Here is a 72,089-nt window from a genome sequence, read left to right as displayed (position 1 = left end):
CCACTGGCGAGTCGGCCCCACATCATCATCCCCTTGGCTCTACTCCTCCAGCAAAGGATAGGGCTTGCGATGATGTGACGTGCATGATGATAGTGTCATCCATGTCTGTAGATGGGACCCCTGTGTTCTCGCCCTCTGGATCAAGAAGCTCACGCCCGAGAAGCTATTCAAGCCCAAGATGGCCATCAATATGGTCATAACTAAAAAATAAAACAAAATTGAAAACAAGAAGGCATATGAGACTCACCGACATAATCCTCCTTTGCGCATTGGGGTCCATCTCAACGATGGGAACCGGGACATTCGAGCGGCCAGGGGAAGGGATTGCCTCAAAACAATTTTGGCCCTCTTGTAGGCAACCTCCAGTTGAAGAACTACGAGTAGACGTGATTGACTATGAGGACTAACTTTGCAGTTCCTTTAAAAAAAGACTACTCAGGATCAAGGAGTACATATCTAATCTTCTCTGGCCAGATCCAACTTGGTCAAAAATTGCCAGGCGCCAGTAATCCTCGATTTTAGAGGACTCGTACGGCACCTGATGAAGTCCCTAGTAACGTCGTAAGCCATCTGATTCCTCTCCTTTAGGTGCTAGATCTCTCCGATAAGGTTTCAGTGAAGGGCGATTATCACTAGCTCTTTCATCCATGTAGGCCTCGACAATGGTGGCAAGCCCTGATAAGAAAGCCCTAGCGGGCCGAGCTAGCAATAGAACCACTTATTATGCCAACCTGACCAGGAGGATTTGGTGATGAAATCGATGTACTCTGCCAACTTGCCCTCTCAATGCTAGAATCCGGCGCCACCGGTGACCTTGTTCTAGAGCCTCTTCAAAAGATAGAAGTATCTTAAGAGGTCGAGGGATGGGCGAAAACAAAGGAAGGACTCGCACAAATGTACGAAGACGCTCCATATGATGACCGAGTTAGGGTTGAGATGGATGAGTTCCAGGCAGTAGAAGCCTAGCACCTCAAGAACAAAACTGGAAGGGGGAAGTGGAAGCCGCAATAGAAGAAATCAAGAAAGATCACTATGTTGTGAGTGTCCAGTCTCAGGATCATTTGCCCAACTATTGGCGTGCAGGGGATCAGAGCCCGAGAAGGAATCACCTCATCGATCTCCACCTTCTCCAGGGCCTCCTCCGTAATGTTGAACTCTTGCCACTCCGAGATCGCGCTTGTCATCTCGTCGGCGGAGGAGCTCTCTTTCTCGATCTTCTTATTTCCCATGACAGTGGAAAGATTGAGGGAGGAAGGTTTTGAGGCTTTTTGGAGCAGGGGCGCAAGGAGAACGAAGAATGTGACAAAAAGCAATCGATGACGGTAGGATGAATGATGAAGTGGGCTCTCCCTTTGCCTTTCTACAGAGCAAAGTCTCCTGGAATCGACGCTTTGGCTAACACCATGACACGACTCGAGGCCACGATATCCAACTTTATCATCACGTCACATTTAATTCCCAGTGATGCGCGGCAGTTGGCACCATACCTCGAGGAGTTTGGCTTCTCACACTTATGTTGTAATCATGATATTCCAACATGAAAAAGATTATCACCACTACCTGAAATCTCCGCTGCAACAGTCCAACTTTCAAACTCAACAAGGACGATGTAAACAGAAAACTTACTCAGATGGAACACCTTCTCAAGGACTCTCTTGAGGACTCAGAGGCGTTCGGAATCCTGAGTAGAAGATCAGAAAACTTGGTTAGATGCTTCACCCTAATCGGGAACCCGAGTCTTACTCGATGACACGGTCGGATAAAAAGCTTATCTTTGCTGGCTATGTACTTGACTTATCGAAACCACATGTCATGTACTGATGGGAGCTTGACAATGAATACTAGATAGTTACCATATCCGGGCAACCTAGGATTTCCCGTAATTCTTAGGGCATATCTTTATCTCTAGAGATGGGGATCCTTAGATGAAAGAAAATTACCCATAGATACCCAGGGCATCCCATAAATAGGAAGGTTTATCTCCAAGAATATAAATGAGGACTTCAAAGAACGTATGACCCCGTATATATATGGAGTCAAGGGGTCCTACGGAGGACAAGTCAAACAAGAGCCATTCGAAGTTAAAGAACTTGCTCAAACCTTTCAACAAGCCAGAAAACACCCGAAGCCAAGCGAGAATATCGTCAATTAGGTTTAGATACATCTAGGCTAGGCACATACTCCCTTATAACACCCGAAGCCAAGCAAGAATATCATTAATTAGGTTTAAAATCCATCTAGGCTAGACACATACTCATTTATAACATGCTCAGATCAATATAAGATAAATAGGATGTAAGGTTATTATCTTCAAGGAGACTCGAACCTGTATAAAAACTCCATGTGTTCTCCTATGATTTGTCTACTCAAAACATCCCTTACCTCTTCAACAAGTTCATTGGATCGACAGTTCATAAATCGTCGACACATGTAAGTACATGAACATAGTAAATACAAGGTATAGAAGGAGAAAAGAAAAGGAGAAGGAGAAAGCTAACCAGGCCTAAGTTATTCTCACAGCCCAATGCTCTTTCCTTTTTCTCTTTTCGCTCGGGCTGAGACCACTCCTTCTTTTCTGCACTGGACCACCTCTCTTTTCTTGAGTTTTTTTATTTTTATATTTTTTTGATTAAAAATTTAAATAAATAGATTCTTCGTGAAAAAAATTGTAAAACTAAGAGGCTATCGCCCTCTCATGGGGCAGTTAGGCCCTTACCACCCTCTAAGAGGGCGGTAAGCAGTTCCACAGACTCTTACTTCCCTTTTATGGGGCGGGTAGGCTTACAGCCCTCTAAAGGGGCGGTAAACCCCAGTACATGAACAGTAAATCTCGGTGAACAGTTCTCTGAAGTTCAATTTCCCCTCCTACATTCTCTATTCAAAACAGTGATGTTCTGTTGCTCCAAAAATTCTAAAACTTTTTGTACATGTTCCATAATTCATGTGCAACCCATTTTAATTGAATTCACCCAAAATCTAGTGTAGAATTTAAACTAAAATTCTCCCAAAAAAAAGACTACTTTTATAACTTCTAGCAATTGTTAGGGCCTCAAATAAATTTCTAAAAATATGGTAAAATTCACTAATATTCTTCTTATGTGATGTGATAATTTCTAAACTTATTTTCATCCCTAGATTATATGGTAAAAAAGTGGATTCCTTTGTAATGCACCATTTATATGTATTTTTATAATTTCATGTGATATTCTTCTTTTAACTTAATTTGAATTCAAACATATATAAACCTAGTGCTAAAAATAATTTTAGAAATTATCACATCACATAAAAAGAATATTAGTGAATTTTACCAGTTTTTTAGAAATTTATGTGATGCCGTAACAATTGCTAGAAGTTATAAAAGTAGCTTTTTTTGGAGAATTTTAGTTTATATTATACACAGGATTTTTGGGTGAATTCAATTAAAATAGGTTGCACATAGATTATGTAACATGTACAAAAAAATTTAGAATTTTTGGAGCAACAGAACATCACTATTTTGAATAGAGAAGATATGAGGAGAAATTGAACTTTGGAGAACTGTTCATTGATTCATTGAGATTTACTGTTTATGTACCCGGCTTACCGCAGGGCTGTAAGGCTACCCGCTCATGAAAGGGTGGTAAGAGTTTATGGAACTGCTTACCGCTCTCTTAGGGGACGGTAAGAACCTAACCGTCCTCATGAGAGGGCGGTAGGCGTCTAGTTTTACAATTTTTTTCACGAAGAATCTATTTATTTAAATTTTTAATCGAAAAAATATAAAAATAAAAAAATTTCGGCCCTCACTGTAGCCCGCTCTCTCAATGTCGGCCGGCCCTTCTCTCTCTGCAAACCCACCTGGGCCGAGATGTATCCGCGCACCACTGCTAGCCCACCCAAGTGCCCGCTCTCTCTCTCTCCCCGAGCCTCTACCATGCGGGTCCCGCTGGCAGGTTCTTCTTCCTTCACTATAGCCCGCTCTCTCAATGTCGGCCGGCCCTTCTCCCTCTGCAAACCCACCTGGGCCGAGATGTATCCGCGCACCACTGCTAGCCCATCCAAGTGCCCGCTCTCTCTCTCTCCCCCGAGCCTCTACCATGCGGGTCCCGCTGGCAGGTTCTTCTTCCACCTCGCGCAGGACTCCAGAGTCTATGCCAACGACGTGTCCCTGCGCCGAATCCGTCTCGGACTTGAGTGAAGAGGTCCCAGAAGCTAGCGAAACGGGTCATCATGAACTCTGCTGTTGGTCCCCCATTGTACCCTGAAACTCCATGTCGTCAAACATGGAATCAAGCAACCGTATTGCGTGCCGTACGAAAAAGGAGGCAACAGGGATCCCGCTCGAGAGTTCAACTCGAGTACGAGTTTCCATCCCATCTAGAGGCTCTTCAATGGAATCGGGACAAACTCTACTTCCGATTGGGCTTTATCTCCTTCCGAACCCATGTTTGAGTCTCGGGATCAAAGCAGATAAAGGGTGCCACCGCCGGATTCTTTTCAATCCACCCTCCTAGCCTTCCTCGGCTATAAATATCTACCTAGGGAGCCTTAATGAAGCATGCCAAGTCTTTCCCCCATATTTGCGACACAATCCGTCACCAAAGCACCCGTCCGCTCCCGTCGTCGCTGAGCTACAGAGATCTTCCCGACGATCGAATCCGCCCAAAACGGAATCGCCACCCCTTGCTCGTACAGATCAACCGCTCGCCGGTGCCAGGCAAGCACTAGCACGTCGGTTTGGCCGTCGCCGATGAGCGCGCCGCTGCGAGGGAAAGTTCGCAGCCGTCCTAGACGCCGGAGGCTGAGAAGGTAAGGGATAAGGGCCTGTTTGTTTCCACTTTAGATTGTGAAAAGCAGCTTTTATAAGTTGAATGGGAAACAAACAACTAGTTTTTTTCTCAGATTGTAACAATCTGCTTCCTGGATTCCTACAATCCCACAATCCGTTCCGTCCCAGCTTCCCTCAGCTTTTGCTTTGTGAAATGACCATAATACCCATCCAAGTTTGGTGAAAATTACCCGCCCGCTGCCCCTCTGTTACCCCCCTGCTCACGCGCACCCCGAGCCCGTCTCCTGCACCCACACGCTCCCCAGCCCGAATCCAGCACCCAAGCGCTCCCCAACCCCCCCCCCCCCGAACCCTAGCGCGCCGCCATGGATGATCTCCGCGCCGCCGCCACCGACTCGTTCGACGCCGCCCTCTCCTACCGAGACGGTTTGGCCGGTGCCACTCCCTCGCCCGGCGCTGCTCCCTCGCTCGGCGCTGCTCCCTCGCCCGTAGCATCCCTCCGCGCGCAGCTGTTCCCAGGCGGGCCGACGCGCAGCTCGTTCCCCGGTGACGGCGCGGCGAGCAACTTCCCCGGAGACGGCGGATCTCCCTCGCCCGGAGGATTTCGCGGCCCGGCGCGCTCCGGTGCTACGGCGGCCTTGTTCCGAGACGACGGCGCGGCGGCCTACTTCTCCATCGGCAGTGCAGCTACGGTGCTTGCGCAGCCTGACGTCCCCGGGGCGACAGTGCGGCCCGGCGCGACCGCGTACAAGGCCCCTCGGCCCTCTCGTGCGGGCGGCGCAACTCTTGTCCCAGGCTCGGGCGGCACTGCTCCCCTCCCAAGCTTGGCGGCCGGCGCTGGTTTCGTCCCCGACGCTGCTTCCCTCCCCGGCGGTGATGCTTCCCTCCCCGGCGGCGCTGCTTCCCTCCCCGGCGGTGCTGCTTCCCTCCCCGGCGGCGCTGCTTCCCTCCCCGGCGCTACTTCCCTCCCCGTGCGTGCCATTTGCCTCAAATATTCAGTACACTCATATACACTCGATTGAATTGATTTGAATCACTTTGGTTGGATTATCTGTGTGTGCCTGTGCAGCATTAGCTAGTAGTCTTGTTGATTCTTGAGTCTTGAGTGTGTTCTGTTGTAGAGTCCGGATTGCTCTCGGTATAGCTCGTGCTCTGGAGTAAGTTGACAAGTAACATTCAAGCCTAGAACCAGAATTTTTGTGTACATCAACAGGCACAGATGGATATGATGATCATCAGGACCATATTAGGCAATGGGTTAACTTATTTTTTGTTGCATTATCTGAGGTGGCATGACATGTTTTGGAAAACATGTCATTGGATTATGATTATGTGGGGCTGTTCATTGCTTTGAATCACTTTGGTTGGATTCTGTACACTCATATCTATCATGTGGTGTTGATTCTTGAGTTTTGAGTGTGTTCTGTTGTAGAAGGCTCATGTATAGTGTTTGTTCTGTTGTAGAAGGATCATGTAGGCTATGATTTAGGTACCAGAGGGTTGAGAAGCCTTTGTTAACATAGCTGCTTAGATGGTGACAATAATTTTTCTATCTTTTTGGGGGAGGAAAAATACATTATGGCAGTTAGCTGCATCTTGTTGTACTGAGCTACCAATCTGTAAAAATTCATTCTGTCAGTAATTTTTCTATCTTTTTGGGGAATACAAATCATTACCTCTATTACTTTTGTCCCGAATAGATGGATGAGTTTGACAAAGCCGATTGGAATACCTTCAACACTACAGCGTTCTGTAAAATATGTGTTGAGGAAATAAGAGCTGGGAATAGGCCTATTGGAGTTATGACTACTAGAGGCTATAAGAACATAGCTGAGAAGTACTTGTTAATCACGGGGTTGCGTCACTCTAGAACGCAACTGAAGAATAGGTGGGATGCACTTAAGGGTTTGTATAGCTTCTGGCTAAGGCTTAACAAAGATACTGGTCTTGGATGGGACAATACTAAAGGAACAGTGACGGCAAGTGACACTTATTGGAAAGAGAACACAAATGTACTAATTTCCTAATAATGTCCATCATTTAGAGAGCATGTATGACTAATATTATCGTATAATGTTTGCAGAATCATTCGGAATGGAGGAAGCTCAAGAATGGTCCACCTGAGTGTCTAGATGAGCTTCAGATCATGTTTGATCTTACTGCAGTGGATGGTTCTTCTTCTTGTGTTCCTGGAGAAGGAATTGGAGAAGAAATTGGAGAAGGAGGTGGTGAAGAAAATGGCAGAGAGGAGAGCAATTCAAAGGGCAGCAATCCACTAAAGCGATGTAGTAGTAGTAACCATGGTACTAGCCCAAAGAAGAAAGTGAAGAATCCCATGGTTAAGATAATGAAGGGCATCTGGGAGACTATGCAGGCTAATAGTGCTGTTGTCAACAAGGTGATGCAGGGTGAAAAGAGGTTTGAGTCCATTAAGGAAGTGATGAGCTTGGCGGTGGAGTGCGGGGCAACCGAAGGAAGTGTAGAGCATTTCATGGCTAGCCAACTCTTTGTAAAGGCTGAAAATCGTGATGTATTCCGCACCTTAACCACAAACGAAGGGAGGCTCCGTTGGTTGAAGATGTGGTGCAAGAAAGAAGGATATTAGTAGTCATCTAATATTAGCTTGTGTTAATTTATTTTTGCTTTAACCTATATTTGACAATGGTTATGTAATATTTTCTTGAATCTATGTATGACAATGGCTAAGTTTGAACCTATGTATTTGTTGCATTATCAATGTGAATTATTTTTGACAATGCCTATGTTTCAAAATATTGTAGATGAATATGTATGGAAGTGATGATGAGGATGAAGCATTTGAGGTTGCACGCAATCAACTTGATGTGCTTGAACAATATGGAGCAATATTTTGCACATTTGGTATGTACTATGCCGACACTTATCTAAACAAGTCAGAGAGAAGGGAATCTATTCTATCCGGTCATGATTGGGTTATGCATACCATTAATATTCCAAAAGATTGCTATGACATGTTTAGGATGAGTAGGCCACTTTTTGATAGGCTTCATAACTTATTGGTGTCATCTTATGGTTTGAAGTCAAGTAGCAACATGAGCTCCATTGAATCTTTAGGCATGTTTTTATGGACTATTGGGGCCCCTCAGTCATTTACTCAAGTGAAAAACCGATTTGAGAGGTCAAAGGAAACAATTAGTAGAAAATTCAATGAAGTGTTGGATAGTATATATCTTATGTCAATAGATATTGTGAAACCAAGGGACCCAGAGTTTACAACGGTGCATCCAAGACTTCAAGGTTCTCGTTTTGCACCATATTTCAACAATTGCATAGGTGCAATAGATGGTACTCACATACCTGTTGTTGTGCCTGCGGCAAAATTGGTTCAACATGTGGGACGTCATGGATATTCCACTCAAAATGTATTGGCTATATGTGACTTTAACATGAGGTTCACTTTTGTTGTTGCGGGATGGCCCGGATCGGTACATGACATGAGGGTGTTCAATGATGCTATACAGAAATATGCGGATAAGTTCCCATTTCCTCCACATGGTATAGCAATATATTCTATTGATTTCATCTCACTTTGTTTCAATATCGAAAACTATTTCTCATGTTGTACATTGTTTTTGTAGGAAAATTTTATCTTGTTGACTCGGGCTATCCCAATCGAACGGGTTTTCTAGCTCCTTATAAAGGGACGAAGTACCATTTACCAGAGTTTCGACAAGGCCCACGTCCTAGTGGCAAGAAAGAGGCATTCAACTATTTGCATTCATCTCTTCGTAATGTGATTGAGCGCTCATTTGGTGTTTTGAAGATGAAGTGGAGAATTTTACTGGACTTACCAAGTTATCCTATGCTAAAGCAAACAAGAATAATACATGCATGTATGACTCTTCATAACTTTATTCGAGATAGTGCTATGAGTGATGCAGATTTCGACATGTGTGATCAAGATGAAAACTACATGCCAATACCCTCTCAAGGGAGTGGTGAAAATAGTGAATTAGGAGATGAAGAGGGAGATATGAATGTCTTACGTGATAGCATTGCTAATGCTTTGTATGCCATGAGAGAGTAGATTATTTATGAAAGGATATTGGTATGGACAAAAAAATTTAAAGTTTGTATGAATGATGTATCTATAACAATTTAATTATGCATGCACTGCTTAATTAATCCTAGAATAAGCATACGTGTTTGTGTAATATATATGATACATGTACTCTATTCTGAATGGGAAAGAAAAAATAGAACTGAGAAATATATCGCTGATGATATGGTAGGACCCTGATCAGCAACTAGCACATCGCATTATCAGGGCACTCAAGACAAACAAGGGTATTTCAGACTTTAGACATGCACAAACAGCAATCCAATCTATCCAGAATCCAGGTTGCCAAACAGTCCTCAGCTTTTGAATCCTTAGCTTTCCACAATCCAGCTTTCCACAATCCAGAATCCAAAAGCTGCTTTTCAGAATCCACAGCTGAAACAAACAGGCCCTAAGTCTGATTAGATGTCGGCAGCCGGGATTATATCTTCTCGGTACTGGTTTGGCTGAGCAATCTAGTTCGTACGTTTCTTGATCGACCGTCACGATTTTATGAACCCGAGATCCAGTCAAACATACACGTTATCATGACACGTCAACAGATCGGCCCACGTGGCTGTGCTAGCTCAGATTATTATGTATACGTGTCGTCCTAGTAATCGATCCCACTCAGCATTTTGGCGTTATTAATTTATTTCGCACTGCTGATCCCAGTCCTCTGATGGCGCAATAAAATGAATTTCCAGTAGAAAATTATTTAGATAATCATGTCTAAATATTAATTGTTTTTGTTATTTGGTAAATAGTTTATGAGAATGTTTTCTTCTTTAGTAAAGAAAGAAGTTCATAATTCTGAATAAATGATTTTCTTTGTAAGAGTAATTATAATAATTTTAGGAAATTAGTAATATATCTATTAATAATATATAATGTTTTTCATTGATGAATGAAATGTTAATAATTCCATATAATGTTTTCATTTTTGGAATAATTCTAGAAAATATGTTTTCTACAATAAAAATAATTCTGAAATTAGGATAAAATTTATAAAATAGTTATAATAATGTTATTTAATTTTGTTTAATGTTTTATATAGTTTTATAATTCAAATAAATACTAATAAATTCTAGAAAAATCCTAGAAAATCATAGGTGACTCCGAAAAATTATAGAAAAAATTTATAGTCACATAATTTCATCTGTATTTAATCTTTTTGTCCTATTTTAATCTGTCAAAAGTCGTACTTATCAGCCGTAGGTCCAATTTGACTCGTTCTTTCGCTAGTGTCCATAAAAGTGTGACCTTATGTGTGATGATGTTTGTCGTGTGCGATGATGTTTGTTGTGTGTTATTTAGTTCTTTTTGGATCTTGATATTTATGTGTTGTCTTTTCACATATTTTCATGAGTAGACACCTACAGGACTTCAGGATCAAGACTTTGAAGACCCAACTAAGTCGAGTGAAGACAAGTTATATTCTTGAACATATTTATCTCAGTTTTTTAAATTGTTTTGTTTTATGAATATGCTAATTTGTTGGGATTCCCGAGAGTTAGGACTTTATCTTGGTTTTTCCTTATTATTCTTGTCGCCATAGTTATGGTTTGGATTATGGAATGGTAGATGATGCTTAGCTTTTCTTTGGGATGGTGATCATGATAATTGCTCTACGAAATTTGATAATGGTCCCATGCAACAATGATAAAAGATGATGATATAATTTTTTGTAGCAACAAGGAATAGTTTGATGAGACCGGCACAACATGTATGTGATGAGACCATGCTACCTCCGGATATGACCACTCATGAGGAACAACAGTTGAATTCGTTTATGAAGCTTTTATTTATGTTGGGTGAGAATATGCTACTGCCTAATATTGGTGAATTATATATTTTCATATTATCATCCTCGCCAAACTTGCTTCCAAGACAAGGAAGCTTCTCCAACCTTTTATAAGCCATCAAATCACCTCCAAGCCAAATCAATTCGATTACAATCTATGGCCTACTCAGATTTAGAGTCTGAAGCAAATTCAGAGTCTGTTAATAGGCATGCATAAAAGTATTAATAATTCTTTCATCTAAAATCCTATGGAGATGTGTGAGCACAATCTAGAAAGTGAACTTCATCTATGTTCCAATGGATTTGGTCCCACCTCAAAACTCGCTAGGGAAGTGGGAATAAAAATTGCAAGAAGCCAACTCAGCCTCAGAATTCAATTTGTATTCAAACAGATAACCGTATGGCAATCAGATCATATCTCTTTCATACGGAGTCCTATGAATGTGTTTAAATACAGCCTGGAAAGAATACGAGGTGATCTTTTCAACGGATCCAGGTCCACTACAAAATTTGTTTTGTGCATGCTGCAATCTTCTGAGAGAGGTGCGGTGTCATCATATATATATAGTTAGCCATAGGCACCTGAACAATTCAGGTTTTGCTTAGATTATTCTGTTTTCGATAGTTTCACTATTTGTTTGGTTTGTGAAACCTCAACTTCGAGTTTCTTCATTGGTAATTAGCAATATTCAGATTGCATCTACCGTGTTCTTGCTTGTGTTCTCAATTCATTTGCAGGTAAAGCCTTCTTAGCGAGGTCAACTGCGTTTGGCACGATTGATAACCACGGAATAGTGGTGTAGTGGCTGTGAGGGTTCTCGATCTATTATAGTTCGAGCCTTTGGATCATCAATATCAAAGTTCCACCAAATAGATATATCACATTACCTCTTGGAAGACTGGGCCATACTTCCATCAATATGGTTGGGTTGTGGTAGTCTTGCTCAAATCTATGGACCAATTCATGGAGTGATCATTCCAAGATAACAATATAACCACAAGCCTAGAATGTGATGGGTATAGCCGATTAATTTGCTTTACTATCAGCATTATGTAGATCATCCGGTTATGTGGAACAAAAGGGTGTACTTCTAGGGTTCCATTAGCGCAAGAGGGGTCTTCCTTTGATGAGGTGTATTCACACGATGGTGAAACCTTAGCGGGTATACACATGCTGAGAGGGGCATTGTAAAGGCTTTATAGTGATTTTCTGGCCGCACACCTCAAAAGTATGTAAATGTCTAGCTAACGCGGATATAATGGAGATCATGACATGTGAGTAAAGTGTACAACCCCTACAAAGTTTAAAATTAAATATTAAGTTGTGCTTACAGTCAAGAGCGACGAGGAATACTCACATGATTAGAACTTGACAGTATTGTTAGTATGGTCAACTGTGGTGGTGCTAACAATAGTTGAGCTGTCAATCAATCATAATGGAGGGAATAGTGGTTGATGTGGTTTGTAGTTGGCCAGCCTTGGCAGTAGGAGCCACGGTTGAGGTGTTGGTGTTGGGGGTAAAATAAACCAGCCTGAGAATAATGGTTGAAGATTACAATCCAGGTCCCTCCGAAGCCTTGATCTCCGGACCCTCAGCTAAAGGCTGGACCTCTAAAGTCATCAGGTCCCTTTACGGTACCTCTTCGTACCTGGGAAGCCTTCCCTTGGCTTAACCGGCTCGACCTCCTGAAGGCTCAGCCTCCCAAAAACACGGTCTCCTTAAGCCTCGGTCCCCCGAAGCCTTGGCCTCCTGAAGCCCTTGCCTTCCGAGGTCCTGCTTCCCGAAGCCTCCAGCTCCTGGATCCATGCCTCCCGAGGCCACCACCTCGGGCTGCTCGGGCCGCCTTCTCGAAGGAAGTGACCGGAAGGTGAGTTAGCAGGCCTTAGGAAAGATCTACCAGAAGGGGAGCACCGGTCGTTCTTTGCTTGCAAGGAAGTGACCGGTATTAAAAGCCTAGGCTGATGGACGCCGCTCTAACTCTCCGACGTAATGGAGGCTATCCTGACACCCCTGACAGTGCGGCGCCGGGCTGCAATTGGCTACTGGCTCACTGCACTCTAGGGGGTCGGCACCACGATAGTTACCACGGTGGATATTTATCTCCCCGGTAGGGTAGAAAGTAGTTATCCAGGATAAGGCCCAGTAATTCGGTCAGATCCCAGATATTTGTATATTATGATAACTTGTACGCCAAGCTACACACGGCCCTATAAATAGACGGGCAAGACAGCAAGACACAGAGGTGAAAATACACCAAGTCACGATGTGATACTCGTCCCAGAGCGATCTATTTTTTGTACCATCAATACATTCGTGGTGTTCCTTCCTCTAAAATTTTATCTCCAAGCTTGAGTCTCCTCCTTAGAAGAAACTCTTGCCGTACTTGCTGGGGCAAGACGAACTCTTGCTCCAACAGCGCGCCATCCATGGGGACTCAAACACAGAAGTGCTAAGAGAGGTAGGAATCCACCAGGAAAACCACCAAAGGGCTAGCTAAAACTGCCATACCCACCATTGCAAGCATGCAACCATATGCATGGCTATCTCAGCCATACGCATTGTATGCATGCTCCAGCCCCACTGCCGTGTGGAACGGTGTTCCTCCGACCTTGGCCAACTCAGAACCTTGGGTCGGTACAAGAACTCCAGACGACGCGAAGGCCTTCTAGCCTCTGCATGACGAATACCTCACCACCTCAGGAGAGGACGTGACCGAAGCCATAGCCAAGCAGGCGGTCTTCCAATGGTTCTGGGCGGTCCAACCTAGAAGTGCTCCCACCTGGGCTTGGTCCCTAGGTATCCCCTTCGACCACACCTGGGATACCCCGAGTGAGCCAACATCTTCAGAAAGTCTGTCCACCCAGCGCCCTCCTTAGGCCCCTCAGGCGAAAGAGGGTTCCAAGGGGACAGAGGGCTCCAGGGTGTGCGGACCCCGCCAGCACCTCCGACGCCACCCTCGCAATGCCAATCGCGCGCAGGGAACCCCAAGCCCACCTCGTCCATGGAGGCATAGTTAGAACCACTTCGGCTCCAAAAGAAGATTCACCGGGCAGCCTCGATGGTCTCCCAAAGGGGAAGGAGACCCTAGGGAAACCACAGGCTCCGGAACACACCGCCTTCGGCAGCGACCCCAATGACAACTTCAAGCTCCGGTGCCCCTAGAGGCACACGGGTGCATCCTGCATGGACCAGGGCGCAGCCACAACACCAACGACTGTCGCACCCTCATGACCTTCTGGGAGGAATATCTTGGAAGACAAGCAGAATACCTGACCGTAGAAGGAGCGGGCGAAGGACAACACAGGGTTCAGAGGCCTGGGGCAAACTCTCGAGCAAATCCCCGGCCCCTCAACCCTGCACCGTCACCACTGACCCTACTACCAACAGTACTACATCTAGCAATGAGAACTGAGTCGAGGACCGCCTCTCCCTACTAGCCTTCGACTATGCCTCCAACATGCCGGCGTCAGGCTCTATACGGATTACCTCTGAGACCAAGCAACCGCTAAAGGCTGAGGGGGTCAAGCACCGCCTCTCCCAGCCTAGCCATAGGCTTCGAGGCCACCAAGCCTCATAATAGAGGTCTTATTCCTACAAAGGTACACCCATTGTTAACTACCAAGTAGTTTACCTAGTAATCTGTCTTTCATACGGCAAGGTTAGAGTCTATTGGAGGCATCCAGCCTTACTGCTAGAAGTCTTTTGCAATAGATAGCCACTAAGTAGAAGCAATAGAACTTAAGTTACATTCTCATTTAGCATGAACAGTTATATAATCTAGCTATGTTTTACGCTACAACTAGCTTCTTATTTCCAACAGTAGACTGCAAAACTTAGCTAGTATAACCATGAAAAATCCCTACACTCTTGCAGACGCATTGTGCCTAGGTCGCCTAGGGGCGGGTCTGCCCAGATTTCCTGGAAGGCATAGTGCGGCCTCGGAAGTGTAGTTGCCACGTATCAAGGGATTTCCTTGATAGACCGTGTTGTAGCGCCACCCGTAGGATATTTTCGGGTGGCGTGACAAGCCCACGTACCACGGACGTAGCATGCCTAGGTCACCTGGAAGTCATTGCATAGTCTCGGTAGATAGTGAGACCCACACACCACTGGCGCCGCTTATGCCTAGGTCACCTGCAAAGCAGATTATGCCCAGGGTGCCCTGGAAGGCATTTGCATAGCCTCGGGTGTCGAAGCCACGCCCCGGGGGATGTCCTCGGTGGTGGAGTTGCGGTGCTCTGAGGAATGCTGTCGCAAGGAATCCTCGTTGCACAACATGCCTACACACACGGGCGTAGCATGCCTAGATCACTTGGAAGGTATTGTGTAGACTCGATAGTGTGTAGATACCGATTATCAAGGGATCTCCTTGGTAATATAGTTGCAGCGCCCCTGGGGGATTTCTCCGGAGGCGTGACAAGCTCACGCACCAGTAAGCATTGCTTGCCTAAACCCAAGGTCACTTGAAAAGGTTTCCCGGAGGGTAGGCTTTTCTCTGGTAGGAAGTGGAGCCCACACACCGTGGGCGTAGCATGCCTAGGTCATCTGGAAGGCAAGATTGTCTAGGTTTCCTGGAAGGTATTGTGTAGCCTCGATAGTGTGTGGACGCTGCATGGGGACTGCCCTGATGTGAGGATGCGGTGCTCTGAGGAATGCTGTCGCAAGGAATCCTCTCTGCACAACATGCTTATATACCGCGGATGCAGCATGCCTAGGTCATCGCTAAGGCATCAAGCCTAGGTTTCCTGAAAGGTATTGCATAGCTTCAGTCATATAAATGCCACGCGCCAGGGCACATCCTTGGTGGACAGTGTTACGGTGCACCCTGGGTGTTTCCTCGAAAGCACAACAAGCCTACACATCGTGGGCGTAGCATACCTAGGTCACCTGGAAGGCAAGACTACCTAGGTTTCCTGAAAGGTATTGCGTAGCTCTAATAGTGTGTAGGGCCTTCAATATTAATACATGCCAAGGAACCTTACAAAACCTCCGGTAAAAATGGAGAACTTTACAAAACCTCCGGCAAAAACGGAGAACTTTACAAAACATCTAGCAAAAACGGAGAACTTTACAAAACTCTGGCAAAAACTAAGAACCTTACAAAACCTCCAGCAAAAATGGAGAGTCTTACAAAACCTCCGACAAAAACGAAAAGTCTTACAAAAGCTCTGACAAAAATGGAGAGCCTTACCAAACCTTCACACAATGGAGAGCTTTACCAAACCTCTGCACAACGGAGAGTTTTACCAAACCTCCGGCAAAAACGGAGAGTCTTACCAAATCTCCGCACAATGGAGAATTTTACCAAACCTTCACCAAAACGGAGAGACTTCCCAAAACCCCCGCAATGGGGATGTTTTTCGAAAACTCCGCCAGGCAGAAAGGTTTTGAAAGGACCTAACGGGAAGAGTACCCCGCCATCTTGAAGGCAAATGCCTCCATGCCGAAGGGATACGAAACCTGCTGGCCTCCAAAGAGCACAACACACAGATCAAAGGGGTATAAAAATCCCCCTCCCTACAGGGAAAGGTATGATGACCCGTGTGTCTCAAACACATATGGTAAAAGGTAAAATCATTACCCTACCATCTCTTTTAAAGACATATTTCATACGTCATTTTATGAGTGTTATACTAACATTTAATAGAAGCCCACACTGTGTGGCACGAGAAACATAGTGGAACCCTTGAATGTCCATTGCAGAGATCACAATTCATTGCAGCGGCTAAGGGCCGAGGGGGTCGCGGACCACCTCTCCTACCTAGCCTTCGGCTTCGCCTCCGACACCCCGTCGCCAGGCTCCGAACGGAGTACCTCCGGAGCTGGGCAGCGGCTAAGGGCCGAGGGGCTCGCAGACCACCTCTCCCACCTAGCCTTCTTCTTCGCCTCCAACACGCCGTCACCAAGCTCCGGACGGAGCACATCCGGAGATGGACAGCGGCTAAGGGCTGAGAGGGTCACAGACCACCTCTCCCGCCTAGCCTTTAGCTTCGCCTCCAACACGCCATCACTAGGCTCCGGACGAAGTACCTCTGAAATCGGACAGCGGCTAAGGGCCGAGGGGGTCACAGACCACCTCTCCCGCCTAGCCTTCGGCTTTGCCTCTGACACACCGTCGCCAGGCTCCGAAAGGAGCACCTCCGGAGCTGGGCAGTGGCTAAGGGCCGAGGGGGTCACGGACCACCTCTCCCGCCTAGCCTTCAGCTTCACCTCTGACACACTATCGTCTTCAACCCGAGCAGTCGCTAAGGAACCTGAAGGGTCAAGGACCACCTCTGGAGCTTGTCTCTAAAGGTTCCAGATGGACTTCACTGAGTCAAAAATCTGGAAAAAATTGGGAAGAAGGCCCTACCAGTGCCGAGCCCGAGGAGTACACAATGACCGGGAACGACTAGATCGCCACTGCTTCACCCGGCTCTCCTTAGTTACCCTACGTATCTAACACCACCAGATTCCCGAGGCCACATCTCCCCCAGAAGGAACAAAACCGGCGATGATCTATGCGAAGGCTTGGTATGCGAGAAACCGTCCAAATAATATACTAATTAATCACCAGGAGGATCATTATTCATAATCACAACATCGATGATTAACCAGAATATCATCCCGGTAGTCCCGGCACGAGTTTTGTGCCCAAGATCGGAACACAAAGCTTAAGAAAGACCGAGTAATTAACATTATATTACAAGTTTTTAAGCACGCAACAAGTTATCATAATTTACAGCAAAAGAGAGATAGGAGGAGACTAAAATCTGCTCAACTCCTAGCCAGCAAAATAACTAAGCAGTGGAAGACTAAAAGCTATACAACAAAAGGGGGATGGAGCCATATGCCCTTAGGCTCCATTACAAAAGCACGACCACCCAGAGTAGGATGCACTACTCTTGCCCACCACCTGCATCGGCGGGCACGAAGTAGCCAAACACCGCCTCTCTCTCAGCAACAGGAGTACCTGAAAGCACAGGCATAAGTACGAAGGTACTCGCAATACTTAAACCATATAGAGCACATATACATAGCTTGACTCCAAGGATTATGCATTGATCATTAGCAAGGATGAACTACAGGTTAAGTAAAACATATGCACTAAGCACCCTAGACATATGTGTGAGTTATTGAAACTTTACCAAAATATATGAAAACTACCCTACATCTAACAACTGAACAAGTGTAACTGTAACAACATGTATATCAATAAGTAACAAGTGCCCACATCACCATCTCCCACATACCGAACCACAAACCATACTCGAAACTCTACAACCGGGTGCAAATGAAACAATAGCATGCTCATGACCGAGAGCTTGGTAGTTCGAACTGTTTATACACCTTGTAAGGGGATACTCCTGGACCCACACAACATGAGGACTATACGGTTTGTGCCACCCGGTAAAGTGCACATAAGGGGATACTCGTGACAACCTTTCCCAACCAGCCCCAACCGTGTGGGGCATACATCACTCAGCGCGGTGATACTAGAACTACTCCTGGAGCAAACAAGTACCGCTTATAAGCCCGCCCGCTCACACCATCGATGTCCACGCCCACAAAGCCACAGCTGCGAAGGTATTCTGCTCGCCTTACCATTAGATTGGTATGTGGTGAATAAGGCAAGTGCTAAAGCCAACTACCCCAACGATCGGCCTTAAACGATGCAAGCGGCCTACGGTGTCCGGTTTTCCTCTACCGACATACCCAGGGGAACTCCACATCCAAGCAGGACAAAACACCATCCTAGCACCACCCACACCTCGTCTCATTCTCACCACTCATACAACCATCTCAACCTCAACAAGTGTATGTAACCATAAGGAGGTTCTATGCTCGCAAATAACGGAATGCGCCGTCGTTCGACTTCTACCGAATGACCTAAGCATGGCTAAGCATATAAGTCGAACTCATACCTAGACATTGACAACCTCTCCAGGCTACAAGGGAAGTAAATACACAAGTATTCACGGAAGAAGAATGCAATCGGCATAGGTTCTACCCATTGGTACCCGACACTAACTCACTAAACATGCATACATACATAAGCATATTTCATCAATTTTAGACTTATCCAATTACACAAGATGGATCAATATGCTTAGTTGCTTGCCTTGCTGCCCTGGATCAGAAAGGTGGGGTGCCTCCGGACCGCCCTCGCTCGTCGGGATCGTCGGATCGGCGTTCTCTAAAAAGAATAACACGTGCAATGTCATGAGTATGGATGAAATGCAACAATGAATGCCATAAGATGCGCAAAACATGTTAAAAGTGCAAACATGCAAGCTAGAACAAAATTGGGATTTAAATCAATTTGAAAAGTTGCCGAAAGTGCGGAACCTCCGGACATATACGGATTATCCGCAAAATTATGTGGAACATCTAGACATTGCACAACTCAGGGATTCTCTGGACTATCCGGAGATTTCTCCGGACCGTCCGCATTTATTCGGACCTTCCGGACATTTTTTCGGACACTCCGGACATTGACAAGAAATGTGTTTTCGTTGATCGATTCAACTCGAACACTAGACACACTCTACCTAAACATAGTCATACACTATATAAGGGGTTTAGATTCAATTAATTATGAAATGTTAAAGATTGAAACTATTTCAATGACTCATTAAACCTCAGCACGTATTTTATTAACCAATAGAATTCAGAAACTCATCTCATGGCTCATAGTATTTTTTAATGTGTAGAGCATGTTAATACAGGGCTAACAAAAGTGGTTTCAAAATTTTAGGATATGGCAACAACTAAACGTGACCTAAGCAAGCCGAAACACATTTAATTAACTCACTAATTCTCAAAAATATTTTCTAGAGTTCCAATATTTTTAATGTGTAGTTCACACTCATACAAAGCTAACGCAACTAGTCTCACGTCATTTGGAGTTCGAATGAATTAATTATGAATTTTACAAGCCTCAACACGCCTGATAAATAGTAACTACGGACCCTCCTCACTTTTATGCAGAACCTCCACATTTTTGCGGACTATCCATACTTTTTTGCAGAGTCCGGAACCTATGGATAATTTTTCGGAGGTTCCAAACTTTCCAGAACTGCTCCTATTTGAAGAGAAACTTTACCAAATCAATTTGCGATCTTTTCCATTCCAAAGGGGTTCTAGAACTTAACTAACCACCTAGCAATTCAATTCCTAAATCAAATCTCATCTAAATTCTTATTTTGATCCAAAACCTCAAAAACTCATGAACTTTGCTAAAACTCGAAATCGACCAAACAAACCACGAATTCTTGCCATGGAGAGCCTAAGAGACTTACTCAAGATGCTTATGGAGTTGGGTGACTACCGGAAAGTGGAGGAAATGGAGGGGATCAAAGAACTCCGGTGTTCCTTATGCTTCAACCAAGAACACCAAAAGACATCAAATCCGGTTCGAATCTTTCGAGAAAACGAAAATGAATTGGATGGATGAGTAGCTTATGAGCTCTAGAATGCAATGGTACCACATGCATACCTTCAATGCTTCTCTAGAGCTCGGATTTGAGAAGAAATGGAGAGAGGGCTTGAGAGAGAGAGGGAGAGGGAGAGCTCCCAGCTACTGCTGCACATGTGGGAGTGAGGGAGAAGAGAGAGGGAGCATGTGAGCTGCTCCTTTTGGAGTGGAGAAGGTGTGGGGCCGGTGGGTCCCACATGTTAGAGAGAAAGAGGTCCGTTTTAACTGCGACTTTAATTCTTTTCTCTCTCGAATTTCTTTCTCTCATCTGAAAGACTTTAAACGAATCGCTCTAGAGTCACAAAATGAATTACATAAAATTAAACATAATGCTTAAGAAGCATAATTATATTTAATTATGTGATTATGGAATTTGGGACGTGATACAGTACCTCGGTCATCAGAAAAACTAGCCATCGCCTACGAAGGGGACGAAGACGCGCAACTTGAAGGCACGAAGGCACACACACATACGGTCACCCATCAAAAGATCCCCTTGCACTCCGATACAGAAGGAAACACGACCGTCCCCGAAGGTCCATATTATATTATTAAACAACTAGTACATCCAGATGACACATACAGAAGCGACAGTACAGAAATTGCCACAAAGAAGATAGATCCCTACAGAGCAAAACAGGGTGAGAAATAGTACAATGTGACTAAGTCAAGACATGAGCCCACAGCAAGGCCATGGTCGACCGTGAGACATGGATTCCTCACGATGTCACCAAGTACGCCATCCCGGTGACCGCCTTCACCTCCTACGGGTCCCGGTAGGGGCCACACATTGGACGACGTATGCGCCTCATCTGCGGCTTGCCGCTATGGAAGCTTATATAGTAGCCGGCTCCCGAGTAGTCGGAGGACGAAGAAGAGTCTGAGGAGGTCACCGGCGGGGCCTTCTCCCTTTCCTTCCCGGCCTCCTCCTTCGCCACCGTCTCCACAGACACCTGCTCGCTCTTCCCCCATAGGAGATCCCAGTCGATCTCCTCATCGTCATCGGAGATATCGATGATCTCGATGGGCATGGCCTCCCCAGCCAAAGGTCGGGCTGGAGTAGCAGGCAGCCGCCTCCCCTGCAGAGATGGAAGCGGCATAGCCACCGGCACCTCTACCGACGACTGAAACGGTCCGACTCCCGAAGAAGCCGTCGAGATCATCGACATATCTAAAGAGTATAAGGAGGAAGACGACACCATACTCAAGTCAAGGTTAACTGCTCGCTCGTAGGGCTGTGGAGACTCCAGCCAGGTGATCCCAGCTTTATACCTGGGCCAAGCAGCCACGTAAGCCCGGAAGATGAAGCGGAACCAACACCGCGGTGTCCCCTATTGAATGCCTGAGGGGATCGTGGCCATGCCTCGGTCGTTCCGCCAACACGTGGCAGCGCTCCACGACGAATGCCTCATTTTCTCGCACGGACGTCTCATCACATTAATAACCCAGACTCCTTTCGGCGTGTGACAGGGGCGTGGGCACAAGACCCTAAACGACCCCCCACATTGTCTAGTCAGAACGCGGCAGTGGTACGTCTTATCCTGCCAGGCAAACGCGTAGGATCCTCCAATCCTACACCTAACCTCTACTCTGGAGACCTCAAAAGGAAGGAAGAACCATACCGAAGGAATCCGGATAACCTGTATTGGTCTCAGCACGGACCCCGGAAGTACACCACATCTATCGATGTCCCTCTGGCCCGGGGTCCCGACACCGCACATGATAGCTCCAACAAGCTCCGGAGCAGATCGCCACCACCAGTACGCCATCAGCCTTGGGCTCGCCATCGATGCCCACGGTTTCTAATGAAAAACTTCTTAAATGATAGGGAATTGCCATCAGGCATCCTTGATACTATACCAGATTGGGGTTGGTTTTCCTCTACATTCTCTCTCCCCTCCGAAACATCGGGGCTCGATAATGAGGGGGTACTGTTGGAGGAAAAATAAACCAGCCTAAGGATAATAGTTGAAGATTACTATCCAGGTCCCTCCGGAGCCTTGATCTCCGGACCCTCAGTTAAAGGCTCGACCTCCGAAGTCATCAGGTCCCTTAACGGTACCTCTTCGTACCTACAAAGCCTTCCCTTAGCTTAACTAGCTCGGCCTCCCGAAGGCTCAGCCTCCCAAAAACCCGGCCTCCCGAAGCCTCGGTCCCCCAAAGCCTCAGCTTCCTGAAGCCCCGGCCTTCCGGAGTCCTGCTTCCTGAAACCTTCACCTCCCGGATCCATGCCTCCCGAGGCCCCCGCCTCAGGCTGCTCAAGCCGCCTTCCCGAAGGCTACAAGGTGAGTCAACAGGCCTTAGGAAAGATCTGCCGGAAGGTGAGCACCGGTCGTGCTTTGCCTGAAAGGAAGTGACCCGCATTAAAAGCCTAGGCTGATGGATGCCGCTTTGACACTCTGGCGTAATGGAAGTTATCCTGACACCCCTGACAGTGCGGCGTCGAGCTGCAATTGGCTACCGGCTCGCTGCACTCCAGGGGGCAGGCACCACGATAGTTACCACGGTGAATATTTATCTCCCCGATAGGGTAGAAAGTAGTTATCTGGGATAAGGCCCAGTAATTCAGTCATATCCCAGATATTTGTACATTATGATAACTTGTACACCAAGCTAAGCACGACCCTATAAATAGGGGGCCATAGTCATCTGGGTGAAAAAGATGAGCAAAACAGCGAAAAAGACACAGAGGAGAAAATACATCAAGTCACGCTGTGATACTCCTCCCAGAGCGATCTATTTTCTCTACCATCAATACATTCATAGTGTTCCTTCCTCTAAAACTTCGTCTCCAAGCTTAAGTCTCCTCCTTAGAAGAAACTCTCGCCGTACTTGCTGGGGCAAGACGAACTCTTGCTCCAACAGTTGGTTTGGTCAACCATGGTGGTGAGAACCTTGGTGAGGTGGTCGGTTTGGTAGTTAAGTCAAGATGGTTAGAATCTTTAGGTTAGATCTTACTTACTGTTTTTCACTTAATTATTACTCATTTTTCAAATGTTTTACATAAATATTTTTTCCTCAAATGATCCAAATCAACCTTACTATTGTTAAAGCCTTCATGTGCATATTATTTTTCTCGCAACTTGCTGAGTACGACATGTGCTCATACTTGCTATTACCAAACACACTCAATTGGGAAAGATTTCAAAGACTCCGCGAAGGAAGGTGCACTCTAGGGAGATGCTCTACATCGATTGCCTATAGAGTAGTTCAATAAAGATGAAGACTATGCTTAAGATCCGCTGCAGTTTATTTGGTCATTTGACCCTTAAAAGTCTCTTTTGTAATATATGTATATTGTAATGATTACCATCAATGAAGTCACTATGTGTTATAATTGATTTTTAGGCTCAGCACATAGATGAGATTGACCAGTTTTCTTAGACCGGCCACCACACTTACCCGAGTGTTTCATTGTTTTCATTATTATTCTTGATTTACTTGTTTGAAGTTTCTACTTGACACCTTGTCTGGGGGATAGGCGGTGTCAACTCTATGGGCAAAAGGTTATCTCAATGAAATGTGATTTCCCGTAACTGATGACTACGTGAGGGGCACCAAATCTAGGAAATAAGTACTTTGTTAACATTTTCCTCATGCTTGCTGCATCTACTCTTTTGCAGGGCATTGCCTCCGCCCATTTTGATACATATTCCAAAATCACAATGAGGTACTCGTAACCTAACGAGACGAGGAAAGATCCCATGAAGTTCACACCCCAAACATAAAAAACAACAACTTGAAGGTTAAAATATAAGGTCATGGTATTTCTTGAGTTTACGTTCCCTTGCTTCTAGCATTGTCTACACCTTCTTTTGCTATGGGTAACTTTGTTTCGAAAAGTATTTTTACAATAGTATTCACCTTCTTTTGCTATGGGTAAATTTGTTTCAAAAAGTACTTTTACAATAGTATACTTTTTGTTATGTTTTATTAATATATTATAACAAAAAGTAATAGTCAAAGTTGTATTTTAAGGATCGTGTCAATGTTCAAGACGATATTTATTTGTGACTGGAGGGAGTAATTTGCAATTTGTGCATTCGAAGGTTGGGAGTCTGAGATCTTCATCAGAGTGTCATCTCAAAGGTTGTCATTGATGGGACGATTGTCTTTTTCTTCAAAGTGAAGTCGTAAGAAATGATTAGCGTCAAGGTTAATCGTCCCCTTCTTGTCTCGAATATCAAGATCAAACTCTTGGAGGAGGAGAATTATCTTATGAGTTTCGGCTTAGCATCCTTCTTTGTCAAAAGATACTCAGGCCAATGTAGAATTCAAATTAGTCAGGTATGACTTGTTGAAAGCAAATACTACAGCAAGAAGTTCCTTTTCTATGGTGGCAAGGTTCACTTGGGCATCATTTAGAGTGCTACTAGCATAGTGTATGGCATGTAGCTTGTCATCCTTTCTTTATCCAAGAACAGCTCATACTGCATAATCGCTTGCAGCACACATGATCTCGAAAGGCAAGCTCCAATCGGGCGATTGAATGATGGGGGACAAAGATAAGGGCTTCCTTCAGTTTCATGAAGGCCACCACGCAATCCTCATCAAATATGAATGGGGGTTTCCTTAGCCGAGGTTTGTGAGAGCACCGATTCTCTGGTGCGGTCAGGTAATCACAGTCGTCCGATCTTGTTGATCGGGTGGCTGAGATAGCAGAGCACATCCCGAAGGTTATTGAAGTCTTTTTACACTTAAAGCTGCACGGGGACTGACTGCCACGGTTCAAAAACTGACGGTAGCCGAGCAAAAATCGCGATAATTGGCCATCTTGTCCGGCTCGGTTTCAGAAACCAAACGGTAATTAAATTTGAATTCAAAATATTCAAAAAAATAAAAAAAAATTCAAAAAAAATCTTTAAAAAACTAGACACAATTCTAAGACCTTCTGTGAAATTGTTTTTCAAAAATAATGTCCATCATATTCTATAGGGAGGAAGTTTGAAAAAAATAAAAAAAATTAAAGCATGCGGCTCAGTTATTAACTCATGTTAAGGAAAAGTTTAACATGTAAACACATATTTTTCTTATGTAGAACGTATCTTAAAAGGATCTTTAAAATTGATTTCATTTTATTTAGATTTTTATTAATTTCTCTATGATTTTTACAAAGTTCACAAGCATAAAGTGAATATGTTAAGAAATGTAATTAACTTTTTCATGTCTACTATTATTTTTCTTACATAAATCATAGTATAAATAAATTAATAAAAGTGGTTTCACTAAATTTTTAGTGTGATGGGTCAGTTATGAATTAATCTAGTCGCAACATATTTGCACAATCCTGCATATTACAATAACTAATTCATGAGTTCATGTATTTTTAAAAGACGTAGGATTATATAAGAAGACTGACAAAATTAGTTTCATAATTGTTGGATTGGCAAAGAGTAAACTATGTATTTAAATTGGTTTAACAAATACATTTTCTCATAGAAAATTTTGAACTTTTTTATGAGTATAAATACTTTTATCATCTACATCATGTTATAAGAAAACTAACAAAATTTGTTTCACTTCATTTGAAGCTCAGATGAATTAGTTATTAATTTTACAAGATTGAGATAATTTTTAGATATTTTTTAACTTCACTAAAAACCGAGAAACCGTTAGATAAATCGTGAAAACCAAGTGGTTACTAATAAAATCAAACAGTTACTGATAATGTGGAAAATTCGAGAAAACCGTTCGATAAATTACAAAAACCGCTCGGTAACCGGTCGAATTCGAGAAAAATCGCTAAAATTACGATTTTTTTCCTAACTTTTAAATTTTTTCAAATAAATTTTATCCGAATTTTTTTTAAATTTCGATCGATTACTGCGTTAACCACGACTTCTCGATTACCGAGCCTTGCTGACGGCAGCTCGTTTCCATCCGTCTGTCAAGTCTCCCGATCACTTCTTAATCCCTCCTCTTCCTTCCTTGCACCACCGCCACCTGCGACTGATTCACTACCGCCGGTGGGAGATCTAGCGGCATGATCGAGGGACGGGCTATGGAGGAGAAGGGCGCGATGTCGGCGGTAGTGCGGGGGCTGATGGTTGCGAAGGCAGAGTCCGAGAAGAGCATCTTCAACATCGACGCAAAGACAAGGCTAACCAATGACTACATCGTGCAGCTGGTTGGCACAGCTCAAACCCCACACTGCATCGGTGCTATGGCAAGCGAGCCACCCACCCAGTGCTCACCCGTGGTCGTCGGCGTTATGATGCAGCCGTTGTTCTCAAGACTGCTATATATAGGAGTTCCCCTCCCCTCGTTTTAAATTCTTAACTCTAATATTACTATGAGTTTTCGCGATTTGCATTGTTTTTATCGAAATTGTAGTGGGTGGTGGTGAGGAATCAAGAGCTTTTGTTGGCACTTACCAAGTGTTCGATGAAATGTCTGGCTCAATTTTAGTTGCAAAGATTAGTGAGATTAGGTATTTAGGTGGATGGATGTCACAGCGCAGACCGGGCTGAGCTTTTGCGAGGCTTAGTGAGATTTCGATGGATGTCCTTTGTTATTCTTGAATGAAATTCAGTATTATTATTGAGATCTATCAAATGTGGATCAATTTATGTGACAAAATACATTTCTTATTTTAGTTTAGAGCAATAGCCATCAGCCACCTCCATTATATTTGAGACTTGTGCTGCTACTGCAGATTACAACTTCGCTTATGTCCTGAACAATCTTCGTTGGTTCATGATGACATCGCTCAGCCATTGTGTTCCAACTACAACAAGCTATCGTGATTTTGAAAGATCAATAACCCTAGCATAGGGTTAGTATATTTTGATGATTAATATTAACATAATCAATGAGACTAACAAGATCTGTTAGTTTGCAAACACCTTATAAGAGTTATAAGTTAACATCGAGGTCAAAGAAACATTTCATTAAAATACAAGGACTATTGTTTGGATAAGTGATCCTAGAGTTAAGAGTAACACTTGTATAGATAGATTTGTTCTATTTGGCCGAACTACAAATAGGGGTTTGGATTTAATAGCTTGATTTAGTATTTTAAAGCTAATAGTCTAGTGATGATGCATATTAGGATTATTTAGTCCTGATAGAGATAAAGACTCAATAAATCATAAATTGAAGCCGCAATAAAAAGAAGCGAAGCCAGCACAAAAGAGACCATTGAATTAAACTTGTCCCATAAATTTGATTTTAATAAATTTTAATAAAATGGTTTAGAGATCAAGTTTTCAGTAGAGACATGTATAACTCCTCGGAAGCTTTTCATCTAGTGGTACTATTAAGTAGTTTTATACATATTAGTGGTCAAAATTGAGAAAATTTGATAACTCAAATTCTAAAACATTATATTTTTGTACGGAGGATTACTCACTAAATATTTTGTTCTCCTGTCATGCCATGCTTGAACTACTCCGGCAAAGATCGTTTGTTTTGACGTATCACTAAATCAAAGCCTACTCCAGGTCCCCAATAATCAGCTGAACAGAGAGGACGAGGCTCAATAATGACTTCAGAACAGTCAGGCAGATCACATAAAACACTTTACATCAACAGAATGACACCGTCAACCAACCATCAGGATTTCCTATGGGGTTTGTAAAACCCAAAGTCACTAGCGGAAGTACACTATTACAGAACAATAGCAGCATTGCATAAAGGCAATGGAAAGGACTACACATGACACAAGCTAAACCTATGCCTCACAAACCAAAATCTAATCTAAAGATGACACCCGCGAAAAGCTCTGTTGTTTCTCCGACTCTGCGGCCAAAACCTTTCGTCGCTTGTAGTGACGCTCTATTTTTGGTTCAGTACCCTGAGCATCAACTTTCTGAACCCACTTGTCATCACAGACAACTGTACAGGTGCCATCAGGCAGAGGCCTTTTAGCATCAGTAGTTGTGTTCTCAGAAATTGTTTCATTCTCTGCGCTGCAGGGTCTATCTACGAGTGGCATCGCAGCATCAGTGCAAGTTGTGTCATCTTCACAAGGAACTGCCCCATAGTCACAAGTATCCTCACCACCTGCATTTACGTTGGTTTCATCTGTACAGTCACCAGCAGTCACATTGTCAGTGTTTCCCTCTTTCAACTCAGAGGAAACTGTTCTACCACCAGTGGTACCTTTGTCTGTGTTTCCCACTTTCAACTCAGAGCTATCACCGATCATACCATTGTCAGTTTTGTCCTCTTTCAATAGAGAGGATACTATACTACCATTGTCAGTATTTCCGACTTTCAACTCAGAGGTATCACTGGCCATACAATTGTCAGTATTTCCCTCGTCCAACTCAGATGAAACATACTGCTCACTATGATTGATATCTGCAGTTGTGCTAATTTCCTTCGCATTGTCTTTGATGCCATCTTTTACTGCGATAGGGTCCACAAGACCATGCTCATGTTTTGTGTCCTCAACTTCGACAGTGCTCCTTTCTAGAGAATGCTCAGCAAAATCTTTGTTGATATCACCTAGCATGACCGAATCCATGCCTTCACAAAGATCATGGCCATCCTCAACTTCGCATGTAGTCCTTTCTGGATGAGGTCCTGTGTCATCTTTGCTGGCATCAGGCATCATGACAGGATCCATATCTTGAGAGGCTCTATGGCACTCATTTCCAACTGCACCAGTGTTTCTTTCTAAGGATTGTTCGTGACTGGCCATTACCTCCTCAGCATCATCAGAGATTGAGAAACACTTAGAAACCATAATATCATGACCCTTAGCTTCTGCTTGACTGGAATTTTTTTGGTTATTGTCCAAAGAAGCCAGCAATGATTCCTTGAAAACTTCATAATCCTCTGCACCACATGATCTCATATCAAGCTGATCATTAGATTCTGCAAGAAGCGCATTGTTCCTCTCATCCTGGCTTGACAAGCAAACGACAGTATCCTGGTCTCGTGGACACACCTAGCACAAAACAATTCAACAAAAAATTAACACATGATATTAGTAAATAAGCTCAAGAAAAGTAAATAATTACTTGTCTATTCAAGCACTAAAGGGTATAAAACCATCAGCTAAAAACATACCGCAAACTCTTGTAGATTCCTTACAGCAACCATTGAAACCCTTCTGGTGTCCAAAATGCACCCAGAAGCAGGTAGCCCAGTTTTTTCAGAATCATTTAAGCAGATGGATGGGGTCGGTTGTTGTGTTGAATGAGTGCCATCATGAATTGTGCAAACAGAATCAGGTTCACCAGCAGAGCACCTCTGAGCAAGAAACTCTTCAGCTCGTTCTTGGTCAACATCTTCGCTTCTTTGATGCCCTTTGTCAAGATGCTCATTACTGCAAAGTAGCATTGGATGATTCTGAAAAGATCCTGTCACTAGTTCATGGATTAACTTTCGGATCACTGAACGCTTGAGAGAAGCTTCGGCAGGTGGAAACCAATTATCACTAAGCTGAAAAGTACATCAATCGTGAAAATATAAGGTAGAGAAATATAACTCCTACTAAAATCTAAATAAAAACATTTTATACTTTATGGTACAACTACTATTTGCTCTTCTAGGACTTTTCTGATAAAATAATTTGAAGAAACCCGGATTAAAATGGCTGAAGGAAAAAGAAAGAGAAAAACACAGGCAGATCAAACTATTGCCAAGGCTGGATGCATATGTGGGCAATACCTACTCATGCAGGAGGGCGAAAACCACAAGAACGATGCCAATCACCCCCAGTGGCATAGGCTTGGAGATAGGCCTCCTATCTTAATTATTTAAGATGATTACCTTCAGGTTGTCAAGCTAAGATTAGTTTGTTACAAATTGGATCAATTAGCTAAGATTGTTAGGGCCGCCTATTTAAAGAGGTGCAGGTACATTGCTTTTACATTTCACCGATTATACTTTTAAGTTGGTACAGTACAATTTTCTCTAAATTGATAAATCTACTAGAAGAGCTCAAACATATGAAGGCACGTTTGAATTAAAGCTGAATGAAATAATTTATAGTAGTTAATTCGTCAGAGATACGTTGATAGAACCTGGCCTCTGTAGGTTGTAGTGGTGCACCCTAGGTCGGGACTTACACCCCAGGTGTGTTGGCGCCGTGGTAGCTAGCCTGGCCAAGACGGCAGAGAGGAGAGGGTCGAAGAGAGGAGAGCCGAGGGAGAGGAGAGATATAGATAGAGGAGGGACTTCTTTATTGATTAATTTCTGATTACATGGCTAATGCCGACTATATATAGCAAGCCGTGACTAATCCAAACTGGCCAATAATAGAATCCTAAACCGAAACCAACTAACATATAAACTGAATCAAACTAAACCGATGAACAGATAAACCAAATCTGATACGAGTGCTAACTAAATCCTAATTTGATGTCCCTTAACTTCTCTTCTAGCCAATCCTGGAGTCCTTCGACGACTGTAGGTCCTCCCGACCATAACATACGTCCACTCACTGAATGGAACCCACTACCAGAACTTATTGGCACTAAAAAGTGGAAAAAATAAACGACTAGAGTAACAAAGAACAATTCGCAGGGTTCTGATAAAGTTCACGACAGCATTATGGTTCAAGACCACACAAATACAACTTTACACTGGGAACGGCAGAAAACAACAGGATGTCATTAAACAACTAAGAAAATTAATAAAGAATTTTAGAACTCACAAAGTCACTCAATACATCGATCTTGAATGGGTTGAAGGTACTGGGAGCATCCATCAAAAAGTGTTCCACATAATGGAGCAAGAACAAGCCACAATCAAATGAATTATCCTGCTGAGGGAGCTGGACCACAAATAGAACATAACAAGATTACAATCCAAAATTATAAAGCAATTAAAAGGCTAAATGTGGTTCGCACACATGCGAAACGGCCAGATGGCGTTGCAACTGTGGCAAAGATTTTCTCCACAAAAGAAAATGAGTGGCCTGTCACAGGTTTGTGGGCATAAACCAAATAGACTCAACACTTTCTACACATAAGAACAACTGCACAACCAAACAGGTCCAAACAATTCATTTGAAGAAGGATATGACGGCATCAGTGAATATAAGATGCTCATAGGAACCCAGTCAAGCAATCAACTGGCTGGTGTTAAATCTATTATCTTAATCTTACTGCTTATCAGATATTTAGCAGCTGTTTTATTAAGCCAAGATTTGGCAATTTGTGCCCAAAATTTGATAGAAGATTCGACGGCCCACAAATTGCAAGAGATTCAGCAGGAAAAAGCCAAGCACTAAAATCAAATGGATCAGAGCTGGTATTGTGCGCAGCAACCATTAAAAGCACTTTAGACGAATTTCACCAAAGAATATGGAACTGGTACTGAAACTTTTTATGCCCAAACCTCAAGGGAGACAAATCTCAAGTTCAAGAACTTGTCTGGATTATCTGATGCTGATTCAGGGTGCCTTTCCTTCCACTCTTCCCATAAATAACTGCGCAAGAAAGAATCAAACTTCACACATGATTCATCTGATATTGACCACAAAGTATTGAGTGCGAATTTTGATATGACAAACAGGAATTATGGAGAGCAAAAAGACCAATTAACCATTATTAAGAGTTACCATCTCCTGTTCAAAATAGATGTCATTTCAGAAACCCACATAGGCAGCATTGTATATGATAGTACCACCTTTGATCCTCTGGCCATCAAGTATTTTCGTTTTTTAAGAGGGCCCTTTTTTAAAGGGTGCATTCACTATTTCTATCAATATAACCAGAGTCTAGTCCCTTCAGAACATTCAAAATGAAATAAGTATATGATAGTACTTTTGATGAGAAAACTAATCATTTTAATGTGACAAATATCAGCTATTTACTATAATCAATACCCCAACAGAAAACATAACAGCTATGTATAAGCTGCACGAAAGTAGAGATGATACAATTCCTACAGAAAGACTTACCTTTGAATGATGTCCTTCAGTCCATTATGACTTCCCTTAAGTGAATCCATGTGTAATATACATGGGGCTTTATCAGAGAGCTCCATATCACCATCTGAAGCAAAACAATAAGTAAATAAAAGCACTACTCAAAAACTCACAAAAGTACCAATTTCAATTTATATTCGTGCCTTTGAATGTTGCCACTTCTCCAGGATAACATAAAACAATTAAGCTCCAATGCAAGCTGCAATGCAGACATGTAATTAATAGTGTACAAAGATTATTATCACATGAAAACAAATTTTCATTGTCATAAGTTTGAAGTTTCTTACTTGAAGTTCACTGGAATAAACAGAAAATCCTTCTCAAATACATTTATTTTGCGGGTCCACTTGCGGACACGTAAGAAAGCTGCTCTACCTTCTGGAGCTCTCCCTTGATCTTTGTCAAGATCTGCCAGCTTGCGAAAAAAGAAGCTGTTAAAGAAGTGGTACCTGCGCTTCTCTGTGGGTTCAATTCTCATGCTCAAGTATCTGCAAAAGAGAAACTAAGGATCAGTTTAATGCATCATGAAGGGGCAGCTGATCCAGTATTCGTATTTTCTATTAGAAGTTACAGCCTTACAGGATTGGAAACAGAGGAAAAATGACAGAAAACAAAGCAACATAAACACATACAAGTGATGATGCTTGTTCCATTTAGGATCATATGCATTAAATTATCACTGCTGCTCACAGGTCACAAAATGAAAGGGAACATCAAAACGTTTGAGCAAAATAGATTTGAGCACATCAACTAAATTTTGGCAATTGCAAGTCAGTTTCAAGGTTCAGAGAAAAAAATGGAACTGGACACAGGCCCAAACGCCCTGCACAAGTGCCACACAAATAGGTATGGATCAGCTTCTAAGATCATAACTCAAATCTTGAAATAATTGATGCAAACCCTAAACTAGGTGAAAACTGGCAGTAACATTTATAGGGTTGAAGTCGGGATAACTCATCACTCCAATGAAGTTCAGGCAATAAACTACTAAAACTTGAAGTGCATATCATATACATATAGTAAAAGAAAAGTGCTCTACAAACACAAAATCATAGTTTCATAGCCTGTTTAGGGTGTGGGAATAGTACAGGAATTTTCATAAATTAACATAAAGCAGTTAGACATTAAAATAATTGAGAAACTGAGCATTTCCAAACATGCAACACAAAGTAGTAGAAACTAGTTTAATGCATTAAAACTCTCGATACTTGCATCATTTTAAATTCTTTATACATTTCAACAAACTTAAGAGAGAAATTGAATACTTAGTTGCTCAAGAATATAATTAGTCTTCATAAACCTAAAGCAGTTCCACTACTTAGATTAAACTAAAGCAAAAAAAAAAAAAAACTTGAAACATTCAAAACTTCCTATTTTCTAGCACAAGGCTATGATGCAGCAACCAGCTGCATAGTAAGTAGCAACCTTCAACATCAAAATGCAACTCCCATCACAATCAACTTAAGGCAACAAAATTATATGTATTTGACAACACTAGGTGATCAGATGTACCAATATTACAATAGGAGTTGTAACAGCACAAAAGTAGCAAGATATCATCATTAACAACTAATGCTACAAGGCAAAGGATGCCGGGGATAAAGAAGGTTCAACCTACTTGACATAAAAGTCAATTATGGTATCGTTGACAAAGGTTTCAGGCAGCAGCAGCTCAACGTCTCGTTTGCTAATGGAAACAGCATCAGGATCTCCATTGGGATAAATAACATCTTCAAAGTCCTCAGCACTGGACCAATAAAAACAAATAACAGAACAAGTTTTAAGCATAAACAGAACAAATAGCCAAATATGAAAAAATAACTGCAGCCTCTGAGTAGGCAGATGCTTCAGTTTTAATAATACCACAGGTGGAAAATACAGCATTTGCTTTACAGGAAGTATGGTCTCCAATAAAGTTCAGATATAATAAAGAAAATTAGTTGTCAGGAAGTGAAACTACTAAGTAAAATAGGCATAAAATGCTGGAAACTTTATCAATGGCATAATCATTATCCATATAACCACTGACCGAAAGTAATGTAGCATTAATGTTTCTAGATATTCAGACTTCACAGGAGAAAGGGGAGAAAATCAACAGGGAACATAGAGGATAAATAGCGTAAGTGCAATACACTCACCTCAAAAAATATTGCCTAGGGAAAAAGCAACTAGGTTCAATGCTCCAATTCTCTGATGCAAAATCATCACTGACAAATGCATGCAATTACACAATACAGTTGTTAAAGACAGAATACAGATAAATGTCGAAATCATTCTTTAAAAGGGTGCAAACTTCACATTAAAAGGGTAAACAAGCATACATCAAAATATCCAACTGCTGATCAAAGTAAAATTTACCCTGACATAGTCTACGCCCATTCTTGACACTTGATATCCATATCTAAACTGAGGTTCAATAAACTAGTATATCCATAACAAAAGCGAAACTCAAATCATCCAACTTACTAGAGTTTGCACTCTGCAGCATGCCTTATCTGGCAACATGTTGAACAAAAGAACACAACTTAATTAATTGGTTTGCTTTCTACTATGTAAGTAGACTTACAAATTAACAGTGATTCTGGTAAACACTGCACAACCATCAGTACTAAAAAAATCTTATACTTACCCATATCTGGTACTTATTGTTAAGTATAAATATATGGTAACATATTATTCTGTCCCATATTGACCCATGAGGACCGACTCTATATATTAAGATCAAGTCTATTGGACGAATATCTTGCTTCCCACAATTCCAGTCAAGGTAACATGGAATTAGAGCAAGGTTTAGAGTAGTTTCCAAAATCCAAATTTTTTTGACGTGGTTGTCTGCCGCCATCAAGGGGCCATTGCCCCCCTTCTATACTGTCATGCACGTGCTGCCGTCACGGCCGTGTCGCACGTCAGGTCGCCCGTCGCGAGCCTGTTCAGTCGCCCCTCATCGTCAGCGACTTCACCGCCCAGATCCGCGCCGAACCCCATCGCCGATTCGCATCAAACTCCACCGCCCTTCAGATCCGCACTGCATTGGACCCCGTCGCCCTTCGGATCAACGCCGATTTCCGCCTCGTTCATCACCGAATCCTGCTGCCCTTCGAATCTGCATCGGTTTCCATCACCTCCGTCGCCTGTCAAGCTGTCACTGGTCAAATCTCCATCTGGAGTTGGCACGCCGGACACCACTGTTGTCTTCAGGTAACTGCGGCCCGACCGTCAGGCAACTGAGCCGTTGCACAACCGTCAACTATGTCCTCCCGTCGTTGTTGCTACAGTCGCCTCCAGTTCCTACACGCAAAGATAGAGCACGCACACGGACCTCATCTGTTGCTGCTCTGCATAGAACAAGGAGGTATTCCTACTGTTGCACTACTTCATGTTATTGTTCATCCGTGCATGTTGTGCTGCTGTATTGCTACTGTTTGTCTGCAGCAATGCTACTGTTCATCTATTGCCCTTGGTGTTTTCGATGTCGCAACCCACTGCAATTGCTATTCCTATCAAACTTTCTGGTCATAATTATCTCGAGTGGGTTTTCTCTATGAAAACTGTGTTGAGGGATTATGCTCTGGCATCACATCTAACTGATGTTCCACCTGTTGATACGTCCAAGGATGGTTCTAGTGCAACTGAAGTCCAAAATTGGCAGAATAATGACAGAAGGGTTATGAGTGCTATAGTTACTAGTATGAAGGAGTCTTTAATCATGAGTCTTGAACATCATAAGACAGCTAAGGAGATGGGGGATTATTTGCAGCGTCGATATGTTCAGAATAGTGGTGCCCTCTTGCATACTTTGATGACAAGACTTCATGACCTTCAGCAGAATGATCTCTCCATATATGAGTACTACACTGCATTTGATCGTTTGATGGGACCATTGCTCTCCATGGTCCCTCAGTGTCCTGAGGGTGTTCAGGCTGCTGTGATCAGAAGAATAAGTTCATTGAGAAGTTCCTTATGTACCAATTTTGTCATGGACTACGATCAGATTTTGAGTCTCTTCATATGCAGCTGCTCAACAACCACATTACTCCATCCATTGCTGATGTATCACCTCCTTTGAATGCTGAAGAGACTCACCTTTGTTCACTCACGTCTGCTCCAGTATTAGTACCTCATAGTGTACTTGCTGCTTCTCAAAGGACCAACATAGCTAGAGGTAGTTCCTCAGAGGGTATTCCTTGTGAGCATTACAGGAAAACTGGTTATCATTTAGAGAATTGCTTATCTCGTCATTCAGAGAAGTTGGTTGAGTTACCGTGCTCGTCGTGCTGCTCGAGCTCGTAATACAGCTCCTTCACGAGGCTCTATATCCGTCGCTGCTGCTCATAACAGTGATTCTCAGTTTTGGGTTCTGGATTCAGGGGCCTCCTTTCATGTCACATTCGATAAGTCTCAGTTGGTCGCTTGCAAGCCGGACACCCCTATAGATTCTATTCAAATAGTTGATGGTACATCTTGTCATATCACTCATTATGATGCACTTTCCACTTCATACTTTTCTGTACCTGATGTTTCTTTTGTACCTTAGTTCCTTCCATGTCACATCCGATAAGTCTCAGTTGGTCGCTTGCAAGCCGGTCACTCCTGGAGATTCTATTCAGACAACTGATGGTACATCTTGTCATATCACTCATTAGGATGCACTTTCCACTTCTTGCTTTTCTATACCTGATGTTTTTTTTTTACCTCAGTAATCCATGAATCTCCTCTCAAGTCATTGACCAAAACTGTTTTGTTGGATTTGATGTCTCATCTTGTTTTATTCAAGATCTTTGCAGCGGGAGTGTGATTGGGACTGGCCGTCGCCATAGCGGGTCTCCTGGCCTCTACATTTTGGACACTTTGCGTCTTCCTCCTTCCACCAGCTCCACCGCTCGTGTCATCTGCGGCATCGTCATCTGCTCCATCTTTTGCCAAGTGGCATTATCGTCTTGGTCACTTATGTGGATCGCGTTTGTCTATTTTGGTCTGTCAGGGTCATTTAGGTCATACGTCAATTGAGTCCACTATTCATTGTAAGGGTTGCAAGCTTGGTAAACATCTCCAACTCCCATATCCCAGTAGTATTTCCCATTCTTCTAAACCTTTTGATCTTATTCATTCTAATGTATGGGGTCCTTCACCTTTTGCTTCAAAAGGTGGTCATAGCTATTATGTCATTTTTATTGACGATCATTCTTAATATACTTGGATTTATTTCATGAAACATCATTCCCCGTTGTGTTCTATATATCAATCATTTGCTCGTATGATCCATACTTAGTTCTCTACTGCTATTAAAATCTTTCGCTCTAACTCTGGAGAATATCTCTCTTCTGTTTATCGTCAATTCCTCACCTCTGAGGGCACCCTTGCTCAACTCTCATGGCTTGAGGCTTATGCTCAAAATGGCGTTGCTGAACGAAAACATCGCTATATTATAGACTGCTCGCACACTTCTTATTGCATCTTTTGTTCCATCTTGTTTCTAGGGAGAAGCTGTTTCTACAACCATTTATCTTATTAACCGACAGTCGTCTTCAAAGCTTGCCGAAAAATGCCCTGGTGAGGCTCTTTTTGGTACTACTAACTATGATCATCTTTGGGTTTTCGGATGTACTTGCTATATCCTGCTTGCATCTCATGAGTAGAACAAGTTGTCTGCCCAGTCGGTTGAATGCGTCTTTCTTGGATATAGTCCTAAGTATAAGGGTTATCGTTGTTATGATCCTTCCTCTCATCACATGCGAATTTCTCGTGATGTGACCTTTGTTGAGGACCGTCCCTTCTTCTATAATCCCTCAATTCAGCCCTCATCCTCTCCCACAAAGTCCACATCCTTCCTATGTCTTCCTCCTCCATCTGATGATCCTGTCCCTGTTCCATATCCTATGCCTCCTCCACATCCTTCCTATGTCTTCCTCCATTTGGTGATCCTATCCCTGTTCCATCTCCTATGCCTCCTCCACTCACCTCTACTCCAGATTCAGCTCCCTCACCATATATTCCGCCTATCATCCATGTCTATACTCGTCAGAACATAGTTCCTTCTGATCACCCGTCCAATCCCACCTCTTCGGCTAGTCCTGATGCTCCTGTCCATACTGATCTTGATGTTGTTGACGAGTTGCCTACTGGTCCTTGTTATAATTTACGCGACTATTGAGGCACCTGACAGGTTTGGTTTTCCCCGTGCGAGTGCTGTTGTATCTAAGGAGCCCTCTACTTATCAGGAGGCATCTGGTATTCCTGAGTGGTGGTCTGCTATGTCTAAGGAACTTGTTGCACTTGATCGTACAGGAACTTGAGATCTTGTTTCCTTACCATCTCATGCTGTTCCTATCACATGTAAGTGGGTGTTTAAGATCAAAATAAAGTCAGATGGTTCTATTGAGAGATACAAAGCTCACCTTATTGCCAGAGTTTTTCAGCAGACCAAAGGTCGAGATTATAATAAGACATTTGCTCCGGCTGCTCACATGACCACAGTTCGTACCATGATTGCAGTGGTTGTTACTCGTTCCTAAACCATCTCTCAGATGGATGTTAAGAATGCTCTTTTTCATGGTGATTTGCATGAGGAAGTTTATATGCAGCCACCCCTAGGTGTTGATGCTCCTTCAGGATATGTCTGTCGTCTTCGACGTGCTTTATATAGCCTCAAACAAGCTCCTCGTGCTTGATTTGAACGGTTTGTTTCTGTTATACAGGCTGCTGGTTCTTCCCCTAGTGATCATAATCATGCTTTATTTATTCATCTATCTCCAAAAGGACGTACTTTGCTTCTCTTTTATGTTGACGATATGTTGATTACAGGAGATGATGTTGAGCATGTTGCTCATGTGAAGAAGCAACTCAGTGAGCAGTTTCAGATATCTAATTCAGGCCCTATTAGTTACTTCTTGCGGATTGAAGTTATGACTTTTGAAAAGGGTTTCTATCTTTCTCAATCTAAATACATTCAGGATCTCATGGCTAGCTCTAGCATTACTGATAATCGGACAGTTGCTACACCTATGGAGCTTCATTTGCAACTTTATCCTACTGATGGTACACCCCTTAAGGACCCCTCTCGGTATCGTCGTATTGTGGGTAACCTTGTTTATCTCACTATCACCAGGCCTGATATTGCTCATGCAGTTTATATTGAGTTAGTTTGTGAGTGCTCCACTTCTGTGCATTTTGGTCATTTACTTCAGGTATTATGCTACTTGAAGGGAACATCATCACAGTGCTTGTTCTATGTGCATTCTAGTCTGCTTCAGCTTTATGCATACTCGAATTCCACTTGATCGTCGTTCTATCACTGGTTATTGTATTCTTCTTAGTACTTCTCCTCTTACATGGAAGTCTAAGAAACAGATTGTTGTATCACGGTCTACTAAAAGCAGAACTTCGAGCTCTTGTCACTACCACTTCAGAGATTGTGTGGCTTCTTCGCTGGTTGTTGGCTGATTTTGGCGTCTCTTGTGAAGCACCCACGCCCCTTCTATGTGATAATGCTGGTGATATACAAATTGCAAATGATCATGTGAAGCATGAACTCACAAAGCATATTGGTGTTGATGCTTCCTTTACTCGGTCTCATTGTCATCAAAAAATCATTACTCTTCAGTATGTGCCATCAGAGTTGCAAGTTGCAGATTTCTTCGCCAAAGCACAAACTCAAGTGCATCAACAGCTTCATCTACTCAAACTCAGTGTTTCTGAGCCTCCTATACCACCTTGAGTTTGAGGGGGGCATTAAGTATATATATATATGGTAACATATTATTCTGGCCCATATTGACCCATAAGGACCGACTCTATATATTGACATCAAGTCTATTAGACAAATATCTTGCTTCCCACAATTCCAGGCAAGGTAACACTTATCATTTATCAAATCTGAGCAATACCCGAACCCAACCAAAATTTATTCTACTATATCCCCTGTGAATTGGTGTGACCATTGATTGTTTTGACTAATATATTAACACCACAATTAACATGCCTCAATCGTCAGCATTAGCCTTGCAATACATGCTACGGTAACAGGTGAAAATGAAAATAACCTAAATATATCCATATAACCTAATGATGCATTAATTCGAGTTCATTAGCACATGCTTTGGTCAGAAATTTGATATGTTGAAACTGACTCATAGTAACAAGTAATGCAGACATAAAGCAAAACCATAATCCCGAAGCTTACGATGGAACATCCTTCCATATTTCTTGATATCTTGCTGCAAGATGCCAAATCTTTTGTTGAATCCTTGGCCATTGCGGATCATTAAGACAAAACTGTACTCTAACAGGACCTATAGAACACAACAAAGACAGGCAAATTAGTTAGTTAGAAGAAAGGAGTATCTCAATCTCAACAATATTATTGTACATCTAAAACCACGATTTTCTTTTGATGGAGAAAATTAACATCTTAGTTTAGACATATGCAAAAAAACAAGATATCATGCTTCCGTAAAAAAAATGCTGAAATCAAATCTCACATGGAAAGAGCATACATCAAACTTAGGAAAAATGGCATATTTGCCACTAGTCGGACCTCCAATTTGAGATTTGCCAATAAAAATGTATAACTGCAAATTTGCCATTCCAATACCCATAAGTTTGGTCAGCCTGCCACTATCATAACCTTATATTGCATTATTATACATACAAGCATATCCTTGTATAGCATAAGCTAAAATTAAGAGCTAATGTAGGCATCAATGAAAGGGAAGTTTGAGGACACATCAGGTAGGGGAAACCCAAAACCCTGCTGATAAAGCAACCAAGGATGGCAACGCAGATCCATGCGCCCAAAACAGTGTAAACTTAAGCTCAATCCCCAAATCCATGCAAACCTTTGCAATGGGATGCCTTCAAGGAGGCAGCAGCATGGATCTGAGAAAGCAATGGCACCGTCTTACACCATGTAATGCATGTTGTCCTCTCCACTCAGCGCTGCTGCACAAACTCTATGTATGGCGGGTGCATTGTTATTAAGGCGGTAAGGCAAGGCTGGCGACTGACCACCTTCCAACCGCCTAGACGAGGCAAGGTGACTCTGGGCGGACGCCATACTCAGTCTCGCTCCCGCATTCTAGTATTGCAGCATCGAGCTCCTCCTCAATAGTTAGCGATAGCCCCTTTCCAGCCTATTCTCCACGTCCTATGCATTTAAGTGGACAGGAAAATCATACTTCTCCACCTATGGGCCCACCCTGTCCACACATCATGTGAACATAGCACTCAAGAGAATAGAAAAGTCATGCTTCACCTCCATTTTCTCTCTCTTCGTGATCTCCTTTGCCCCTCGTCTCTCCCCACATTAGCATGCGGTGCCCCGGAGCAAGCCGCCGCTACACCACATGCCTCCACCGATTCCGATGTCCCCTACCCCTCCGGCAACGGATCCAACCATCAACAATCCAACCATTGTCTCCAGATCCGGACCTCACTGTCGTCGCCCTCCGATCAGGCTGATCGGAGGGAATATTGCGCCGACCGCCGGTGACAGAGCCGACATGGATGGGGAGGCGGTGGCTCCTTAGCCTTGCTGGTTCGCCTCCCGCTCTTCCTCTTTTCTCCCTTCTTCTCTCCCTTTATTGCATAACTAGGTCTCCCTGGCTTTCGGGCTTGGACCAAACAATAGATTAATTTCTACTTGCCGTTTACACCATAAGGCTCTCTTTATATGGAGACCCAAATCTAAACCTAGACCGAATCCAACTCTAAACCAACTCCGAACTATACTGACTTACAGATATAATAGGACTCTAACAGTCCTGAAATCAATTATTCTGAATCCTAAGGGGAACTAATTATGTTGAAACATAATAGGAAACTAATTCTTTTCTTCCCTTAATGCTTTTCTCCGCCTTTGGTAGGTGATCCCAAACCTGGAATCTCTATCATTTCCCTATTGCCCAGCAAGTAGCTCATCCTTAAGCTGATAAGATGGATAAGCCTGCCGGAAGGACTACAATGGCTCCCAAGTTGCTTCAGCTGCAAAAGAACCTTACCAACAAACCAGAATTACTTGAGCACTATCAATGATGCAAGAACGAAGGACTTTATCGGGGGAAGGAACCACCCGGCCATGAACAATATCCAGCAATTGAACTGCATCAATTGGAGGCGCCCAATTATATTTCTTGAGCAGAGCCACATGAAACACATCATGTATACACGCCTTGGGAGGAAGGCGAAGCCGATAAGCCACATCACCAATACGCTTCAAGATCACAAAAGTTCTCCCAATTAGTCGATAATGTTCTAAAGCAGTTGGAGGGACTTCAAGACCAAGATTTCGTCAACACTGAGCAGCACTGGGTAAAAGGCAAGTGTCCTTGATCATATTAAGTCTATGTTTTTAAATGTTTTGTTTTACAAAATTGCATGCAAGATCTGTCAATATGATGGGTAGTCACCTATGTTAGAGTTTTCACTAGATTTTCCCTTATCATCCCTTGGAACCTAGATGGTTTATAGTTAGGTGTCCTTTGTGGGTAAATTGCTTAGTCATGCTTTTGGGATGTTGAGAAGTGTCATAATCTTGACTAATGAACATATGCAACAATGGTCATTAATGTGTTAATGGTCTAGCAACATGGAACCTTATGCCTTGAGCAAAGTAGTTTTGATGGTTATCATGATTATGATGTTGGTTTAGTATTTGCTAAAATAACCTAAGGACCGGTTCGTGGAGCGACAACCCAAAAAGTAACGTACCAACCACGAGGCTGATATGGGTAAGACGTGACATACTGATTAGAGTCTATCCAGTGTGTGTTGGGTCAGCACAAAAGGGGGCTTCTGGGTAGGAGCTTAACTTGCGTAAAGCTTGGCGGTGAAATCTAATGGGCAGACACATACTGGATTAGTCTCTGGTTAGTGGCAAATGTCATGCAGTGATTCTTGGCGGCACACTACTGGCGTGTGTTAAGTGTTTCGTGAACACGGCAACATGAAATTCACTGACTCGTGGGGAAAGCTGGACAACCTCTATAAAGTGTAAAACTGTTATAATAGCAGTGCTCACGAATATGAGAGACTTGGATCCTCACATGATTAGATGGTTGTGGTTATGATTCTGGTACAGGGAGTACTAGATGGTTGTGGTTATGGTTATGGTTCTGGTACAGGGAGTACTAGATGGTTGTGGTTATGGTTCTGGTACAGGGAGTACTAGATGGTTATGATTTTAGTTATAGTACAAGGAGTACTAGACGGTTATGGTATGCAAGGTGGGGAGCCTTATATGCTGCATGTTGAACTGTATGAGTTACATTCACTTAATAATTGCTTAATGCTTTTGAGTCCAAATATGTTTTCATTATTCGCATTTACGCAAAAGTACCATTTGTTAGCCTATTCTTAGTATAAGCCTGCATATCATTACTTTCCCACACTTGCTGAGCGCGTCATGTGCTCACACTTGCTATTTTCTCTACACCATGCGACATGTATACTGTTGCTCAGTGAGTGAAGATGTTGAAGACTATCAAGACGAGGCTGTGACGTTCTAGGCGCGTCTCCCGGTCGGTTGCCTGCGGTGATGTTGGGCACCAGTGCTTCTGTTCCGCTGCAGATATCTTCATAGAAGACAATATATGTCAATTGCTGTAAGAGTTTAATGTTTATTTAATAGAAGTATTGCTTTTGTTACTTCACCTGTGACGTCCTTATGTGTGTTGAACATCCTGAGCACACATAAGCCGCATCTGGTTTTGACCGTTAAAACCGGGTGTGACAGCTATCAGTTGTGTAAGGGTCTCCCAAAGCAATGAAGTGAGCATATTTCAAGAATCGATCAACCACTGTCAAGATCACAGATTTGCCACCGACACGAGGAAGGCCTTCTATAAGATCCATAGATATATCCTCCCAAACAGAAGATGGCACCACAAGCAGTTGCAAAAGTCCAGCTTGATGCAAGTGTTTAGTCTTATTACACTGACACATCAGTCGGTAGACAGTGACAAACTAGTCAAACATGCATCTCTACGAGAAAGAGCGTCCGCTACTGAATTATGCTTCCCAGGTTGAAATTCAACCTCAAAATAATATCCAAATAACTTGCTAACCCATGTATGCTGCGGAATAGTGGAAAGACGTTGATCCAGCAAAAATTTCAGGCTATAATGATCTATCTACAAAATAAAAGAACGTCCCCAAACATATGGTCTCCAATGACGCACTGCTTTAACCAAGCTAATTAATTCCCGTTCATAAGCAGCCAACTTAGCATGATGAGGGGCAACTGAAATAAACTATGGGACCAGCGCCTTGATGTAAACAGCACCAAAACCCAAGCCGGATGCATCACAAACAATGATAAAGTGTTGTGAGAAATCCGGAAGTTGCGAGGAGGCTAAAGTAAGGGCATTTTTTTAGGGCTGAAAAAGCCTCAGTAACTGCAAGGGACCAACAAAAAGATTCTATCTTTAATAGCATTGTAAGAGGGGCTGCGAGAGTACTGTAATCATTGATAACTTACGGTAATGTCGACAATTGGTGAACCACCGATTTGACAAATTTGTAGAATAGATGAGGGATGCTTCGGGTAGACGAATCAAACGAATACATAGAAGGGATTTTAGACAGATTCAAGCCTCCCTTAGGATAATAATGCTACATCATGTTTGTCTTGTATTGATATGACCCTGTTACAAAGGGGGTGCATGGCTAGTCTAGATAGATCTATCCTAGTCGGCGACTTCATTGCTCGGTTTGTAGTGTTCTGGTTTGTACAACTTATTCGACTTGTCTCCTTCTCCGCAGGATCCCCAGGCTCCACATATATAGGGTGGTGTCGTACGTCCTCTGGTGTCTCCCTTTCCATTCTTGGAGATAAACTTCCCTGTTTATGGAATACCCTGAGTACCTACGGGTAGTTTTCATTTATCCAGGGATCCCCTGCCCGAAGATAGAGATATACCCTAAGAATTACAGGAAATGTTAGGGTGCCTGGATATGGTAATTATCCAGTAATCATCGTCAAGCCCCCCACCAATACGTGATATGAGGCTTCAACAGGTTAAGTACTTTGTTAGCAAAGATAAGCATTTTGTCTGACTGCGTCATCAAGTAAGACTCGGGTTCCCAATTAGAATGATACGTCTAATCGGGTTCTCTGGGTTCTCATACCATATATTCGATGTTAACACCTCTTAGTTCTCAAGTGAGTCATCGAGAAGGTGTTCCATCAGAGTAGGTTTTCTGATCAGCTAGAAAATATCATCCCGTCCTTGCAAAAGTACAGGGGAGAAGACTTGTCACTGGTCGGGTACGAAAGTTGGACCATCGCAGCAGAGATTTCGAGTAGTGGTGAGTCTTTTACCTGATAGGAGATCATGATTACGGTGGGAAAACGCACGCGCGCGTGGTGGCGTGGTGTGCTGAGTTCCACGTGTTACTACTCCAACTGCCCCGCATGCATCAGGCATTAAATGTGACATAACAGTAAAGCAAGAGATCATGGCCTCAAGTCAGGCCACGACGTCAGTCGAAGAGCTGTTCTCGAGAGCCGTCGCCATGTATACAAGCAAAGGGGGAGCTCACTTCATCGTTCACCCCAACGTCATCATTTACCTTTCATCATCTCTTCGTTCCTCTCGCACCTTTGCCCCCAAAAACCCTCCTCTAACTCCCCCGGCACCATGGGCTGCAAGAAGATCGAGAAAAAGAGCTCCACCGCCGACGAGATGACGAGTGCAATCCCGACCTGGCAAGAATCTGAGATCATGGAGGAGGATCTAAACAAGGCGGAGCACGACGAGGTGATTCCTCCTCAGGCCCTAATCGCCTACATGCCGGCAGCGGGGCAGACAATCCCAAGCTCGGACACCGCATAGACATTGATTTTTCTCGATTTCTTCCGCTGCGGTTTTTGCTTCCCCCCTTCCAGTTTTCTTCTTGATGTTCTTAGTTTCTATGGCCTGGAACTCATTCACCTCAACCCCAACTCCATCATCATGTTGAGTGTCTTCGGACATTTGTGCGGGGCCTTCTTAGGTCGGCGCCCATACCTCGACCTCTTCAGGTATTTTTACCTGTTGAATGGATTCTAGGGGAGAGAAAGACGGCGGAGTACATTGATTTCGCCGCCAAGAGCTCTTGGTCGGGGTGGCACAAGAAGTGGTTCTAATTTCAACCCAGCCCGCTGGGGGGTTCCTTACTGGGGTCTTCCCCTGATGCCGAGGTCCGCCTAGACGGAAGAGCTAATGATGACAACCCTCCGCCGGAGTCTCATTAGAGACATCCAGCATCTGAAGGAGAAGTTAACGGCGTACGACATTGCCAAGGATTTCATCAGGCGTCGCCTGAGTCCTCTGAAGTCGAGGATCACCGGCGCTTGGCAATTCCCGGCCGAGATGGACCCGACCAAAGAAATTAATATTGAGCTACGCCAATGTCTGGAACCTTGTTACAGTTACATAAAACATGAAAACTGGATCAACTAAACAAACCAAACTAAAATCATTTACCAAAGAGAGCCTTCTATGGTTAGTACCCATTCCATTTAGAAAACAAAAATGCAAAATACATGCAAAATTAGAGGACTCAAACCACGCAAGAAAACTCAACACAGCCCTATCTCCTACCTCATATGCATCATAAATGAAGAATATATCTTATTTACCATTAGAGCACCAGGGAAAGCATAACAATCAAATATCTTGACCATATATTATACCTGAATTTCCAATTTCTGATTCAAATCCAGCAAGGAAAGTTATGAGGGCAGATCCAACCTGATTAGGATGATAAATTTATAGTAAAACTGTGAAAAAAAACATGAAAAATTAAGAGGGAAGGTAACAATAAAAAGTGAACTGCTTACACTCTGAGCCCATTTACAATTGATGGAAATGATATTAGATATTTCCCAATGTAGAGTTATCATCTCATCATCTTCACAGGAATCCAAATCAAAGTATTCAATCTTGATACCATCTGATGAGAAAGTAAGGTGACGCTCAAGATGCACAGTTGTGTCGCACATTATAATGTCAGGACTAAGAATAACTGGTCCTTCTTTGTCAACCTAGAAGCAGCAAATAAATAAGAGTGATAAATTTCTCCTCTTTTAAACAACATATCAGTCAAATATAAAAAACAAGCATTAAAAAGATTGAACTGCAGCATAAAAAATGTATTAAGCATCTGAAAAGAATTGCAGCAAGCTCAACAAAACAATCAAATGAACATATGAATAATTTCGAATGATCTTGAAAGGGAAACAACAAATTCTATTACGGGCTAGATACAGTAATCTAAAGAACAATCGTAAGGATTTAGGCTAACCTTATGTATGTTGCCTAAAAGAATTTGCAAGTCATATAACTGAGTGCATAACAAGAACAGAGAAAGCAGCAGTAGCTCAGTTTACACTTAGTAACTAGTCTTCTCAAGCAAAATTGACAAGCTGACGGCAGATGGCGCTTGAATTGTGTTAGTAGGCCAAGATCAGTAACTGAACTTATAAAAATTCTACTGCTATGGCATTCCAAATTTCCTGATAAATCATTTCAACTTCTAGCCCCACGCTGGAAGTTGCTCGAACATGCTAAAAAAATAAACTGACATTTCAAGCGCCCAACAATCAATGTACAATTTAATACAAGGACACATACCATTGTGTCCAAAGTATTACAGATATACTGCACATTTTGCTCCATGTAACCTGAAATTGCACAAAAGTGATTACCAGGATTGCCCCACAGTGCAAACAGAAGCTATTACAGAAAGTCAAGCATATTACCAGGTATATCATAATTAGTGGTAGATGAAGTATCAGGGCTAGATGCCAAGCTTTCTTCCTCGGAATCAGCTACCACTCCCTTAAAGAAGCCAAACAATAAGCATTCAACAAAAAAAGTGCACTAAACAGAACTAGAATAAATTGTATGAACTATGAAGAGATATGTATATACTTCTGACTGAAGCTCATAGTGTTGTGTACTGCCAAATCTGATTTCCTCCAAATGCTGAACTCCTGACATGTGATATTCATCTAAGCAAGCATTGGTATTGCCATGATCAGTATACATTGCCGAAGTTGCCATTACTACATCAAATTTGGTTGTTTCATGGGAAGTATCCTGATTCATTTTAGAACATTCAGCTGCGTATTCTTCACCCACATCCATTTCATGCATACCGACACAGAACAAACTAGACGCCTCATCCCGATTCATCTGCAACTTGCTGTCCCACAATTACAAAAAATAGTATTGAATAGAATAAGAATTAACTGACAGACGACAATCATTAGCCAGGCTTATGTCACCCCAATCGATTGCCAAAATAAATGCAATGGAAATAGAGATCCCCAAGCCCTTGTTCAGCTACAAAGAATCTAAAGAAAGAGTAAACTTCACATAACCCCAGGTTTTGTGGCCTAAGTTTCAGAAAATCCCAGGTTCCTTAGTACGCATGTTCAATAATAGAGCCCACTGTTGACTCTAATTTTGTCCATGTAACCTGCACACCATGTGAAGCCATGTCTGCAAACAATGCCCACAACAACTCGGCCCCAAACACACCCTCCAATAGCAATGTGGAGCCCACTATCTTAGCGGACAACCTACCCCTCCCATTGTCTCTCTCTGCCTCACCCACTCACACCGAGTTGTCAGTCCCATCGACACTTCTCTCTCTCTCTCTCTCTCTTTTAGGTGTGCAGAAAAGAGAACACTGTAACAGGCTCTTTGATGGGACTCTCTCTCTCTATCTCTCTCTCTCTCTCGCTCCCTCCCTCCCTCTCTCCACTGGCTTGCCACCCCTCCTCATGTGCTCACAGCCCCAACGGGACCTCGCCGAAGAACAAGCTCAGTCCAGACATTGTCACGCCATTGAGCTAAAGGAGGCTGTGCCACCACTTCAAATACCATGGTGTCAAGTTCCAACCATGCCTCCCATGCCCAATCCGCACGGTTACCACGTTGTACGTCGAACCAGCGGAGGTTGCACCGTCGAGCTCGAGGGTACTACGCTGCCCAAACGTAAGGCTCCTAACTTGGCCTTATTGTACTTGCTTTTAGCCCCATATATTATGACCCCTTTGTTTTACACATCACCACTGCTAGACAAATAATAGGTTTTTAACTTTTGGGTCCCACTTGCATACGGACGTAGCGCTCCACGATGGCAAGAGAATCCCCTCATCGGCATATATTCCAATCAAGGAGGGATTTCTTAAACAAATGGGACATAATCCCTAGGTTAAGTGGCATGTACCTGCCGAATATCGAAGGTTTTTTTGGCACTTCAAGGATGAAAACTGGGTTTTGAAATGGGCCATAATCCATGGAGTAAAGTGGCACATGCCAAAGAACCTGGGGTTCTCTATCACTTGGACCACAAAACCAGGCATCTTGGTGAAACTTACTCAGGGAAAAAAAGTACGAAATGCTTCATGTAAAACTCATTTATACTACTCCATTTACAATCAGATGTTTTAGGCCCTTTAATTCATAAGTGAGTCACTGCACAAGTGATTTGAGCTCTTTAAACTCCTGGTTGTAAAGGAGTTGTACAGGTTGTACGTAAAGCAACACTCAAAAAAGAATGGATTTCGTTTCAATCTTTATTTGAATCAGAACCAACAGTGATTTTGTATCAGGCTTTTTAAGTTTGAATGCCCACTGGGATTAAATTTCAACTTGTTCAAGAGCAGGAGCAATGTAATAAGCCTAGTAAAACAGACATGTACAAATTTTATTTCATTTAAGCAAGATTTAAGTTACTGATCTGAGGCACAGAAGGTGGGAGAGCCCAGAGTTGAGGCCTTGATGGAGAACTTGGGGAGAGGCCACCGGCCGCTAGGAAGGTTTGCGGTGGTGATATAGGTTTGCGGCGGCTGCAGCCAGGAGCAAGGGAAGCGGAGGAGGATGGGGAGGCGGAGTAGGGGCTGGAGGCAGCGGGGAGAGGCCAGGGGCCAATGGAGGAGTTGGAGAGCGAAGGATTCGCACAAACGCGCACTCTCTCACAAGAGGCCCAATCTAGGGTGGGAGACGGCCCTTGACCCTTTGTTCTCAGCGAAGACGGGAAGACGCCGTGAAAGGGAAACAGCACGGGGCCAGACGACTATGCGTCCCTGCACGGCGCGGCGCTAGAGGATCGCAACGGTTAAAGGCGCCAGCGCAAGTGAGTGCCTAGCGGGGCACTCGGCAAAGGTGGCAGCGGCACCGGAGAGCTCGCCGGAGCTTGGTCGGAGAGGAAGATGGAGAGGGGAGGGGACTAGGGCTTACCACGCCCCGAAGAGGAAGGCGCGAATCTCCGGCGGCGCGCGGCTCGTCAGGTTGCGGCGGCGGGGCAGGAGGCCGAGGGGACGACCGACGGTCTCCGGGTTTCGGGAGCGGGCAGGCAGCTGCGGTGAATTGGAGAATGGAGATTGGGGAAGTCACCCGCAGCACGACAGGGTCGCGGGTGAGAGTCAAGAGAGAAAGAAGCTCGAATTTTTTTATATTTTTTTAATATTTGTAAAATTACACGATTGTTTCAAAATTTTACAATAATAGAGTACCATCGTCCGATATTGTGAGCTCCGCTGATAAGAAATAAAAAAATGATGGTGATGTCGCATGTGTTGACGAGGACATAACGGTTGCGGATATGTGCACTACATGTAATCATACATAATCAGTTCTTGCTGCGTCACTGCAATGTCTTATGATACGAACTCGTGCACATCAATTAAATCATGAGACGAGCTCGTTCCTCTGTGTTTATAACCATACTTATGAGAATAAGATGCTACTAAATAATTTTTTAATGTCTTGTTACTCAGACATATGGGAGAAGATAGTTCAAGTCGAACCCTTGTCGGGGATTATCGGAGTTTGTCGAAGCTTATCGGGAGCTTGTCGAATTTCAAGTCTAGTTCCTACTCGTTCTCCTATAGTGGGGAGGTCAGATCCTGAGTAGGAACAACCTAGTCAGATTTCAAGTCTAGTCATTTGCTACTTGGACTCCAAATTATACTCTGATTCAACAAATAATAGTACAACAAAAGTAAGATATCTCTACCATACGGAGTCCAATAGAAGCATTTTAGCCACAAGTTGAAAATATTATTTCGTGATCTTTCCAACGGATCCAACCCTATCAACAGATTCCTCGTGAGCGACTCAGAAACCTCAAAACGAGTTGACAGTGTAACAAATAGAGTTAAGAGTCAGATTTTGTTTTCCAGTTTGTTTCGTAACGTCTATGGTGCTTGTATGCCTATAAATAGTGTGCAAGCTCTAGCCAAGAGCTCTTCTTTGGTTGCTTCTACATATTATACAACAGAAATTGTATGCCGTCGATGCAAGAGAATGTGCCACGTCATGAAGGATTACACAAGTCAGAGAGCGTACATTGCAACAGAAGATGATGGTTATATAAGTGCTAGTGATGTTGAGGATGAATATACTCTTGCACCTAACCATATAGGTGATGAGGATAAAACATGAGACGAATAGCGATAACGAGGAAGTATTGGGTACCGCTACCATGGAGAATTATAGGACCCCTATTATGCAACGAGTGTTAAGCACTCAAATGGAGCAAGGAGAATTGTTAAAACACCATAATTTATTTTAGATGTTCCTCATAGTGAAGGATTGTTGTATTCGTGCCATTATTGATGGAGGGAGTCAAAACAATTTGATAAGTTTAGATTTGATCAGGAAGCTTGACTTGCCAATAGGAACACATCTTCACACATACCACATTCAATGGTTCAACAACAGCAGTAAGATGAAAGTAATACAGATGGCAACAGTGCATTTTTCAATTTGTTCATACAATGATTATGGTAATTTTGATGTAGTGCTCATACAAGCATGCTCACTTTTTTGTTAGGACGACCATGGGAGTTTGATACTGATGCAATACATCATGGTAATAGTAATAAGTACACCTAGATAAAGGAAAGAAAATAATTTTTCTACTTTTAACCCCTGCTAAAATTATAAAATTTGAAAAAAATATATCTGAAAATGAAAGGAAAAAGTGTGAGCATGAATCTGAAAATCAGCAAGTATGTGTTATGCTTACCATTAAATTTGACCTTGTTGAAATTTATGATAATGAAAAAAAATACTACACTTATGAATTGTTTTGATGTGCTAAAATCGTCTACCAATGATGCTAATGTAGAACAAATGTTAGTGGAACCAACTCTTGATTTATCTTTGTCAAAAGATGTTTTGCTTGCTGTTCCTTGTGATAAAAAGAGTTGGGTGGTAATGCTTCACTTATATCACAATCATAACTTGTTCATGAATATGTTAACTCTGTTTTACAAATGAACAGTTGTTCTAAAATTTAAAATGTTCAATGCATTGCTAATGAGTAAGAAGAGCTGAAATTGCTATCCTCTATAAATTCTTTAGGTTATATTGAATTTGATGTTCTTTGTGATATGAATAATTTAGAGGAGAAATTAAAACTTAATTCTGACTTGTCATGCTTGTCACAAAATATTTTTCATGTTATTGGCAAATACAATGATAAATTAGAGTATATGGTGCAATGAGTTTATATTTATTCAAATCTGAAACATTATATTATTATGCCACAAAGTGAACATTTAGAGGACTGCAATAGCACTATTAATGTTATGTCAAGTTTCTCCAATTTTATTTGCAATCTATAAGATAGTTCTCAAGAAAGGGAGTGTTATTGGTTGCTACCATACACCACAACTATTGCTTTACCTTTCTTTGTACAGAAGATGCAAATTGATACTAAGTTACCATACCATATCACTTCTTTTAAAGAAGGGGAGAAGGAAGTGACACATGCATACATTGTATCAATATTGTCTATTATGACTAATTATGATCAGGTATAATCGTTTCAAAGAGAATTATAATTGTTTGACAAATAACTTATGATATTACATAACGAGAGTTCCTTGCACATTTTGCTTTGTGTAGAAGTTTATGGGCAAGCTAATGCTATACGCAAACCGGGAATAATTTGTAATAAAGAAGGGGAGGATGATGAGGACATCACTCCTTCAGATACACACAAGGGTAATCGTTTCTTGATGTTCATACTTTCTTGCTAAAGGATGGGATGCTACTAATTTTTTGGGATATTTTATTACTTAGGAGCATGGGAGAAGTACCACAACATTACCTGGACATCACCCCTCGAAGAACAAGTCTACTCGGACTCAAAGTCGAGTTCTAATCAGACTCCAAATTCAGTTCGGAGTCTCAGGATAGCATGTCAATAAAACAGGTATAACATTCGCATACGGAGTTCAATTGAGGCATCTATGGACTTGCTGGAAAGCTTATAACGAGCTCTTTTCAATGAATCTGGTCTTACATTCACTAGGAATTAATCAGAGTCATTGAAATAAGATGTTGTGTTACCGTTTTGGACCTTGTCGGATCTAATAAGTGTGTCGGGGTACGAATCCAGGTTGTGCACTCCTCTTTCCACGGCTGCACAACCCTAGGCTGACCTCCTCACATCCCCCTTACATATATACAATAGCTGTTTTAGTTTAGGTTCGAGTTTTACTTAGATTATTCTGTTTTAGAAACTTTTGCCGTATATCGGTTTGTGGAACCCCAACTTTGAGTTCTTCATTATTAATTAGCAATATTCAAATTGCATCTACCGTATTCTTGATTCGCTTGCAGGAAAAGTCTTCTTGGTAAGGTCAACCACATTTTGGCACGATTGATAACCACAAAGTAGTGGTGTAGTGGTTACGACAGTTCTCGATCTGTTTTGGTCGGAACCTTTGGATCATCGACGTCAAAACTCTACCAAATAAACTTATCATATTACCATTCGGAAGGGCAACACTCCCATCAGAGACACACTCCTTCGCCTAAAAATCCCGCATACAAGGTGATACCGAAAACGATGGAGAAACATCTACCGCTTGACTAGCACAATGATGGGCGTGATTCTCCTCTAATTAGCTCAAGGTTTGAAGAACCGAAATAAAGCCCAAGCTAAAACACATCAGATAACAACACTATTTATCAAATACTGCTAATCCGCTCATCCAACAAGAACAAGACCAACAGCATCAGAATGATAAGACAAGACCTATGACCTCCATTATAACCATACAATTGAATCTGACATCGGTTAAACCTCCAATTTTCAAATTAGATTGTTGCACATGACGGATCGACCAAAAAACTAATCTGATGATGAAAATGACCGATGTCAACTATCTACAAGCAACTAAGGACTACGAAGAAATCGCCTTTAGAGCAAGATCATGAATCAACGATGAAATCTGGCAAACTTGCGAAAAATCCTTCTCTTTTCTTCTTCTTCTTCCTCCTTCCCTTTCCTCTTCCTCCCTCTTCTTTCTTTCTTTCCTTTTTTCTTTCTTTCCTTTTTTCTTCCTTTCTTTTCTTTTCTCTTTCATCTTTCTTTCAGCTAGCCCCTCCCCTTCCCGGCTGCCCCCATGCCTGGCCCCCTCCCTGGCCGGTGGCCTCCATTGGTGGCGCACTGGTGCGGTGCAAAGGCCGAGCTATGGGTGGCCGGGAGGTGAGGCAACAGCTGGGTGCGACGGGAGGCGAGAGCGGCCGAGGTGGCGACTAGTAACGGTAGTGGTTGGGGGTGGCAACTGGCTATGGCAAGAGGGACAACGCACAGGTGATGGCCAGCCGAGTGGTGACAATAGGGGCGACATGGCTGACGGTGGCCCGACCGGGGCGGTAGGCGGGCTCGGCACTGGGCAGTGGTGGCTAGGTTTTGAGTAGAGCCTGGTGGGAGTGGGCTGTTGAGTGTGGGTTGGGTAGAGTGGTGTCGCCTGACATCAAACGAGGGGGGTTATTTTCTTTATTTTTAAGGTATTACATTCTCCCCTCCTTAACAAGATTCGTCTTCGAATCTACCCATTCTGAACCTACAAAAGAAAAAAAAAGATTACCAACATAGGCATTAGAAAACAACAAATATCACTCACCAGCTTCGAAGAGCTCGGGATTCTTCTTACACATATGATCCTCAAGTCCCACACTCAGACTGATTCAAGGAAAGTACTTTCACATATTTTATTGTCCTCCTCATGACTCACTTAGATGATTCCAAATGCACACCAGACGACACTCCATGGTCAGATCCTACTCCATAGTGGACTCTAGATCGATCTTATGCTCATGGTCGCGGAGATACTCCTGTAGCATGGAGACATGAAACACATTGTGCACCCCTCTTATTGAGTTTGGCGACTCCAGACATTAAACCAAACACCAACATGGGCCACCACAAGAAACGGGCCAAAGTAACATGGGCGGAGCTTCCCGATGGTACCAAAATGAACAATACCCTTAGATGCATGATCTCCAACAACAAACTCCAAACCATGATGCCTAACCTCAACATAGCTCTTCTGTTAGCTTTGGACAACCAACAGATTCTAGCAAATCCCCTTCACCTTCTCCGTAGCTCGCTGAGCAAAGTCTTGACCAAGCAAAGATCTCTCACCACCACGTCCCAACAAAACAGAGAAACACACATTCGATTATACAAAGCCTCAAACTGAGCCATCCTAATATTTGACTGAAAGATGTTGTTATAAGCAGACTCAACCAAAGCTAAATAGTCCTCCCAACTACTCTTCCAAGACAGAACACAAGCATGCCACATATGTTCTGGAGTTTGAATAATCCACTCTGACTGACCATCTATCTAAGGATAGATAGCCGTGCTACGAGAGAGTTTCATGCCCAAGTCATTACACAAACTCCGCTAAAATTGGGACACACACTTGAAGTCTTGATTCAAAATAAACGACTTTGGCACACCATGCAATCTCACCACCCCCTGGCAATAAGGGAACCACGACCCACGTCGAACTGGTCATCCTCACGATAGGAGAAATAGGGACTTTGCAAGTCTTTCTACCATAACCAAAAATGTATCTCATCTTCAAGGCAACTGAGACATGCCAACCACACAAACTTCAAGGAAAAAGGCTTTTAACTCCACTCTAGACCCTCCAACGATTGCAACAGACCTACAAGCCATTTAAGCTTAGCCTAAAGCTGCTGACAAGAACCATGAACTGCAATGAAGCTGGGAACAACATCATGTCTTCTCTTTATCTTGCGGCGATCTTGCAACAGAATGCCGTTTGTCCCATTGATCTATCATGACACCAAGATACCTTTTAAAACACATAGCTTACTACCGTCAGAACTAGGCTCGAAAGAGCCACCTTCCAAAAATCGCTTTCAGACCTCTTGAAGAAGATGATTATGTCATCCCTCTTCCTTCACTCTCTTAAAAAAGAAAACGGATCCAAGGACCCACAACAACTTCACTGATATTGTACCAGCAAGTTAGGAGACACTCTCTTCGACAAGCTCTGAAACCAAGGTAATAGCTGACTAGGAACACCCTCTTTGATGGATGCTATTGCACCCAAAAACTTTTGCTCATCTGACACCACAAACTCGGGCCAATAACCCCTGATAAGAACAAACATCCTTCTTTGCCTCGACCTCAACCCCTTCAGAGGAAGGATAAGCTTAAAACCTTTATTGTTTAAGGCTAAGGGAACATCGACACTTCACCACTTCCGCAAACACCACAAACACTAACACTTGAGTAGGGGCACTATCGGAGGGTGAAATCCTAAAGCAGGGATCCGGAGGGACCCCCTTTGAGATTCGGCCGGGGGGATGATTCTGAATCTGTTTGCGGGTGAAGTAAATGGGCGTAAATGCGATGGTAGGTGGAATGGAATGATCGAATGCAGGATGCAGTAAATGCACTGGAGGAATTTTTAGACAGGTTCGGGCCGCACTGAGCGTAATACCCTACTCCTGTGTGGATGCTATAAATGCACTGAGAATATCTCTCAGGGATGTTGCTGGTCACAAGAATGTTTGTCTAACCTAGAGCTTCGGGCTCCTTGTTCTTCGGTGGTCTCAGCTTTTGTGCTTGTACTGGGGTGCTCTTCTGTCTTCGGTCTTTGTTCCCGTCCAAGAGAGAGAGAGTCAGAGAGCTAGATCCATTTGGATTCGGCCCCCTTCTCTGTGTCCATCGGCTCCTCTTAAATACCCACCGGCGATAGCGTACCCTAAAGGGGAGGGCACGAGTTCCAAGGCGCCATAAATGGAAATGCAGCCATTATGGGCTGCTGCGCGAAGTGACAGCGGGGTTGAAAACACGCCCCCTGCCCGGTCTCGGTCGTCATGATGCGCTCTGCAACGGACGCCGTGGAGAGGGCCCACCGGGCAGCCACAGAGCGGCCCGATGTGCCTGGCCGGTCTTGTTCGCCTGACACAGCAGGGTGGCAGGCGGGGCGCCTTGGGCCTCGCGATGCTATCTCGAGGCGCGCCGGATGACACGGGATGGGACCCGTGCATTAAATATCCCCACGCCTCTCTGCCAAGCCGTGGCAGGGATTGACACCGAGCGTGGCAGGAGCAGTTGGAAGTGACAGGCCACGCGCCCTCTTAAATGCGGCATTGTGCCTTTCACTGGTTGACACCTCACCGCTGGGCCTCTGTGGGGGCCACCGGCGAAGGACTTCTTAGGCCGTCGGGGAACCGAGTGCTCGGGGATCGCTGTTCACAGCCCCGAGCACTCTCTCCCGGATATGCCCTTTCTTAGTCCTCGGGGAACTGAGTGCTCGGGGGCCACTGTTCACGGCCCCGAGCACTCTCTCCCGGAATTGACTGTTTAGATCCTCGGGGAACCGAGTGCTCGGGGGCCGCTGTTCGCAGCCCCGAGCACTCTCTCCCGAAACTACCTTCCTTGGGTCCTCGAGGTACTCGGGTGCTCGGGGGCCACTGTTCGCAGCCCCGAGCACACCCTTCCCGGTACTCAGCTTTTCTGGTCATCGGGGGACTTGGGTGCTCGGGGGCCACTGTTCATGATCCCGAGCACTCTCTTTCCGGCACTTGGTCTTCGCAGATCATCGGGGAACTCGGGTATTCGGGGACCACTGTTCATGGCCTCGAGCACCCTTTCCCGGTACTTAGTCTTCTCGCGCTTCGGGGAGATCATCCCCGCGGGAGGTCACCACGTGGCAACCTGCTGGTCTGGCCTCGGGACTCGGGGACCCTTGGTTCCTGTGTCACCGACAGGCACACCTACTCAAAGGACAATCACAACCTTAAGGTATGAACCTTCAGTTGATCACTCTTACCCCGGTGGATCACCGAGTTTAGAAGGGACAACTAGGATACTACAACCACTTACCCAAAACAAATGTTTCGAACACCCAGCAGATCATCCATCAAGGCACAAGCTTAGAATTTCACTCTCCAACCCAAACACTGAAAGACGTTCATCCCGAGAAAACCAGACCAATGGCTGAATTGTGATGGTCATCACGTCTAGAAGCATGGCAGACTGGTATGCTAAAGAACTTCTCTTCTTACTCACGCTCTTAGGCCTGCCATACTATTAGCAACCACACCACGATCCCTTGAAACTAATGTTGTATCCACAACACAAACTTCGCAAAAACGGGAGAGACATTGGTTAATCTAACTCACAAGATGACCACTGTGAAAAGCCTATGCAGACGTTATGTAAGCTCACTCTGTCATTATAAATCAAGCATAGTTGCTTTACAAAGCCAATTTAGGAAACAACCTTTGCAACCTAGGTTCAAAGCCAACAGATTGAGCATTGACAAACAACACTTCTCTTCGGGGCCCTAGAGCCTTGCTGGACAACACCAAACCATTGAGGCCCACCTGAACAGAGGTCATCCCCTTCCATAATACTCTCTTAAAAGGGGGATCACTTACTAGCTTACGAACATATCTCTGGACTCACCACTCAAACATCGAGGTGAACTCCACCTTTTCAATACTCTTCATTCAAATAAGGGTTTGGGTAAACCCAACTATAAGCCATCCTTGGAACAAACATTGATGTCTTAGCAACCAAGCACCCAAAGTGTCGCTTTATGTGATAGTGGGTAATTGCTCCCAATAGGGACAAACTTCCAACATGCAACCTACCCAGATATCACCCGGTCAAAACTCCATCTTAGAGAAAGAGCTGGAGCAACCAATAAAGACCCAGTCCATTGCTGAAAGAAAGAAAGAGAACTTTAAGCAAGCAAATAGCCAATTACTTCTTCAGCTCCACACGCTCCACAAGAGCCAATAAGGAAGAAAGCCTTAGCTCAGATCATGAACTAAGAACCACTCAAGGGAACACCACAACAAGCTCTAGCGATACTCTAGCCACTTTGCCGAGAAAGTTTCAGGCAACCCTCAACCTCGGAATTCACTCGATGAGCGAAAATCGCTTGTCTCCACCACCACTTTCAACGGCGACGAGGCGATACACCATCCCATCATGATTCTATAGGCCACAACCTTTACGACATACCCCAAACAACACCAATACGCCTAAACCTGAGAAATTTTTTTGCTTCCCCCTTCAAAGCAAACAGATCCCCACACTAAACATGAAAGGGGGTTGAAAAATGAACACAAGAAAACATTCCATGATCTGACCAACAAATTTGTCTTGGCTACAGGCATCAACCATCAACACTTCAAATCTAAAACATCACAAGACATGTTGAAAACCACCGACACAACCCTAAGGAATGTGTTACTCCACTAGCATCCCTTGACGCAACCCAGGTGCCTCGGCGCAACCGGTAAACACTTACTTCCACTTAGACTCAAACATCAGAAAGAACTACACAGACGGTATACAAGCCTCGAGGCTTAAACACGGGATCTCAACTATGTCTCAAGCATTAACATCTAGGGGTTGACCCTAGCAAAACAATTGAAACTACCTCTCAAAATCTCTCTTGGGTCTCGCTCTCAATGTGCATCCACGGCTAGTAAAAGATCTCATCGAACTCATATGGAAAACCTCTACACCATTCTAAGATTTAGGCTGAAAAATGTCGTCACTCTATCTTTTAGGTAAGGCACACATCGATCCACCCCTACAACATCCCGATAACGAATAGTTAGGGTACACGACATGGGGTCAATCCATCTCGTACCCAAAATACTCGTTCAATATGTGAATGGTTGGATCGAAAACCTAACACTTGGACAACCTCACCTGGTAGTGCAGAGAAGGTATCATGGGGATCCTCCATTCAACCCATCTGCAATGCCACACAACAGACACACTACTATTCCTCTAAAGCTTATCAGGTTCTACAGACCACACCAACGACTTCAACCTCTTGACATCCTCACCACTCCAACAGAGATAACTACGACACCGTAACAACTTACCAACGAACCAACACCAATGTATACATATAGAAAATCAATCAAGTAACTTCAACACTTAATTAAAGCAATAAAAAAAGACGAGCAAAGATAAACAAATTACATGCAATGAAATGCAACCCATACCCATCCTACATGTGCAACTATGTCAGGTTTAACATTTAATTACCTAGGACATAACTATAAAATTTCGATAACACCTCCCCTAAAAATGGATATAACAAAGGCAAACAAACACAAGTAGTTACACACACACACACACACACACACACACACACACACACACACACACACACACACACACACACACACACACACACACACACACACACACACACACACACACATATATATATCAGCACACTAACATAATCCAACATCCTAGCAAACGAGGAACATTCCTCAAACCGCGCATCACGTCAAGACCGACAAACAACGAAGCAACTAAGAGTTGCCAACTGGCATCATAACTAGACTAACACATCAAATGCATGTGTTTGTGCAAATGACGTGCTGCTATCCATCCCGCATGCTCGCTACCACCTCACAGTGTGCCTGGAAAGATAGCAATGGTGAGATTCAAAAATCTTAGCAAGTGAATTGCTTTAACGAGCTATTGAGCTACAGCTGATTAAACATCCATTTTTTTTAACAAAGATAATAAGCTGACCATGTTGACAATATTTTATTCAATATGGTATTAAAGACTTCTTTGCAATATGAGAACGACATCGAAGCAATTAAAGTATAGACATCCATATAAATGCATATGTATGCATATGCCATGCTCTTCCTCACCCTTACCCCTCCACGTGCAACGTAAGGGTGTGCGCTATACCCCTTCTCGAGTAACATACGACGCTCTACTGGTACGGTCGCGACCATAAGACAGCGATAAAACTTTCAATGCAAGATGTTATGCTTATAATATGCTTTATGCATAGCAAAAACATAACTTTCAAGATATAATACTTCTAGAATCGCATACTATATTGAATGAGCAACTACAAAGCGACAAATCTTGTTTCCTACACTTCATAACTCAAGAATCAGGTAAACATCGGAAAGTATAAATATTAAGACAACAAGCTTATACAAAATCGAAAGACATAACTTCCAACACAAGCATGTACGTCATACTTCACATATGAGGAATATAATCAACTGCAAGAGAGAAGACTTAACCCACTTCCTTTACCTCTTAATCTAGGGAAAATCATCCAATCTTCAAAGGTGAAAAGTAAGTAACACATTCACATTTCATTTAATAAGCTATTAGTAAGTGTGGCAATTAAAAGATGGGAGGTAACCAAATAACAAGTTAAAGTGTAACTACCTGCTACATTCACTTGCCTTCACCGATGACGAAAGTAGGAACTAGATTCATCCCAAAGTGGCAACACATAGACAAGTACATACATTAGCACCAAGATGTTGTAAAAATAAAAGAAAAAGGAGACACACTCCTCCGTCTAAAACACCCGCATACAAGGTGATATCGAAAACGACAGAGAAACATCTACCGCTTGACTAGCGCAATGATGGACTAGATTCTCCTCTAATTAGGTTGAGATCTGAAGAACCAAAATAAAAGCCTGAGCTAAAACACATCGGATAACAACACTATTTATCAAATACTCTTAATCCACTCATCCAACAAGAACAAGACCAATGACATCGGAATGATATCGACAAGACCTACAACCTCCATTAGAACCATACAATTGAATTTGACACCCGTGAACCCTCCAATTTTCAAATTAGATTGTTGCACGTGATGAATCGACCAAAACACTAATTTGACGATGAAACCGACCGGTCTCCACTATCTACAAGCAACTAAGGACTATGATTTTCAAATTAGATTGTTGCACGCGATGGATCGACCAAAACACTAATTTGACGATGAAACCGACCGATCTCCACTATCTACAAGCAACTAAGGACTATGAAGAAGTCACCTTTGGAGCAAGATCGTGAATCAACGATGAAATCCGGCTAACTCGCGAAAACCCCTTCTCCTTTTCTTCATCCTCCTCCTTCCCTTTCCTCTTGCTCCCTCTTCTTCTTATTTCTTCCTTTCTTTTCTTCTCCTCTCTTTCCTTTTCTTTTCTCTTTCTTTCCTTTCCTTTCCTTTCCTTTTCTCTTTCTTTCCTCTTTCTTCTTTCCTTCGGTCAGCCCCTCCGCTTCTCCCCCCTGCCTGGCTAGCGGCCTCCACTAGTGGCGCATTGACGCGGTGCCCTGGGTGAGCTGTGAGTGGCTGGTAGGTGCTGTGACGGTTGGGAGTGGTGGGAGGTAGCTGCGGCTGGGGCGGCATGAGGCGGTTGCGGCTTGGGTGGCACCAGTGATGGTGGTGACCAAGGCAGTGACCGGTGACGGTAGGCGACGACCGACCTGTTAGTGACAGTAGGCGGGCTCGATGGCGACAGTAGGGGCAACACGGCCGACAGTGGCCCAACCGGGGTGGCAGGTGGGCTCAACACCGAGCGGTGGTGGCTAGGGTTTGAGTAGGAACCGGGTGGGGGTGGGATATCGAGTTGGGGGTCAGGTGGTGTGGTGTCAGGCTCAGCCCAACATCCAACCGGGGGGGGGGGGTATTTTGTTTTTTGAGTTATTAGACTTCTTCCTGGTGCTAAGTGGGTTCTTCAAATTCCTAGTCCTAAAAACCTGCGAACTCATCCTAGATGTCGGCATCTAGCACAAAATAAAATAAAGCAATAAACACCAAGAGCCAAGAAAGAGCTAAAAACACACAAAACAACTACTTTAATATATTTATATTTTTTGATGATTTATTGGTGATGAAAATGATTAGATTGGAGTTGCAATAGTAGAGATATGTCTTGGAAGCATGAAAGAAAGGCGTAGGAATTTTCCTAGAATTTTTTGGAGGTTTCTGGAATTTTTTGGGAATTATTTAGATTTTCTAGCAATTATTTGGAATTAAAAATATTTATTAGGAATTAAAGAAACACTAAAAATATATAAATAGACTTTTCTAAATTATTTTACTCAATAAAAAATTTCTTAATTTATCCTAATTATTTTCTATTTTTTTGAGTATTAAAGCTTTGAAGAAACCTAGGGATATATAACGTCAGCGAGGAAATAAAAGAAAAAGGGAAAATGCGATGCTAACATGGCATGCCACATTGGATAGGAAGTTGACGCGGCTAGACACGTTGGACAGGGAGGCTGATGTGGCTAGACCACGACGGCATGCTGATTGGGTAGAGGACTAATTAAATCTTGGATGCACGTTCGAGATCTAATGGTTGAGATCAAACTGAGGAGAAAGGGTACGCGACTTCTAACCTCGGCCCTACATGCCCGATCGGACAGTGAGGGTCAATCCTACCTATGATCCATTGGGCGAGCTGTGGTGACGATGAAGAATACGACAGGGTGGGCTCGGGAAGTCATTGGAATCGAGCTCCGATGATCGGCTTGTGACACGTATTGGAAGAGGGTCTTTGAGTGTCGGCGAACCTGTTTGAGTGACAAGAGGCTCGCCAGACTGTTTTTTTCCTCCTACGTGCGCGCTCGGCCCATAGCTGCGCCGAGCAGCCCAGCTCGTTTGTTCGTGCCCTGAGTGCCGCTCAATCGTCTATGTACCACGCATCACCCATCCACCCGTGCGCCTTCCTTCCTCTCCTTCCTTCTTCCCTTCCAGCGCGACAACGCCTCTGCCGGCCATCATTTCTCCGGGAAATATCCCACGCACGCGCATGACCAGCCTCCGCTTCCTCGCTCGCTCTCTCTTCTCTATTTTACGCGCTCCCTCTCTCCTCCCATGCCCTGCACGCGCGACTTCGACACCCACACCCATGCTTGGCTGACGCAGGCAGCCCATACCCTGAAGAATAAGGTGAGCCGGCCGCCACCTTGCCGCTGATGTCCCCGTGATGCCAGCAAGCGCACTGCCTCCCTGTGCTCCCTCACCCGTCTATATATAGCGCAGCCAGTCCTTCTCTCGCCCTTCTTCCCTAATTCGCCTCACCACTATGCTCCCACCGTCGCCATTACCGCCACCGTGACCTCACCATCATCAATCTATCGACCATGTGCTGCCGAGGAGCTTCAAGACCTTGCCGTCGTCCTTATGCCGCCATCCAATCGCTAGAAGCCTGACGAGAGCCCGCCCGAGCCAATAGCCGAGCAGCGCTGCCACCGCCCCTTCAACAAATCGCCGGCCGCCGCCCCGCCCATCACCGTTCCTGCGCTCGGTGAGCCTCCCAATTCCCTCTCCCTCTTAGTTATCACCATGTGCTGCCGTGTGACTCTCTCCGCCGCTGTCACCATTATTGCCACCGGCATGTTTCTTCTCTATAGTGTGGTCGGCCGTCGCGCCATGATGCCTAGAGGCGCTTGGCCTCCTTCCCTTGAAGGTTGGCACCTCCCAGTGAAGGGGAGGTGCTTCCCAATCATTTTGCCCTTCTGCGCTCTCCTTCGGTCGTCGTCTAGCAATACCTCCATCACCGGCCGCCATGGACGAGCTCATCTGAACGCGTCGCCAGTGAGCACTCCGGCGTGGTTTCGCCGCTATTTCTCCCCGCCGGGGCGTTCTTCCCCCTTCGCCACCCCGTGCATCCACGCGTGCGTGTAACTGGGCCACTGCCCGTGCGCCTGCGGCTCAGCCAAGATGGCTTGGCTCGACCTGGCTGAATGGGCCATGATTCGATCCAGCGGCTAGCTAGCTAGCCAGGCCGGCCTGGCTACCAAAGGCCGGGAGTCCGTGGGCCAGCCCAGCTCCTGTGGCCCACTAGAACACCCAGCCCTAACCTGAGCCGGCCGACACTATGCAATCCAAGCCCAGCTCGACCCATCCAGGCCCAGACCTGGCCCAATCTGGGCCCATCTCAGCCCAATGGATTACTGTTCATGTGGGTCCCACTCATGAATAGTGCCATTTGGTATTTTTCCGATTTAATTTAGATTAAAACTTCTAGGAGCCGTAACTTTTCTATTCTGGCTCCAATTTCGGTGATTCTTTCGCCAAAATTAATCTAAATCAAGATCTACTCATACGCCACATTATGATGTCCATTAACACTCATTTGGCTTTTCATTTAGTGTTAATTGTTTCTTCTATAGTGTAGCCGTTATTGATCGTAGTCGCAAGTGCAAAGCAACCAGAGTTATGCGAGTGCTGTGCAGGAAGCATTAGGAGTGAGGAGGACCCCGATTACAATCAAGACTTCGAAGAAAACTCCGGAGAAGGAAAGTCCTATCTCCTTGATCATATTGAACCTATGTTTTCAAATAATATACATGATCAACTAAAATCGGACTTATTATCGCATGTGCTATGTATTACGCTTTTACAAAATTACTTGTAATAGTTAATCCTATCAAACACACGCCATGTCTTGAATATTGTCATCCAGAATACATATCACCCTAGGATTACCTGTCGTTATCTATATTAATGTCGGATGACGCCATGATATCTAGCATGCTTAGGATTGAATATGTCTCCTCGGAGATGTCGCTTTTAAAACACCTCTCAACGGAGACAAGATTTACTGTTATAAATGACAACTCATATACCATGAATCCTTGATGGTTGTGAATTCCATGATGGTTGTGTAATCCATGATATCATGTGGGATATAGATGGTGATGTGTAAAAATAGGTGAAAATTGTTTTGGCGCGGACAGGTAGAGTGGTCCTTCAGGGAGGATGCTCTTGGGGGCTTGAGTTACATGATGGTATTAATTTCCCATGAAGATTCCTAGCCTGGCCGCTTAAGGACCGAGTCTTGCGCCATCATGCTTAGCCACCCTCGTGCAACCATGCGTCCTGTATGGGCAGGACTTGACTTTTTCCTTCACTAGACTGAGTTGGGCATCATACCAGGAGGCTGAGAGCAACGAGCAGCCAAGGGTCCATCTGTCCTGTTGTTTGGAGGTTTCAGGGACCGGCTTAGGCTTAAAAAGGGATGCTAACCTTCAGAACATGCAGCTCTGGGACTTGGCATGTCTCGTGGAAAAGCCCGGCAAGAAAGGTGTTGAGAGAGTCTCGGTATGATTCGCTCATCCGCTAGTTATGGTTGGAGGCTGAGCATATCGCATGGGTAAAGTAGTACAACCTCTGCAGAGTGTAAATCTATTCGAATAGCCGTGTTCACGGTCATAGACGTGTGAAGGCATGGTCACGCTTGAATAGACTCCGGGTGCGTGAGTCTCGATGAGTGAGTGTATGGACTATATGTCCGTGTGATGAGGTTCCTGACTCACTCCGTCAGAAGCTGTGTGGTACTAGAGGTACACCAGATGTGATAAAAGGAACTATGGAGTGAGGTATAGCCCCTCCTAGGACCGAGAAACCCCAGATATAGCTTGTTGTGAATTTTTGAACTACTTAAAATGTTTTGAAATCGATCATAGTTGATACAATTGGTTATCTGCATAAACTGCCTTACACTTAAATCTAAACTGTAAAGCTTATCCTTGAATAAACCCTTTATACATCTATCAACACTTTGAAGTAGTATAGGGCTTGCTGAGTGCCTTCCGCATTTACTCTTGTTGTCATTCAGATGAAGATCCCAATGCCGACTTCATTGGAGGTGAAGCTAGGGATGAAGAATACTCTCTAAAGTCGCGTTCGCACCCTCGCTGCTTGTGGCTTGGGCTTTTGCTTCCGTCGTTTGTTTTGATGGTCGCTGACCAGGGTTGTAATATTCGTTGTGGATTGTAAGCCTTTTTGTACCCAGAACCTTACTATTTACATACAAAGTTTGACTGTGATAATACAACTGTTATATTCTACGTATCAGCTACATAATTCAAGGACTGATACAAGAGGCATAGGAGATCCCGGTAATGGGGGTCTTACAAGCCGGGCGCAATCACATGGGTTGGCAAGTGGTCTGGCGTGACTACAGCCCAAAAGCGGCTTGCGTGGGAGGGAAGGGGGTGTGGGCCGGGTGGCTTGCACTAGGACCACGGAGCACGGGAGAGGAAGAGAGGGTTTGGCCAAGGCAGATTGGGCGAGGGGTGCACAAGAGTGGGCTGAACCAAGAGAAAAGGAGGAGAGGAAAGGTGGGTTGAGAGAGAGATAGGGCCTGGTGAGGTTTTCCATTTTCTTCTTTTTGTTTTTTATTTTCTCTATTTTGTTTGCCAAGAAATTCATTTTTTATTTCTTAGAGAAAAATTTAGTTGACAATTTTGGGGTGTTATAGTCCCCGCATGGACCTCCTCCTCCGCGAACTCCTAGCTCCTCTAGGCGACGTCGTCCACAGCATCCACAATGGTGCTGGTAGATAGCCGTGTGGTGCCCGCCTCATTTTACGAGACGGCTGGCCCCCTCTATATGGGCCGATGTGTCTCCTTAGGTCGGTGCTTCGGGTGGCACACTAGCTCGAGACTTTCGCCACCATTATACCTACTCGCCTCCTTTTGCCTACCTTCTAGTCGCTGGACAGAGTCACTAGCTAGTCTGTTGATCCAGCTTGCCTTTTGCGCATGGTGTTCCGAGCGGTAAACAAACAGGGTTGATCCGTGCTCCCCATGACGGTTACACCAGCATCACTATCGGATCTGAGAGAGCGTCTGTATCTACTCGATTAAGAGCCGTTGCTCAATCCCTCCCACCGAATCTGATGACAACGGCAGCAAAGGTAGCAGTAACTTTGCCCTTCTTTGTCTCGTGGGGTTTCATGGGGTGGCACACCATCCACCAGACAATAGTGGAGGTGGCGAATCACCATCTGGGGCTTCACCGAATGGAGGCCAAGGCAGTGGTGGCTGCCGCTCGCAGTGATGAAGGTGGCGGCAGCGAGCAACCCTAACGGCGGCACCGCTAAGGAGCTACAGAGGCGGAGGCGAGGCGGGGGCTGGGAGGGGAAACCTAACCCTAACCCCACACCCCCACGTGTGGATTTTATACACTGAGCCTATTGGACCCATGAATGGGTTAGACCCAATGGGTTGTCATGGGCATACAACCCATTTCCAGGCTGATGTTGACAATTTTGCAGAAAGATCCTTAGGCTTTCCAAAAACTATGCACCAATGCCTAAATTAAAATAAAGACCTCAGTTTTTATGTTTAAGTCCTTAGACATAATATTAATTGTTTTATGTTTAATTTACATAATGTAACTTTGCATTCTAGACCCTCAGGTCTTAAGGAATTGCAATGTCTTGTGTATTTATGCAATTTCTAAGTGTTGCCTCAGTAATACTCCATGATTTAATATAATTTCGGCCTATTACACAGTTTTTGTTGCTTTCTTGCAATTATTTAATTATTTTTTCTTTCTATAATTTAACATTTATTTAAGTCTTAGCTTAAATTATTTGCATATATTTATGCAAAAATTTGGTGGTTACCTTACTATTTTATCGGTACAAACGCAAGGTAGTAGATCATATAACATTGGCTGCGACTATAGTGTCGTCCGTCTTAATTGACGGAGTCCATATTATAGTAGCGAATTTCTTGTCTACTGTTGTGAGGTTTACACAAAATGGTGATTACCTTCAACATGTTTTCCAATATTTTGCATGCACAAAGATTAGTATGTGACACTGACTGCATGTCACTGTAGGGTCTAGGATACCAACTAAAGGGGATGAATAAGCGGTTTTAAAACTAATTACTTAGCAATTAAAAAAACTTGTGGAAAATAACTATACATCACTAGAGCAATATTTAGCAACTTAGAACTATGTCAAGCTTTTCAATCCTAGGGTGACATGCAACAATTTATTCCAGGAAAATAAATTGCATAAGGTAAATTACATGAATATAAGTAGCGCAAAAGATGACACCCGAGTTTTATCCCGTGATATCAGTGATTTGCCGATCACCTCTAATCCACGTTGAGGTGAGTTCAAGCTTCTAACTGCTTTTCTATTAAGTATGCATTTCTCATACCGAGCAACTTGATCTTAAGACGAAATAGAACAATGAACTAATCAATACCTCGATTTCACTAGAGTAGCACTTTACCGCTCCAGCAAGGCATGCTCAAAGCCTTTCACAATTACCACTGTGGCTCCTTCACAAACTTCTTTGAAGGGCTCAACAATGCAACCACCTCCAAGCTATCTAGAAGGCAGCAACCTTCAAGAGTAACAAGTCAACGATGCTTGCTTGAATGATCACTAGTGTCACAAAGCTCAATCGGTACAATGCAATGCACTAGATGCTCTCACACTCTTAAATGTGCAACCACTAAACCAAGAGAGGTAGAGGAGGAGGGCAAGTGCTCAAGAGTTCAAAAATGATGTGCTTGCTTGCCCCTTTGAACCAGCAAGAGGTCTATTGATAGCCCACAACTCAAAATGTGGCCGTTGCCCAAGATTTGACAACTATCCGCATCTGGTAGTCAGACCATAGTTCACCTGGCAGTTAGATCACGACCAATGCAATGGCTATAAAAGGTGTAATGATGATTCTGAGATTAGTCTAGCGGTCAGACTGCCACTTGTATTGGTCAAACCGGGAGCCCAAAACTCTCTGTTCCCTAGCAGTCAAACCGGCTATGGTCGGTGGTCAGACCGCCAGACGGAGCAGAGAGTCTGAATCTCTCTGTTCCTTGGCGATTAGACCAGAACACACCATGGTCAGACCGGGATTGAGGTCCTTCTAGAAATCTAATTTTTTTATACAGCGATCAGACCAACCATGCCCGACAGTTAGACCGCTAAACATGGAAACTGAAAGAAACTACCATGTCTATACAGCGGTCAGACTGCCATGCCACTCAACACACAAAAGTCAGCTTTTCTTCGGTTCTTCTCAAACTAAATTTCTCATTCTAGATGAAATGCAAGTTTGATCAATTATGGCACTTTTGATATCTCAAGTAAATGAATATCAACCTCTCTTAATAGTATGACACTTATCCTATCAATCCGGTCATTTCTTTTCGCTAATCGCCATTAACCGGCAAAAAAATGCCCTACATTTTAAACCTTCGCCTTGAGCTAGCCATTTGAATATCTTCCACATATGCTTCTTCTAGCTTCGCAACATCTTTAGGATTGACCTTTTCATAACTAAACATGTTAGTCCACAAATTTCATAAGACATTAATTACCAAAACTCGAATTAGGGACCTAGATGCTTGTAGGATCGAATATGTGCAAAATATCCAATTAGGGGGTGGTGGTTGAATGGTTGTGGAAACCAAATTCAAAGATTAACTCACCCAAATCAAAAATTGATTTAAACTCGGTATTCCACTCGAAACAGATTGTATATGCTCTAATAAAAATGATGTAGAGAAAGATCCGTTGGCCTAATTGTCTTCAAATTTGGACAGGAGAAACTACATTCAAATACAAAACTATTCCAATAAGAATCGAGTCAATCAAATATGTGGATCAAGAATTATGTCTAGTCAAAGCAGACTATATCAACCTGAATCGAGTAGATCAAAATCTAGTCGAGTTGACCAAAAAGCTACTCGAGATCAAATCGAAACCACTCAAAATTTTCTCAGATCAAACATTAGATATTCTAGCAAGGTTTTGGATGGATTAAACTAGGATAAAACTTGCTAAAAACATGAAATTAATAAAAAACTAAAACCAAGCACGCAAAATATAGAATAGAGAGAAAATTCTGAATCAGCAACTCATCAACTTACGAAACTTGATTTTCATTGCACAGATGAGTTTACAAGATGTCTTCCCAAAACATCCAATAAGGATTTTTACAAAATCCCAAAACAACCCTATATAGGGTTTCTTTATCTTTCTCTCTGCTGCGTTGTCTACCTAAGACAACAGGCCTCTTTATTTATTGGATAGCCACACGCACAAATATGACTGAATCAAACTACAACTCTAAGTCATATTCAACTTGGTCTCTATCCTCTCTAATCACAAGAGGATAAACAACTTCCGCTAATTAAACCAATTAGCCAACAACTCTCACATAATCATGCATGCAACATCTCACATGCATACATGCATGTATGTAACTAACTCAGAGTCCGTCTCTGACACCAACTCTTATCTTAAGTCCAGCCCCCACACGACTCTCTCGTGCCTGCTCCAACTCAAACACGAATTAGTCTTCACGTCCTCTCACAATCATATCACCTCTTGCGTCTATCGCAAAACCTTGTCTCCATATGCATTGTTCTCTCAGCCACTACTACAAAAACTATTATTTAAAACACTCAAGGTGCCTTTCCATAGACGGCTCATATGACACACCTCCTGAGAGATTTTCAGAGGCAGGTGACATAAGAAGCCACCTGTGTACATGTCATTTTCACAGACGGTTTCTTACGTGAACCGCCTCTGGTAATGGGATGATTACCACAGGTGATTCCTTATGTGAACCGCCTACATAAAATGTCATTTTTAGAGGTGGTTTCTTATGTGAAACGCCTATGAAAATGGTTTGATTAACACAAACGGTTCACATTAAGGAATCTCCTGTGTAAAAAGTCATTTTTAGAGGCGGTTCCTCATGTGAACCTCCTATGGTAATGAATGATAGTTTATCTTAAAAAATCATAACTTTTTCATACGATGTTGGATAGGGTCAAACTTTATATGAAAATTGTAGCCCTCGACAAGATCTACAACTTTGTAGTTGAAATTTTTTTATTTGAAGTATTTAATTGTCCAAATAATTAGTTAAAGTCTCAAACATAAGAGATCAAAAGGAGTACATATGCTATTGTTACCACAAGTCTTATTAATGCAAATAACTCAAGAACAAGGAGAAGAAAAAGAATACCACCAACTCCAACATCTCCAACAAGATCAACAAGAAAAAGATGAAAGATCCCCACTATCTTCTCAAGAAGAAGAAAGATGATAAGGTAGTGGCCTACAAGGTTATCACGCAAGATAGGGATGGACCAACCATTTGGATACTCAAGGATTTCATTGATAATATAAAGGGCTCTAAGAAGGTTCGGATTCCTAA

General features: G+C 43.5%; 1 protein-coding gene across 3 annotated transcripts; it reads right to left on the bottom strand.

Moving 5' to 3' along the window:
* Positions 1-27,592: 27,592 nt before the first annotated feature.
* On the bottom strand, positions 27,593-50,410 carry LOC133906150 (uncharacterized). 3 transcript variants are annotated; one of them, XM_062347945.1, is made up of 16 exons: positions 50,226-50,410; positions 47,907-48,180; positions 47,735-47,813; positions 47,607-47,656; positions 46,814-47,017; positions 46,667-46,724; positions 40,175-40,283; positions 34,134-34,202; positions 33,614-33,742; positions 32,283-32,483; positions 32,139-32,194; positions 31,969-32,062; positions 31,404-31,494; positions 30,718-30,837; positions 29,127-29,501; positions 27,593-29,004 (listed from the first exon to the last, which is right to left on the bottom strand). In XM_062347945.1, the coding sequence occupies exons 2-16, from the start codon at positions 48,168-48,170 to the stop codon at positions 27,802-27,804; spliced, it is 3,102 nt and encodes a 1,033-aa protein (XP_062203929.1). In that variant the 5' UTR covers positions 48,171-48,180; positions 50,226-50,410; the 3' UTR covers positions 27,593-27,801. The 3 variants fall into 3 exon arrangements, with proteins under 3 accessions (XP_062203929.1, XP_062203930.1, XP_062203931.1); XM_062347946.1 differs by having other exon boundaries at positions 47,907-48,170; XM_062347947.1 differs by having other exon boundaries at positions 47,907-47,986; positions 50,226-50,409.
* Between the last annotated feature and the right edge of the window lie 21,679 nt (positions 50,411-72,089).

This window comes from Phragmites australis, chromosome 23 (genome assembly GCF_958298935.1).
Source record: "Phragmites australis chromosome 23, lpPhrAust1.1, whole genome shotgun sequence".
Taxonomy (NCBI): Eukaryota; Viridiplantae; Streptophyta; class Magnoliopsida; order Poales; family Poaceae; genus Phragmites; species Phragmites australis.
The sequence above is the reverse complement of the archived record's forward strand: the minus strand, read 5'-3'. Positions and strand labels throughout refer to the sequence as shown.

What these genes read in the sequence shown, in the direction of transcription:
- LOC133906150 (XM_062347945.1), bottom strand. Translation starts at nt 48,170, where the DNA reads ATGAATCGGGATGAGGCGTCTAGTTTGTTCTGTGTCGGTATGCATGAA. An exon ending in CCTAGGCAATATTTTTTGAG is followed by an intron (nt 33,743 to 34,133) that starts GTGAGTGTATTG and finishes TTATTGGTCCAG; the next exon opens with TGCTGAGGACTTTGAAGATG. An exon ending in TGAGATTTGTCTCCCTTGAG is followed by an intron (nt 30,838 to 31,403) that starts GTTTGGGCATAA and finishes TTTGTGGTCCAG; the next exon opens with CTCCCTCAGCAGGATAATTC.